The sequence below is a fragment of the Ranitomeya variabilis genome, chromosome 5, assembly GCF_051348905.1.
Source record: "Ranitomeya variabilis isolate aRanVar5 chromosome 5, aRanVar5.hap1, whole genome shotgun sequence".
NCBI classification, from domain to species: Eukaryota; Metazoa; Chordata; class Amphibia; order Anura; family Dendrobatidae; genus Ranitomeya; species Ranitomeya variabilis.
The window spans coordinates 76732918-76805006 of record NC_135236.1 but is presented as its reverse complement, the minus strand read 5'-3'; the positions used below and the strand labels follow the sequence as shown (position 1 = coordinate 76805006).

Below are 72089 nucleotides of genomic sequence, written 5' to 3'. Positions count from 1 at the left end.
TTCTTTTTCAGTTTTTAACATTTTTTGAAATGGTAAAACATAGTAAAAATAAATATTAACATCCCCACCTCCAAAAAAATTATAATGGTGAAATTGCTTTTTTTTTTTTCATGAATTTACCCCACTTAGTTTTTCCCCATTTTTTTAGTACGTTATATGGTAAAATGAATGGTGTCATTCAAAATGATTACTCGGCCTGTAAAAAAAACGAACAAAAACAAAACAGTTATGTCACTGGAAAAATAAAAAAGTTATGCCGCTTGGATCGTAAAGAGGAGAAAGCAGAAGTAAAAAAAAAAAATGTGTGAACCCACCTATAAAGAGAACGGGTCACCATGAAAATGCTGTTCCGTGTGCAAGTACCATGTTATAGAGCAGGGGGAGAGGAGTTGATTGATATATAGTTTAGTGAAAAAAAAATTCAGTATAACCTTTTTTTTTTTTTTTCCATAATTTAGGATGCAGTTAGACTGCCATGTAACACGGGTAATGATCACATCGCAATGCTCGGACTGGCACATTGCAATGCTCGGACTGGCCGGCAGCTCTCCTGATCTGAGCATGACAGCAAGTATTTCTACTGTATGTAAATGTCACACTCTGGTTAGGAGATCCGCCGACCAGTCCGAGCATAGCGATGAACTCGTCATCCGTGTTCTATGGCAGTTTGACTGCGTCTTTAATCTTTTGCTCATTCTGTAATTTTTGGCCCTGTAAGTGGTCCTATCAGTGACTGACAACTATACAACCCCTGGCAAAAATTATGGAATCACCGGCCTTGGAGGATGTTCATTCAGTTGTTTAATTTTTTAGCAAAAAAGCAGATCACAGACATGGCACAAAACTAAAGTAATTTCAAATTACATAGTAAAGGTTTCAATTGGGCCCCGTCTCTCCTCTTAAATTATTATTTTTTTTTAATTGAATAGGTGTTCTGCAGGACCCGTCAACACGCAGCTCCATTCAGTGTGTGCAGGTGCTGCGAGGTCCTACAGAACACCTCCTATTCAAGACAATAGAGATAAAATAAGAGCTGGCAGTGACCGCTACATAATGAATAAAGCTACATATTGCAGCTCTGTTCCATAGGTTCACATCTGCCACTGCCGAAGCTTATAACTACTGATCAGTAGTGTTGAGTATTCCGATACCGCAAGTATCGGGTATCGGCCGATATTTGCTATATCGGAATTCCGATACCGAGTTCCGATATTTTTGTGATATCGGAAATCGGAATCGGAAGTTCCCAGTGTATGGTTCCCAGGGTCTGGAGGAAAGGACACTCTCCTTCAGGACTTGGGATCCATATTCATGTAAAAAATAAAGAATTAAAATAAAAAATATGGATATACTCACCCCTCCGGCGGCCCCTGGACCTTACCGATGTAACCGGGAGCCTCCGTTCCTAAGAATGAGGAGTTTAGGACCTGCGATGACGTCGCGGCTCGTGATTGGTCGCGTGAGCGGTCACATGAGCGGTCACGCGACCAATCACAAGCCGCGACGTCATCGAAGGTCCTAAACTCCTCATTCTTAGGAACGGAGGCTGCCGGTTACATCGGTAAGGTCCAGGGGCCGCCGGAGGGTGAGTATATCCATATTTTTTATTTTAATTCTTTATTTTTTACATGAATATGGATCCCAGGGCCTGAAGGAGAGTTTCCTCTCCTTCAGACCCTGGGAACCATACAGGATAGCTTCCGATACTTGTGTCCCATTGACTTGTATTGGTATCGGTATCGGCGATATCCGATATTTTTTGGATATCGGCCGATACGATCCGATACCGATACTTTCAAGTATCGGAAGGTATCGCTCAACACTACTGATCAGTGGAAGTGCCAGTTGTCAGAGCACCACCATTCTGATATGAAAGACCTATCCTAAGGATAAGTTATCAATGTCCTGTTACTGGACATTCTCTTAAAATGTCACAAATCACACGGTCTCTGTTAACCCCTGCACAGTCTCGCTGTTTGCCCGAAACACTTTTTTTTTCTTAACGGATATTGTACTTATTGAATTTATTACATAATATCTGTTATATGAAAACTCCAATTCCCAAAAAGTTGGGACGCTGTGTAAAGTGTAAAGAAAACAAGAATGCAATGATTGGTATATCTGTTATTTCGCGGCCCGAGTATGGACTGTAATGCATAGACTGAACTCGATAGTTAGACTGGAAACACAAATGTGTGAATCCGGCATGAAAGTTTTATACTGAAATTGTGCCCCAGTTATTTTGTTCAAGGCAGCCTATAGGTGTAGAGACCCTACGCATACAGATGAAAGTGAACCCATAGTGAACGTGGCTATTTAGTATAACAAATATGACATCTCCATAGAAAAGCAATAGTGGGGACTTGCTTTTTTTGTGGATTGCGTTGAATCTTTAATTGGGAACATTTTGGATCACATTTATCCTGCGCTCTACGCTGAGCACTTACATCGGGGTTTCCACCTAAATCTCCGAATAAGGCAGCAGTGTTACTCTAGACTCCATCTGGCCTCTGTTCAATGGTTTTCTTCTTTCCAGAGGTGCACAAAACTAAAAAGTCAGACACAGACAGATCATAGACCAGAGTGTGTCTCCATCTGCCTCATTAGAGTGAATATTTCACCTGGCGTTCTGTCTGAATCATGTATTTCAGAGATTTACACAAAAACCCAGGTGTAAGTTCTCAGTGCAGGATAAATGTGCGCCGAGCCTTACTGCAATCTATGGGAGGCAGAGTGAACAAATCAATAATAGGTAAAGAATTGGTTTCATTTCTTACGCCGTTCCTGGTGCGGTACAAATGATTAGACGACTTTATTCTTCGGATTGTTGCAATTATAGCGATACCAAATTTATATTTTTTTTATGTTTGGCTGCTGTCACACACTAAAAGACCCATTTTTGCATTCCCATATTTTGAGAGCTATATTTTTTCTATATTTCTGTGACAGAGCCATGTGAGGGTTGTTTTTTGTGGGATGAGTTGATGTTTTTACTGATACTATTTTTGGGCACATAGCATTTTTTTTTCTATTCTGATTTTTGGGAGACAGAATGAACACAAACTAGCATTTCATTAACTGTTTCTGTGGTATAATTAATAAGGCAGCTTTATTCCTTGGGTCAGTGCGACTATATCGATACCACATTTATATAATTTATTTTTTTTTATGTTTTAACACTTTTATACATTGATGGAGCTGTATGGCAGGTTTGGTTTTTTTTGGCGGGACAAGATGATGTTTTCAATTATACCAATTTTATTTACATTCGTCTTTTTGATTGGTTGTATTCCACTTTTTTTCCAGCAGTATGATGAAAAAAACCACAATTTGGCAAGTCTTTCTTTCTTTTTTTTTTTAACGCTGTTCACTGAAGTTGTTAACTGGTGTCATACTTTTATAGATTGGGTCTTTCCGGATGTGTTGATACCAAATGTGTACTTTTTTATGTGTACTTTTTATTTACATAAAAATGTGTATTGGTGTAATATTTTTTTTTTATTTTGAAATGTAAAAAAATATATTTTTACTTTTTTTTACTTTCTTTTTTTACTTAGTCCCTCTATGGCACTTTCACTTTTTTTTAACATTGCCGGTATAATGCTTGTCAATACTGAAGTAAAAAACAAACTATATGGTCAAGTGAATAATGGTACGAACCAATGCTTGTAAATAATTAAATACAAATTTTATTGAGACAAAAAAAGAGAGAGGTAAAAGTACGGTAATAACAACACATAATGTGTACCTGCACAATACACAGGTGACCAATGTACGCTGACAAAGATCAAAGGGAAATTGTAGTAAGTGCAAAAAGACACAGAAGTGAAAAAATGATGGTACTAAAAAATGCTGCAAAAATATTGAAGATAAATATGAATATAGCGTAAGAATTTGTTTTATATAAAAATATACATAAATATAGGAAATGCACTACACAGATTATGCTTATATGTATAAATAAGTAGGAACTGAAGTACAAAACAGTAGTAAACCATGCATACTCAATTTATGCCAAACTGATGTCAAGGATATATATATATATATATATATATATATATAGATATAGATAATACAAGTATTGAAGATAAAGTGCATGTGTGTCCCTTTAAGGGTAAAGGATAAAGTGGAATGTCAGCGTGTCGTTGCACTACATGTAAGATAGAGGTGAAGTGCATATGCAGTAGGAGGGTTTGATAATAAGGCCGCAGTGGGTAGTCTATCTGCAGTGAAATAGCAATGGCATATGTAGTGTTTAACATGAATCTAGACATAGTGCAGCAACAAGGTAAAATGGAAATGCACACTGGTAAGTGCAGGAACCCACCCCGACGCGCGTTTCGGATCAAGTCCTTTGTCAGGGTGTGGTGATGATAAGATGACTTTATTCTTCGGATCGTTACGATTACAGCGATACCAAATGTATATTTTTTAATGTTTGACTGCTGTCAAACACCAAAAGACCCTTTTTTTTTTGAGAGCTATAATTTTTTCTATATTTCTGCGACAGAGCCATGTGAGGGCTTGTTTTTTGTGGGATGAGTTGATGTTTTTACTGATACCATTTTTGGGCACATAACAACTTTTTTTCTATTCTGATTTTTGGGAGGCAGAATGAACACAAACCAGCATTTCATGAACTGTTTTTTTTTGTGTTTTTTTTTTTTTACCTTGTGGCATAATTGATAAGGCAGCTTTATTCCTCGGGTCAGTGCGATTATAGCGATACCACATTTATATAATTTTTTTTATGCTTTAGTACTTTTATACAATGATGAAACTATATGGCATTTTTTTATTTTTGTTTGCGGGACAAGATGATGTTTTCAATATATTTTTACATTTTTTTACTTTATTTTTTTTACTTAGGCTACTTTCACACTAGCGTCGGTACGGGGCCGTCGCGTTGCGTCGGCCCAACGTACCAACGCATACTGTACAAGCGCCGCACAACGGGGGCAGCGGATGCAGTTTTTCAACGCATCCGCTGCCCCATAGAAAGGTCCGGGGAGGAGGGGGCGGAGTTCTGGCCGCGCATGCGCGGTCGGAAATGGCGGACCGTCTGCACAAAAAAAGTTACATGTAGCTTTTTTTGTGCCGACGGTCCGCCAAAGCACGACGCATCCGTCGCACGACGGATGCGACGTGTGGCAATCCGTTGCAATGCGTCGCTAATGCAAGTCAATGGAGAAAAAACGCATCCTGCAAGTGGAGCACCCCCAGACGCAGGGCCGCGGGGTACTCGGTACCGGGCCTCTCTGTCTCGGTCTTGGGGTCGTCACGGTGGCTAGACCCGGTCCGTGACCCTGCTAAGGGGCATCCAATGAAAGCTGAGATGATGGTGCGTGGTGTAGGTCGCGATGAATAACGAGGACACAGGGTTGCAGTCTCTTTACCTCTTTACTGAAGGCTTCAGGATCCTCAATCCAGAGTACTGCTAATAGGGCTGGCTGAGACCGGCCGGTCCGAAGGCACCTCCAGAGTTCCCTTTGCAGGTGGAAATCAGTGCCTACCTGCTAGCGCCTGTGTGTTGTAGTACTTCCCTGCTGAGCACCACGGGATAGTCCTCACAACTGTCGTGTATGTTTCTGATGTTCTTTCTCAAAACTTGTATCTGTTCTGATGTTCTTCTCCGTCCCCCAGATGATATGGCTAGGACGCACCCGTATGACGGGTAGGCCTGGAGTTCTTCCGGGACCCTAGTGTCGCCCCTCTCCCACAATTGCCTCCTATGTCTGCTTAGGTGATTTAGGTGAGACAGCCAACCTATAATTAACTGACCTGCCGTTGGTTTGAAGTAATGCTTGGAGCCCAATACTTCCTCGGCGTTCCGGCCACCAGCTACACGCCTCAGTAGGATGTTGCCTCGATCTTACGGCACGACTCCTACTGGCTTTATCTCCTTTTTGCTGTGATCTCGTTTCTCACTTCACAATAAACCTCGCTTCTTGTCCTTTCTTGAGATACCGCCGCAATGTAGTGCAGGTGCGGTTCCTTAACGCTCTATCTTGTTCGCTAGGCCTCTGTCAGGATCCCACCCCTGACAGGGACCCCCCTGAATCTTTCCCCGCAACACCCTCTGCCACAGGATGTTGCCTGGTTCCAACCCAGTCAGCTTCTGACTAACTTCCTATCCAGCCCCCAGTTTTACCAGATTGTGAGGAGTGGCCTAATACATAGTGCCCTTTGCTCCCCCTGGAGGCCAGACTGTGAAGTGTATTGGTGTCTGTGATACCAGGTCAGGTGAACTCCTTCAGTGCCATCGGACATACCATCACTCCGCCTAGTGGCAGAGCGTCAGTACTGCAATGACCAGGACTCTGGGGCGCTGCACAAGCACTTTTGCGGGATGCGTTTTTTCTCCAAAACGACGCATTGCGATGGAGGCCAAACGATGCTAGTGTGAAAGTAGCCTTAGTCACTCTATGGCACTTTCACTTTTTTTTTTTACATTGATTGCAGGTATAATGCATTGCAATGCATTATACCTATAGAGAAGCGTCTTAGACCATGCTCTGAGTATGGTCTAAGAAAGGGCAACGATCGGATCCCAGCATTGATGTCGCAGGGGCTCTTCTGAATGGAAAGGGAGCCCCCCTCCCTGCCTCACAAATGTTGCAATCACTCTCGATCGCATCATTTAGGGGGTTAAACAGCCAGGGGCAGTGCTGGCACCATCCATGGCTGTCACAGCATGAGCTCGACCAATAGCCACGCCAAGTTCCTGCTGTGATCAGTGGGATGTGTTGATATTTCAGTACCTCCTGCTAGATCATGCTGTGATATGTCAGTCCGCCATGGGACCCCGCACCTCTTCCCGTGCCGCTCAACTGTCACTGACAGCTGTCGGCTTGGAACTGTGACACTGTAAAGTCATGATGGACATAGCACGTCACGGTGCGGGAACTGACGCCCACTCATAACGTGCTACCTTTAACTTGTCAGACAGCACAATAATTTATTAACATAGCCATGTATCAAGTAATCTTATAAGTTATTGATTGTTACATAGGAACAGATCCATTAACAGCGCAAGAATACATCACCAGAACTATCAGCAGCACACACATAAGGTAAGCTGGTACAGGGAGTTGTTAACAGCCATCAGAACTGTGGACCATAGTACTGATGAGATGCAGACAGCATCACAAATAAACATTTACATCCAGGTACCTCATAGACAACATTGTCTCTGATTGGAGTGGTTCTCTTTCTTTTCTTCTTCCTCTTGTTCATATACCATGATGACTTTTCACATCCACATCTCATCTGTGCAGACTTCCATCTTCTTTGGTCTTCTGCAGCACATCCCAATCCAGTACAATCAAAAATAGTAGCGTGATTATAATGCTCCTGAATAAAAATATCTGCCCTACGCTGTGTCCTTGAATAATTGCCCTTCACTGTGCTCCCAGCACAAAATGCGATGTCACACTGCCCCTCTTTTGGTTTATACCCTCCACACTGCCCCTCTTTTCCATACTGAGTCCCCTCTTCACACTATCCTCTCAAACTGTGTCCCCCCCCATAGTGCCCAGTTGCTGTACTGTGCCCTCCTTGCTGTGCCCCTCACACTATTCACCAATCCTGCCCCCTCACACTATTCTCAAGTCTCTTTACGCATTCCCCCCTCTTCATATTGTCTCCTCACACATTTACTCCCTCACTCCCTGTCTCCTCATACATCCACACTTCTTATACTATTTCTTAACCTATTCCCCCCCTGCACATCATACTGTTTCCTCACATATTCCACACCACCCACACTGTATAATCACAGATGTCCCTTGTTCCCCATACTGCCATTCTGTCTCCTGACAGGTCCCTCTTACTCCCCATTACCATTTCCTCATACTGTGTCTGTGTACCAATCCCCCCCTTGATCCTCATACTGGGTCCGCACCAGTCCCCCACTCACCCCCTCCTCAGTTTCCACACTAACCCCCCTCTGGCTACTCATTCTGTTTAGCTCAGCAACCCCCCACTCCTCATACTGTGCCCACACCAGTTACCCTCCACTCTCCATACTCTCAGTACCAAGCACTAATCTCACCACACCTCCACTTCATATACTGTGTCGCACCAATCCCCACTCCATATACTGTGTCCGCACCAATCCCCACACCATATACTGTGTCTGCACCAATACCCACACCCCCATTCCATATACTGTGTCCACACCAGTCCACATACACCCACTCCATATATAATGTTCGCACCAATCCCCACACCCCCACTCCTCATATTGTGTCCACACCAATCCCCACACCCCCAATCCACGAACTGTGTCCACACCAGTCCCCATACGCCCACTCCATGTATTATGTTAGCACCAATCCCCACACCACCACTCCATATAGTGGGTCGCACCAACCCCCACTCCATTTACTGTGCACCAATCCCCACACCCCCACTCCATATACTGTGTCCACACCAATCCCCACTCCATATACTGTGTCCGCACCAATCCCCACACCCCCATTTAATATACTGTGTCCACACCAGTCCCCACACACCCACTCTATATAATGTATCTGCACATATCCCCACTCCATAAACTGTATCCGCACAAATACCCTTACCCCCACTCCATATACTGTGTCTGCACCAATACCTACTCCATATACTGTGTCCGAACCAATCCCCACTCCATATACTGTGTCCGCACCAATCCACACTCCATATACTATGTCTGCATCAATCTCCACTCCATATACTGTTTCCACACCAATCCCTACTCCATACACTGTGTCTGCAAAAATCCCCACTCCATATACTGTGTCCATCTTGCTCCTCAGGTCTCCTTAAATTCCCCCGCCAATTACAATAAATCTTCTGTATATTACCAGACCGACGTTCACTGCGGTTCTGTGGACAGCCGCATCAGGCCACACAACAGCGCACCACTGCCGACTGTGCTCAAGACAAATGCCACGCTCGCCCCCTTCCCTAGATATGCCCTTGCCATAGGTTGTGAGTATTATTGTGGTGAGCCTTCATTATTTCAACTGAGCTGCAATATCAGACACAAATATGACATGTACTGGTGTGGTGCTGTTTCTGGAAGAAAGTAGACATGCTTTTGCATGCTAGACAGCTTTTTTAGCACTTTCTGGACATGCTCTATACAGGTGTGTTGGTATGGAGGGGGTCAAGAAGCTGATCCCACACCATATATGGCAGGTGCCAGCTGCATTTTACCACAACCAGTTGCCTCTGACAGCCTCCTTTAACTGTTGTGATCCAGAACGTGTTTCATATAAATGGCCCTCACCCTCCCGACCATGTGATTGTTGGGATCAATAGATTGACATGGCCCCCAGAGTCCTACCGAAGGCCCCCTGTGACGAAATCGGATTATATCTTAATTACCCAGATGACTATTTTTGGCAAACCAAGAAGAATATGCTGTTATCTATACTTTTGCTTATGTAAAGGTACCTTCACACGAAACGACTTTGTAATGATATCGCTAGCGATCCGTGACGTTGCAGCGTCCTCGCTAGTGATATCGTTTAGTTTGACACGCAGCAGCGATCAGGATCCTGCTGTGATGTCGCTGGTCGCTGAATAAAGTCCAGAACTTTATTTGGTCGTCCGATCGCCGTGTATCGTTGTGTTTGAAAGCAAAAGCAACGATACCAGCGATGTTTTACACTGGTAACCAGGGTAAACATCGGGTTACTAAGCGCAGGGCCGCGCTTAGTAACCCGATGTTTACCCTGGTTACCAGCGTAAAAGTAAAAAAAACAAACAGTACATACTCACCTGCGCGTCCCCCAGCGTCTGCTTCCTGACACTTACTGAGCGCCGGCCCTAAAGTGAAAGTGAAAGCACAGCGGTGACGTCACCGCTGTGCTGTTAGGGCCGGAGCTCAGTCAGTGTCAGGAAGCAGACGCTGGGGGACGCGCAGGTGAGTATGTACTGTTTGTTTTTTTACTTTTACGCTGGTAACCAGGGTAAACATCGGGTTACTAAGCGCGGCCCTGCGCTTAGCAACCCGATGTTTACCCTGGTTACCCGGGGACCTCGGCATCGTTGGTCGCTGGAGAGCGGTCTGTGTGACAGCTCCCCAGCGATCAAACAGCGACGCTGCAGCGATCGGCATCGTTGTCGCTATCGCTGCAGCGTCGCTTCGTGTGAAGGTACCTTAAGCCTGTAGTAGTGACTTGTAAGCTGATATTCCACATAACATAGTGTGCGCTTATCTTTGATGACTAGTGATGTTTGCTGATGTTCTAATTATGCATTGTGTTATGGAGCCAGTTTTTGTTGACTCCTAAAGCAGAAAAGGAAAAACTATGCAAATAGAGTAAATAATCAAGTTGATCTACTTGATCTCATCACCATTGTTTCCCTTATCTTGATGCTGGACTGAAGGACACTTGTTAAATCTAAAAATAGGCTACTTGCCTCAGAATAAAGATACTCAAGAGACAGAGAGACTGAGACAGCCAGAGATTCTGCCAAGACATTCAAAGGACCAGAGACAGGACAGCAGCCATTTTACATCATGGCTTCATCACGAGGGACACAGATCTATCATTCTACAGGAAACAACCTAGGGGTTTTTGGCCCTGGTTGGAAGAATACAGATCTGCTCCATTGACCATCGCTGGACCATGGATAAGTTTGGAGAAAGCCAGGATTGGGACCCGCTGGTCGCCTGGCTCCATGGAGATGTTCGGATAAGCCAAGTTGTGACTCTCGTGTTAACTGGCCTTTTACCTTGTATGGACTCAATGGACTGTCATCTTCCTACATTTGTCATTACCTCCTCTCTGTGTGTGTACCACAGGTGGGGTAGCCGACCCTGGGAGCTCTGACGTAACATCTGCCATCGTAACATCGTGACTTAACATCCTGGCGAATCAGCGGAAGGGTGACACTCTGTAATGTGCACCATCTTGGGGTATTTTGCTGGGACTGTTCTATGTGTTATCTGCCTGTTTTGGGGTTCAATAAAGCAGTGTTACACTGTTTTACCCTCACCCTATGTTGTCTGAGTAGCGTTATGCCCACGTTAAGGGGAGAGCATGAATTCGGCAGGACGATCCTTGGTCCATACGGTTTCGGCTAGCGGACCTGGGCGCGCGCCGACCCCCCGTGTTTTCACTCCCCCACGTCACCATCTTCGTGATTCTATGAAACCCTGCTTCATAGGAAATCATTAATGTCACTATATACTGAAATGCTATAGTTGTAGGATAAAGTAAAAGTAAAATATATTTTGTATTGCTGCATCTATAAAAGTCAGATTTATTAAAATAATAACTCCACGTCCAAGAAAAAGAATGACCGGCACTGAACAAGCTGTCACTGATCAAACCAACTGCACGTGTCATCCATAAAGGCTAGACGGACTTAGTTTCCACAGAAGCTAGGGAGGTGCTTTGCATATATAGTCTGTGATCCAAATACAAAAAGAGAGAAAAAAATGCAGCACTCACCCGAATTCTTCAGATAAACGAATGTCCTTTATTTAACATGACAATCCATTACGGCCGTGGCACGGCATAGGCAGGAGTGCAGAGGGGAGCGGGAGGGTGAAGAGACAAGACAGACGACGGCCGTTTCGCGCAAAGGTGCTTCTACGGGTCCATGTGAGTTGTGCTGGTGATGTCATTTCCTTTTATAGGATTAGATTTACCACATTAAACAAATATGAATACAAACAACTTTAAAAACAACTTGTCTCCTACTATTGACTGTACATTACCGACAATTTAGATAAAGATTTGTTATGATCTGGTGGCCTAAGAGCAGCATGGGACGTACTCTAGAGAAGGTGGTACCTATACTGACCGCAGACCCTGAACCTAACACCGCAACTAGAAGTAGCCGTGGAATGTACCTAGCGCTCCCTAGACATCTCGACACAGCCGGAGGACTAATTACCCCTAGAGATAGAAAAGGGAAAACTATCTTGCCTCAGAGAAAATCCCCAAAGAACAGGCAGCCCCCCACAAATATTGACTGTGAGAGGAGAGGGAAAAAACATACACAGACTGAAATGAGAATTTAGCAAAGGAGGCCACTTCTAGCTAAATAGAAAGGACAGGACAGAGTACTATGCGGTCAGTATTAAAAACTAGAAAATATCCACCACAGACAATACAAAAACTCCAAAGCTAACTAAAGATATGGAGGGTATATCTGCATCTCCAGAGATACCAGCTTGGCTAAAAAAAATCCTAATACAGACTGTTATGACCCCAATGGCAGAGGGTCTCAGGAATAATGCTAAGTCAGTAAATACAGAAAACCAGCTCATAGGGCAGTGGTAACTGGGCTGACCATATAACTAATCCTAGCACCACAAATACCAGCAGCCGGGGAACGTTCCTACGTTGATCCTAGATGTCTCGCGCCAGCCGGAGAGCTAACTACCCCTAGAAGGGAAAAGAAAGACCTTTCTTGCCTCCAGAGGAAATACCCCAAAAAGTTGGATAGAAGCCCCCCACAAATAATAACGGTGAGGTAAGAGGAAAAGACAAACATAAGAATGAGCTAGGAATTTAGCAAAGAGAGGCCCACTAGCTAATAGCAGAATATAGAAAGATAACTTATATGGTCAGCAAAAAATCCTATCAAAAGTATCCACACTGGAAATTCAAGAACCCCCGAACCGTCTAACGGCCCGGGGGGAGAACACCAGCCCCCTAGAGCTTCCAGCAAGGTCAGGAATCACATTTAGTACAAGCTGGACAAAAATGATAGCAAACAAATAACCCAAAAAACAAAGAAGCAAGACTTAGCTTAATTTAGCACGAACCAGGACCAGCAAACAGGAGCAAACAGAATGTGTCTGATAACACCGATGCCAGGCACTGGACTAAGGTTCCAGGAGGTTTATATAGCAACACCCCTGAAGTAACGACCCAGCTGGGTGCAAACAGAGGGAAGGAAATCCCAGAGTCATATCACTAGTAACCACTAGAGGGAGCCAAAAAAGTCTAATTCACAACAACAGACCAAGCTGGACAAGACAAAACATAGAAAGGAACTGAGCAATAAGACCACAACATGTGGACAGCAAATCAAGGCCAGAACTTATCTTTGATGAAAAGAACTGCAAAGCAGAAGGAACCAGGCAGGGGTGTGAATCCTCCAGGAACAATGGACAACTGGCACTGACTAAAGGGTGAAGCAAGACTAAATAGCCCTGTCCAAATTGCAAAAGGTGAAAACACCTGATAAATGCTGTGATTCAGAGACAGCAGCGCTACCACTTACAACCACCGGAGGGAGCCCAAGAGCAGAATTCACAACAGTACCCCCCCCCCTTGAGGAGGGGTCACCGAACCCTCACCAGAGCCCCCAGGCTGATCCGGACTAGCCAAATGAAAGGCACGAACCAAATCATCAGCATGAACATCGGAGGCAACAACCCAAGAATTATCCTCCTGGCCATAACCCTTCCATTTGACAAGATACTGAAGCCTCCGCCTCGAAAAACGAGAATCCAAAATCTTCTCAACCACATACTCCAACTCCCCATCAATCAACACCGGGGCAGGAGGATCAACAGAGGGAACAACGGGCACCACATATTTCCGCAACAAAGATCTATGAAAAACATTATGGATGGAAAAAGAGGCTGGAAGGGCCAAACGAAAAGACACTGGATTGATAATCTCAGAAATCCTATAAGGGCCAATAAACCGAGGCTTAAACTTAGGGGAAGAAACCTTCATAGGGACATGACGGGAAGACAACCAGACCAAATCCCCAACCCGAAGCTGGGAACCAACACAGCGACGACGGTTAGCAAAACGCTGAGCCCCCTCCTGAGACAACACCAAATTGTCAACATGAGCCCAAATTTGCTGCAACCTGTCAACCACAGAGTCCACCCCAGGACAATCAGAAGGCTCAACCTGCCCTGAAGAAAAACGAGGATGAAAACCAGAGTTACAAAAGAAGGGTGAAACCAAGGTAGGAGAACTAGCCCGATTATTAAGGGCAAACTCGGCCAATGGCAAGAAAGCCACCCAATCATCCTGATCAGCAGACACAAAGCATCTCAAATAAGTTTCCAAAGTCTGATTAGTTCGCTCGGTTTGGCCATTTGTCTGAGGATGAAATGCGGAAGAAAAAGACAAATCAATGCCCAGTCTAGCACAAAAGGCCCGCCAAAACCTAGAAACAAACTGGGAACCTCTATCGGACACAATGTTCTCCTGAATGCCATGCAAAGGAACCACATGCTGAAAAAACAACGGAACCAAATCAGAAGAGGAAGGCAACTTAGGCAAAGGTACCAAATGAACCATCTTAGAAAACCGGTCACAAACCACCCAGATAACTGACATCCTCTGGGAAACCGGAAGATCCGAAATAAAATCCATAGAAATATGCATCCAAGGCCTCTCAGGGACCGGCAAAGGCAAAAGCAACCCACTAGCGCGGGAACAGCAAGGTTTGGCCCGCGCACAAGTCCCACAGGACTGCACAAAAGAACGCACATCCCGTGACAAAGAAGGCCACCAAAAGGACCTACCAACCAAATCTCTGTTACCAAAAATCCCAGGATGACCGGCCAACACAGAACAATGAACCTCCGAAATCACTTTACTAGTCCATCTGTCAGGAACAAACAATTTTCCCACTGGACAGCGGTCAGGTTTATCAGCCTGAAATTTCTGAAGAACCCGTCACAAATCAGGGGAGATGGCAGAAAGAATCACCCCTTCCTTCAGAATACCGACCGGCTCAAGGACCCCAGGAGAATCAGGCAAAAAGCTCCTAGAAAGGGCATCAGCCTTAACATTCTTAGAACCCGGAAGATACGAGACCACAAAATCAAAACGGGAGAAAAACAGGGACCATCGGGCCTGTCTAGGATTCAGCCGTTTGGCAGACTCGAGATAAATCAGATTCTTATGATCGGTCAAGACCTCAATACGGTGCTTGGCCCCCTCAAGCCAATGTCGCCACTCCTCAAATGCCCACTTCATAGCCAACAACTCACGATTGCCGACATCATAATTGCGTTCCGCAGGCGAAAACTTTCGAGAAAAGAAGGCACACGGTTTCATCAAGGAACCATCAGAATTCCTCTGAGACAAAACGGCCCCTGCCCCAATCTCAGAAGCGTCAACCTCAACCTGAAAAGGAAGAGAAACATCCGGCTGATGCAACACAGGGGCAGAAGTAAATCGGCGTTTAAGCTCCTGAAAGGCAGAAACAGCCGCAGAGGACCAATTAGTAACATCAGCGCCTTTCTTTGTCAAATCGGTCAGGGGTTTAACCACACTGGAGAAGTTGGCAATGAAACGGCGATAAAAATTAGCAAAGCCCAAAAATTTCTGAAGGCTCTTCACGGATGTGGGCTGGATCCAATCATGAATGGCCTGAACCTTAACCGGATCCATTTCTATAGATGAGGGAGAAAAAATGAAGCCCAAGAAAGAAATCTTCTGTACTCCAAAGAGGCACTTAGACCCCTTCACAAACAAGGCATTATCACGAAGGATCTGAAATACCATCCTGACTTGTTTCACATGAGACTCCCAATCATCTGAAAAAATCAAAATATCAACCAAATATACAATCATGAATTTATCAAGATAATTCCGAAATATATCATGCATGAAGGACTGAAACACAGATGGAGCATTAGAGAGTCCGAATGGCATCACAAGGTATTCAAAATGGCCTTCGGGCGTATTAAACGCAGTTTTCCATTCGTTCCCCTGCTTAATATGAACCAGATTATATGCCCCTCGAAGGTCAATCTTAGTAAACCAACTAGCCCCCTTAATCCTAGCAAACAGATCAGAAAGCAAAGGCAAAGGGTATTGAAATTTGACCGTGATCTTATTCAAGAGGCGATAATCAATACAGGGTCTCAAGGAGCCATCTTTTTTGGCAACAAAGAAAAAACCTGCTCCCAATGGTGAAGAAGATGGCCGAATATGCCCCTTCTCCAAGGACTCCTTCACATAGCTCCGCATGGCGGTATGTTCTGGCACAGACAGTTTGAAAAGTCAGCCTTTAGGGAACTTACAGCCTGGAATCAAGTCAATAGCACAATCACAGTCCCTATGCGGTGGAAGGGAACTGGACTTGGGCTCATCGAATACATCCTGGAAATCTGACAAAAACTCAGGAATTTCAGAAGAGGGGGAGGAGGCAATTGACATCACAGGAACGTCACCATGAACCCCCTGACAACCCCAACTAGTCACAGACATAGATTTCCAATCTAATGCCGGATTATGCACCTGTAGCCATGGGAAACCCAGCACAATAGCATCATGCAAATTATGCAACACCAAAAAACGACAATCTTCCTGATGGGCTGGCGCCATGCACATGGTCAGCTGTGTCCAAAACGGAGGTTTATTTATAGTCAACGGTGTAGCATCAATACCCCTCAAAGGAATAGGACTCTGCAAAGGCTGCAAGGGGAAACCACAACGTCTGGCAAATTCTAAGTCCATTAAATTTAGAGCGGTGCCTGAATCCACAAATGCCATGACAGAAAATGACGATAATGAGCAGATCAGGGTCACAGATAACAGAAATTTAGGTTGTACAGTACTGATGGTAACAGAACTAGCGATTCTCTTGGTACGCTTAGGGCAATCAGAAGTAACATGAGCAGAATCGCCGCAATAAAAACACAACCTATTCTGACGTCTGAATCCTTGTCGTTCAGCTCTAGACACAATCCTATCACACTGCATAGGCTCAGGACTCCGCGGAAGACAATGCCATAGTGTGCACAACTCTGCGCTTGCGCAAGCGCTGATCAATCTGAATGGCCAGAGACATAGAATCATTCAGACCAGCAGGCGTGGGGAACCCCACCATAACATCTTTAACGGATTCAGAAAGACCCTTTCGGAAGATTGCCGCCAAGGCATCTTCATTCCATTTAGTCAGTACAGACCATTTTCTAAACTTCTGGCAATATGATTCTGCCACTTCTTGACCCTGAGACAGGGCCAACAAGGTCTTCTCAGAATGATCCACAGAATTAGGTTCGTCATACAATATATTACCCAAGCGCCTGAAAAAAGGTGTCTACATTAAGCAACGCCGGATTCCCAGGTTCCAGGGCAAATGCTCAATCCTGGGGGTCACCACGCAGCAGAGATATAATAATTTTAACCTGCTGGATGGGATCACCAGAGGAATGGGGCTTCAGAGCAAAAAACAGTTTACAGTTATTTTTAAAGCTCAGAAATTTGGACCTATCCCCAAAAAACAAATCAGGAGTTGGAATTCTAGGCTCTAAAACTGGAGTCTGAACGATATAATCGGAAATACCCTGTACTCTAGCAGCAAGTTGATCCACACGAGAAACCAGTCCCTGAACATCCATACCAGCGCCGAACTCTTGAGCCACCCAGAGGTAAAGAGGGAAAAAAAAAAAACCCACAACAGACTACAGAAAAAAAAATGTCTCAGCACTTTCCTTCCCTTCTTCTGAGATGCGGTTAACTCATTGTTGGCCAGTTGTACTGTTATAATCTGGTGGCCTAAGAGCAGCATGGGACATACTCTGGAGAAGGTGGTACCTATACTGTCCGCAGACCCTGAACCTAACACCGCAACTAGAAGTAGCCGTGGAATGTACCTAGCGCTCCCTAGACATCTCGACACAGCTGGAGGACTAATTACCCCTAGAGATAGAAAAGGGAAAACTATCTTGCCTCAGAGAAAATCCCCAAAGAACAGGCAGCCCCCCACAAATATTGACTGTGAGAGGAGAGGGAAAAAACATACACAGACTGAAATGAGAATTTAGCAAAGGAGGCCACTTCTAGCTAAATAGAAAGGACAGGACAGAGTACTATGCGGTCAGTATTAAAAACTAGAAAATATCCACCACAGACAATACAAAAACTCCACAGCTAACTAAAAATATGGAGGGCATATCTGCATCTCCAGAGATACCAGCTTGGCTAAAAAAATCCTAATACAGACCAAGCTGGACAAGACAAAACATAGAAAGGAACTGAGCAATAAGACCACAACATGTGGACAGCAAATCAAGGCCAGAACATATCTTTGATGAAAAGAACTGCAAAGCAGAAGGAACCAGGCATGGATGTGAATCCTCCAGGAACAATGGACAACTGGCACTGACTAAAGGGTGAAGCAAGACTAAATAGCCCTGTCCAAATTGCAAAAGGTGAAAACACCTGATAAATGCTGTGATTCAGAGACAGCAGCGCTACCACTTACAACCACCGGAGGGAGAACAAGAGCAAAATTCACAACAAAGATTGCCATGTCTAATTTATCATTAAGACCCCATGGTCCTTGTGCATTTGATTTGAGAATCCATCTGGCTTCGCGTTGTAACAATACTCTATTGTGGTTGCCGCCTTGCTGTGGAAATGTAACCATTTCCAAGCCGGCAAAATTCAACAGGCTGGGGTCGCCGCCATGCACATCTTGCATATGTTTTACAAGGCGCACGCGCCCCTTTCCTGTTAGAACTGAGTTGAAATGTTCGCAAAACCGGACCATTAAGGGTCTTATTGTCTTACCAATGTAAAACCGATTACATGGGCAAAAGATTACATACACTATGAATTTACTTTTGCATGTTATAAAATCACTTACAGTGTGCTGTATTGTGCCAACTTTTAGGGGATTATCAGTTCTATGTAAATCACACATACTGCAACTACCGCATTTAAAGTTGCCTTGGGGCAATGTTTTTTTAATCCAATTATTATCCGTATTAGTGAGTCGGTTTTTCACTAATAGATCTCCTATATTCACTGACCGTTTATATGCGAAGAGGGGCAGACGCTGACAGATTTCTGAAATCTGTATCTTTTTGGAGAACATGCCAATTTCTTCGTATTGCGGCATGAATGTCATTATCAAGTGGACTATGTTTAAACGTAAAAGTGAACCTGCGATTTTCACTTCGATTTTCAGTCCTACTTTTTCCTTTAAATTTTCTTTTACTGCCCTTTTTTAAAAGATCAATTTGAGATAAATTGGCCGCCCTCAATTCAATTGACGTCACCGCTGTGCTCTGCTTTTACTTTCCGGCCGGCAGTCAGTCAGTGCGGGAAGCAGACGGCTAGGGACCTGACGGACACCGGAATGTGAGTATGTACGTTTTTTTTTTTTTTACATTTACGATGGTAACCAGGGTAAACATCGGGTTACTAAGCGCGGCCTTGCGCTTAGTAACCCGATGTTTACCCTGGTTACAAGCGAACGCATCGCTGGATCGGTCTCACACACACCGATCCAGCGATGACAGCGGGAGATCCAGCGACAAAATAAAGTTCCAAACGATCTGCTACGACGTACGATTCTCAGCAGGGTCCCTGATCGCTGCTGCGTGTCAGACACAGCGATATCGTATGGATATCGATGGAACGTCACGGATCGTACCGTCGTAGCGACAAAAGTGCCACTGTGAGACGGTACCCTTAAACAACAGAATATAACTCAAAGTAAATCAAACTTCTGTGAAATCAAACTGTCCACTTAGGAAGCAACACTGATTGACAATCAATTTCACATGCTGTTGTGCAAATGGAATAGACAACAGATGGAAATTATTGGCAATTATCAAGACACACTCAATAAAGGAGTGGTTCTGCAGGTGGGGACCACAGACCACATTTCAGTACCAATGCTTTCTGGTTGATGTTTTGGTCACTTTTGAATGTTGTTTGTGCTTTCACACTCGTGGTAGCATGAGACAGACTCTACAACTCACACAAGTGGCTCAGGTAGTGCAGCTCATCCAGGATGGCACATCAATGTGAGCTGTGGCAAGAAGGTTTGCTGTGTCAGCGTAGTGTCCAGAGGCTGGAGGCGCTACCAGGAGACAGGCCAGTACACCAGGAGATGTGGAGGGGGCCATAGGAGGGCAATATCCCAGCAGCAGGACCACTGCCTCCGCCTATGTGCAAGGAGGAACAGGAGGAGCACTGCCAGAGCCCCGAAAAATGACCTCCAGCAGGCTACAAATGTGCATGTGTCTGAACAAACGGTTAGAAACCAACTCCATGAGGATGGTCTGAGTGCCCGACGTCCACAGATGGGGTTGGGCTTACAGCCCAACACCGTGCAGGACGCTTGGCATTTGCCACAGAACACCAGGATTGGCAAATTCACCACTGGCACCCTGTGCTCTTCACAGATGAAAGCAGGTTCACACTGAGCACATGTGACAGACGTGACAGAGTCTGGAGATGCCGTGTTGCTGCCTGCAACATCCTTCAGCATGACTGGTTTGGCAGTGGGTCAGTAATGGTGTGGGGTGGCATTTCTTTGGAGGTCCGCACAGCTCTCCATGTGCTTGCCAGAGGTAGCCTGACAGTCATTAGGTACCGAGATGAGATCCTCAGACCCCTTGTGAGACCATATGCTGGTGCGGTTGGCCCTGGGTTTCTCCTAATGCAGGGCAATGCCAGATCTCATGTGGCAGAAGTGTGTCAGCAGTTCCTGCAAGATGAAGGCATTGAAGCTATGGACTGGCCCACCCCAGACCTGAATCTGATTGAACACATCTGGGACATCATGTCTCACACCATCCACCAACATCACTTTGCACCACAGACTGTCCAGGAGTTGGCGGATGCTTTAGTCAAGGTCTGGGAGGAGATCCCACAGGAGACCATTCGTCGCCTCATCAGGAGCATGCCCAGGCATTGTAGGGAGGTCATACAGGCACATGGAGGCCGCACACACTACTGAGCATCATTTCCTTGTTTTGAGGCATTTCCACTGAAGTTGGAGCACCCTGTAACTTCATTTTCCACTTTGATGTTGAGCATCATTCCAACTCCAGATATCTGTGAGATATTAGTTGTGATTTACGTTGATAATTTTTAGGTTTTATTGTTCTCAACACATTCCACTATGTAATGAATAAAGATTTACAACTGGAATATTTCATTCAGCGATATCTAGGATGTGGGATTTCAGTGTTCCCTTTATTTTTTTGAGCAGTGTATAAGCATTTTATTAAATATGGCCCCTGAAAAGATAAAAGTGGGGGTTTAATTACCCTTCACCCTATGCGTTTCGCCATCCTATGCTGCTTCATCAGGGTTCTTTTGGTAACCTTTTTTTTTCTGAATGACCTAGCTATCCCTTGTGCATTATATATATATTTCTCCAGTCACCTTCCACGACAGCGGTACCGGAGGATGTGTCCCCGCCCTAATGGGGGACAGGAACACACAAGAGGTTAAATACCCTCCCCTTCCTGCAGCCTCCAGTATTTTTCCTGTCCCTTATGGGGCACGAAGAGGTCCTGCTGTGGTGCTGCCGTGGCCGGCGATTGGAGCACGCAGCTTTACTCACTTTTAGCTGGGCAGCCTAGGTCGGGCGCGATGCCCTCCTCCCTGCAGCGCTGCTCCCGTCTCCATTTTCACTTTGGACTCGAGACCTTTGTCCCGCTCCTCCCGCGCCCCTTCTGGGGAAAAGCGGAGCGGTAATGTGCGGCCAGGGTCCCCGCGCGGCTCCCCGGCTTCCTCCTCTCTCGTCTGGCGCCAGAGTCTCTGTACGCGCGAACCAGAAGTGACGTTCCCGAACTTCCGGTTCACTTCCAGTGCGTTCCAGCGTGGAACGCACGCGCATCTCAGCAGTCTGCTCACTCGGCTGCCATGAGGGTATAGCGGTTTCTCCCTACCCCCTACACCTGGGATCAGGAGAGGAGGAGCACACAATTGGACGCAGAAACCTCGGCTATTTAACCCTGGTTAGGGTCTCCTCCAGGTAAGGCCCCCTGTCTGTCTGTGTGACTGCAGTACCGACTGACCATGGATGGTGACAGACCCCTTTCTGCATCTGCTGAGCCCTGCATCCTCCCTCCTACTGTGAGTAGCGGGCTAAGGCTCTTCCCACTTCCTCTTTACTTCTAGGGTGCATTACATTTAGTCCCCTTCTCTCTCTTTTCAGGGAGACAAGGCCTCTGCCCCTAAGAAGGACAAAACTTCCAGAAAATCGGAAGACCGTAAATGTGGCATGTGTGCATCAAAGCTTCCTTCCTCATACAAGAAGAAGCTTTGCCAGCCCTGCACTAATGAAGCGTTGCGCTCCGAACAACCATCGCTGTTCGAAAGCATTAAGTCTCTCATTAAACAAGAGGTTCAGTCTTCAGTTTCGGCCCTTTCCCATTCTCTGTTACCGCAGCCTCCTCCTCCCAAAAAGAGGAAATTGGCAACGGTTGTTTCTGACTCAGACTCTGGGGAAATTCATTCTTCTGACTCGGAGGATTTGTGGGAGAATGAGGGCTCCTGTTGTGAATTTGCTTTTTGCTCCCTCTAGTGGTTACTAGTTTTTTGACTCTGGTTTTTCTGTCATTCCTTTTATCCGCACCTGGGTCGTTAGTTAGGGGTGTTGCTATATAAGCTCCCTGGACCTTCAGTTCAATGCCTGGCAACGTAGTTATCAGAGCTAGTCTGCTGTGCTCTTGTCTACTGATCCTGGTTCCAGTTATATCAGCTAAGTCTGCCTTTTGCTTTTTGCTATTTGTTTTGGTTTTGTATTTTTGTCCAGCTTGTTCCAAATCTATATCCTGACCTTTGCTGGAAGCTCTAGGGGGGCTGGTGTTCTCCCCCCGGACCGTTAGTCGGTTCGGGGGTTCTTGAATTTCCAGTGTGGATTTTGATAGGGTTTTTTTTGACCATATAAGTTACCTTTCTTTATTCTGCTATCAGTAAGCGGGCCTCTCTGTGCTAAACCTGGTTCATTTCTGTGTTTGTCATTTCCTCTTACCTCACCGTCATTATTTGTGGGGGCTTCTATCCAGCTTTGGGGTCCCCTTCTCTGGAGGCAAGAAAGGTCTTTGTTTTCCTCTACTAGGGGTAGCTAGATTCTCCGGCTGGCGCGTGTCATCTAGAATCAACGTAGGAATGATCCCCGGCTACTTCTAGTGTTGGCGTTAGGAGTAGATATATGGTCAACCCAGTTACCACTGCCCTATGAGCTGGATTTTTGTATTCTGCAGACTTCCACGTTCCTCTGAGACCCTCGCCATTGGGGTCAAAACAGTTTGCCAGGCCAGTATTAAATGTTTAATGCATTGCAGAAGAGGGATTATAAGAAAGAAGATTCTGAGTTTTTTTTTTTCTCCTTCCCCTTTACCTCAGAGTGGCTATGCTTGCTGCAGACATGAATGTCCAGACCTTGATTACAAGTGTGGACCAGCTGGCTACTCGTGTGCAGGGCATACAAGACTATGTTATCAGAAATCCTAGGTCAGAACCTAAAATACCGATTCCTGAACTGTTTTCCGGAGACAGGTTTAAGTTTAGGAATTTCGTGAATAATTGTAAATTGTTTTTGTCCCTGAGACCCTGTTCATCAGGAGATTCTGCTCAGCAAGTAAAAATTGTTATTTCGTTCTTACGGGGCGACCCTCAGGATTGGGCTTTTTCGCTGGCGCCAGGAGATCCGGCATTGGCTGATCTTGATGCGTTTTTTCTGGCGCTCGGTTTACTTTATGAGGAACCCAATCTTGAGATTCAGGCAGAAAAGGCCTTGCTGTCTATGTCTCAGGGGCAGGACGAGGCTGAAGTGTATTGCCAAAAATTTCGGAAATGGTCCGTGCTGACACATTGGAACGAGTGTGCACTGGCCGCTAATTTTAGAAATGGCCTTTCTGAAGCCATTAAGAATGTTATGGTGGGTTTTCCCATTCCCACAGGTCTGAATGATACTATGGCACTGGCTATTCAAATTGACCGGCGGTTGCGGGAGCGCAAAACCGCAAATTCCCTCATGGTGTTGTCTGAACAGACACCTAATTCGGTGCAATGTGATAGAAAAACCGCAAATTCCCTCATGGTGTTGTCTGAACAGACACCTGATTTAATGCAATGTGATAGAATCCTGACTAGAAATGAGCGGAAAATTCATAGACGCCGGAATGGCTTGTGCTACTACTGTGGTGATTCTACACATGTTATCTCAGCATGCTCTAAACGTATAGCTAAGGTTGTTAGTCCTGTCACCGTTGGTAATTTGCAACCTAAATTTATTCTGTCTGTAACTTTGATTTGCTCACTGTCATCTTATCCTGTCATGGCGTTTGTAGATTCAGGTGCTGCCCTGAGTCTCATGGATCTCTCATTTGCTAAGCGCTGTGGATTTACTCTTGAACCATTAGAAAATCCTATTCCTCTTAGGGGTATTGATGCTACACCATTGGCAGCAAATAAACCGCAGTATTGGACTCAGGTTACCATGTGCATGACTCCTGAACACCGCGAGGTGATACGTTTCCTGGTTTTACATAAAATGCATGATTTGGTCGTTTTAGGGCTGCCATGGTTACAGACCCATAATCCAGTCCTGGACTGGAAGGCTATGTCAGTCTCAAGTTGGGGCTGTCGTGGTATTCATGAGGATTCCCTGCCTGTGTCTATTGCTTCTTCTACGCCTTCGGAAGTTCCGGAGTATTTGTCTGATTATCAGGATGTCTTCAGTGAGTCTGAGTCCAGTGCACTGCCTCCTCATAGGGACTGTGACTGTGCTATAGATTTGATCCCAGGCAGTAAATTTCCTAAGGGAAGACTGTTTAATCTGTCGGTACCTGAACATACCGCTATGCGTTCATATATCAAGGAGTCTCTGGAAAAAGGACATATTCGTCCGTCTTCTTCCCCTCTTGGTGCGGGATTCTTTTTTGTGGCAAAAAAGGACGGATCTTTGAGACCTTGTATTGATTATCGGCTTTTAAATAAGATCACTGTCAAATTTCAGTATCCTTTACCGCTGTTGTCTGACTTGTTTGCCCGGATTAAGGGTGCCAAGTGGTTCACCAAGATAGACCTTCGTGGTGCGTACAACCTTGTGCGCATTAAGCAAGGTGATGAATGGAAAACCGCATTCAATACGCCCGAAGGTCATTTTGAGTACTTGGTGATGCCTTTTGGGCTCTCCAATGCGCCTTCAGTTTTTCAGTCCTTTATGCATGACATTTTCCGGAAGTATCTGGATAAATTTTTGATTGTTTATCTGGATGATATTTTGTTTTTTTCTGATAATTGGGATTCGCATGTGGAGCAGGTCAGGTTGGTCTTTAAAATTTTGCGTGAAAATTCTTTGTTTGTCAAGGGCTCAAAGTGTCTCTTTGGTGTACAGAAGGTTCCCTTTTTGGGGTTCATTTTTTCCCCTTCTGCTGTGGAGATGGACCCAGTCAAGGTCCGAGCTATTCTTGATTGGACTCAGCCCTCGTCAGTTAAGAGTCTTCAGAAGTTCTTGGGCTTCGCTAACTTCTACCGTCGTTTTATCGCTAATTTTTCTAGCATTGTGAAACCTTTGACGGATATGACCAAGAAGGGCTCCGATGTAGCTAACTGGGCTCCTGCTGCCGTGGAGGCTTTCCAGGAGTTGAAACGCCGGTTTACTTCGGCGCCTGTTTTGTGCCAGCCTGACGTCTCACTTCCCTTTCAGGTTGAGGTGGATGCTTCGGAGATTGGGGCAGGGGCCGTTTTGTCGCAGAGAGGCCCTGGTTGCTCTGTTATGAAGCCTTGTGCCTTTTTCTCTAGGAAGTTTTCGCCTGCCGAGCGAAATTATGATGTGGGCAATCGGGAGTTGTTGGCCATGAAATGGGCATTTGAGGAGTGGCGTCATTGGCTCGAGGGTGCTAAGCATCGTGTGGTGGTCTTGACTGATCACAAAAATCTGATGTATCTCGAGTCTGCTAAACGCCTTAATCCGAGACAGGCCCGCTGGTCATTGTTTTTCTCCCGCTTTGATTTTGTTGTCTCGTATTTACCAGGTTCAAAGAATGTGAAGGCCGATGCTCTTTCTAGGAGCTTTGTGCCTGATGCTCCTGGAGTCGCTGATCCTGTTGGTATTCTTAAAGATGGAGTTATCTTGTCAGCTATTTCTCCGGATCTGCGACGTGTGTTGCAGAGATTTCAGGCTGATAGGCCTGAGTCTTGTCCACCTGACAGACTGTTTGTCCCGGATAAGTGGACCAGCAGAGTCATTTCCGAGGTTCATTCCTCGGTGTTGGCAGGTCACCCGGGAATTTTTGGCACCAGAGATCTGGTGGCCAGGTCCTTTTGGTGGCCTTCCTTGTCAAGGGATGTGCGGTCATTTGTGCAGTCCTGTGGGACTTGTGCTCGAGCTAAGCCTTGCTGTTCTCGTGCCAGCGGTTTGCTCTTGCCCTTGCCTGTCCCGAAGAGACCTTGGACACATATCTCCATGGATTTCATTTCTGATCTTCCGCTATCTCAGGGCATGTCCGTTATCTGGGTGATATGTGATCGCTTCTCCAAGATGGTCCATTTGGTTCCTTTGCCTAAGCTGCCTTCCTCTTCCGATCTGGTTCCTGTGTTTTTCCAGAACGTGGTTCGTTTGCACGGCATCCCTGAGAATATTGTGTCAGACAGAGGATCCCAGTTCGTTTCCAGGTTCTGGCGATCCTTTTGTAGTAGGATGGGCATTGATTTGTCGTTTTCGTCTGCTTTCCATCCTCAGACTAATGGACAGACGGAGCGAACCAATCAGACTTTGGAGGCTTATTTGAGGTGTTTTGTCTCTGCTGATCAGGACGATTGGGTGACATTCTTGCCGTTGGCTGAGTTTGCCCTTAATAATCGGGCTAGTTCCGCCACCTTGGTTTCGCCTTTTTTCTGCAACTCTGGTTTCCATCCTCGCTTTTCTTCGGGTCATGTGGAGCCTTCTGACTGTCCTGGGGTGGATTCTGTGGTGGATAGGTTGCAGCAGATCTGGAATCATGTGGTGGACAACTTAAAGTTGTCACAGGAGAAGGCTCAGCGCTTTGCCAACCGCCGCCGCGGTGTGGGTCCCCGACTACGCGTTGGGGATTTGGTGTGGCTTTCTTCCCGCTTTGTTCCTATGAAGGTCTCCTCTCCCAAATTTAAACCTCGTTTTATTGGGCCTTACAAGATATTGGAAATCCTTAATCCTGTATCTTTTCGTCTGGATCTTCCTGTGTCGTTTGCTATTCACAATGTATTTCATAGGTCCTTGTTGCGGCGGTACATTGTGCCTGTAGTTCCTTCTGCTGAGCCTCCTGCTCCGGTGTTGGTTGAGGGCGAGTTGGAGTACGTGGTGGAGAAGATCTTGGATTCTCGCCTCTCCAGGCGGAGGCTTCAGTACCTGGTCAAGTGGAAGGGCTATGGTCAGGAGGATAATTCCTGGGTGGTCGCCTCTGATGTTCATGCGGCCGATTTAGTTCGTGCCTTTCATGCCGCTCATCCTGATCGCCCTGGTGGTCGTGGTGAGGGTTCGGTGACCCCTCACTAAGGGGGGGGTACTGTTGTGAATTTGCTTTTTGCTCCCTCTAGTGGTTACTAGTTTTTTTTTACTCTGGTTTTTCTGTCATTCCTTTTATCCGCACCTGGGTCGTTAGTTAGGGGTGTTGCTATATAAGCTCCCTGGACCTTCAGTTCAATGCCTGGCAACGTAGTTATCAGAGCTAGTCTGCTGTGCTCTTGTCTACTGATCCTGGTTCCAGTTATATCAGCTAAGTCTGCCTTTTGCTTTTTGCTATTTGTTTTGGTTTTGTATTTTTGTCCAGCTTGTTCCAAATCTATATCCTGACCTTTGCTGGAAGCTCTAGGGGGGCTGGTGTTCTCCCCCCGGACCGTTAGTCGGTTCGGGGGTTCTTGAATTTCCAGTGTGGATTTTGATAGGGTTTTTTTTGACCATATAAGTTACCTTTCTTTATTCTGCTATCAGTAAGCGGGCCTCTCTGTGCTAAACCTGGTTCATTTCTGTGTTTGTCATTTCCTCTTACCTCACCGTCATTATTTGTGGGGGGCTTCTATCCAGCTTTGGGGTCCCCTTCTCTGGAGGCAAGAAAGGTCTTTGTTTTCCTCTACTAGGGGTAGCTAGATTCTCCGGCTGGCGCGTGTCATCTAGAATCAACGTAGGAATGATCCCCGGCTACTTCTAGTGTTGGCGTTAGGAGTAGATATATGGTCAACCCAGTTACCACTGCCCTATGAGCTGGATTTTTGTATTCTGCAGACTTCCACGTTCCTCTGAGACCCTCGCCATTGGGGTCATAACAGGCTCCACTTCTACCCCCAAAGAGGATAATAAAAAATATTATTTTTCCTCTGAGGACCTACGGGAATTAATTAGTATGGTCAGGGGGACAATGGGTGTTGAAGAAGAGGAGGAAAAGCAGTCAGTGCAGGATGAAATGTTTGGCGGCCTAAAACCAAAAAAATTGAAGGGGTTCCCGGTTCATGAAAATGTGCAGAGCCTCATCCTGCATGAATGGGAGTCTCCTGAAAAAGGCATTAGTGTTCCGTCTGAACTAAAAAATCGTTTCCCTCTGGATGGAGACGTCTCTCTTTGGGATATCCCGAAGGTAGACGTTCAGGTGTCTAGAGTATCAAAAAAGACAGCCCTCCCATTTGAGGACTCATCCCAGCTCAGTGACCCCATGGACCATAAAATGGAAAGTCTAGCAAGGAGATCTTGGGATACCTCCACGAACCTCCTTAGATCTAATATAGCATCCACCTGTGTGGCTAGATCTCTGTTTCGCTGGCTCCGCACTCTGGAGGATCACTGTCAGGACTCTGAACATTTTTTACCTTTTGTGCATTACTGCCCTTTTCCAAGATGGCATCTTTGGCCTCATGTGCACCGTGTCTTCCTGCTATAAAACTCCACCCCAGCCTTCAGTCTGTGCTAGAGTATTCTGCCTTGCATCCAGCTCCTGACCTCTGATTACTCCCTGGCTGTATACCTGCTCCTGTGAACCTGTGTGGTGATCCTGCTACTCTGCTCCGAGTTCCTGCTGCATACACAAGTTTCCAGTAATCCTCCTAAATCTGCTGCTGGTGTTTACTCCATCTGCATTTGCTGGACATGTAAGCGTTTGCTGCTCTGCAAAAACCTGAGACTATTAACCAGGCCTCCCTGGTTTAGCTAAGATATTATTTGAACTGCCTTATAAGCTTATCTATCTGTGTTTGGACTAAGACAAGGATTTATTCGTGTCAAGTATCCTCAAGAATAACTGTGCTTCATAGACTTTCTGCTTGATTGCATTTTCCTCTGAAGTTTCCTATATACTGCTAAGCTGCGTTTAATATTTACACCAAGTGTTGTGGACTTGAGTTTCTCTCTGCACCTGTTTGAATCACCGTCTGATAATATAGACTTTACCACTTATAAAAGTATCCTGTAGTTGTCTTGTTCCACGCAAAGAGTCTCCTGAGTTATCCCCTATAATTATTACAATCACCTTACACAGGGAACATTTAGAGAAGTAATCCTGGATTCCTTTCCCCTTCTCCAGAAAGCTACGGCATTCCCCGCCGATGCTTCGACAGAATCTGTTAGAGTGGCTGCTAAGGCAGCAGTCCTTTCTAATTCAGCCAAAAGAGCTCTATGGCTGAAATCCTGGAGTGGTGACATCACTTTTAAGACAAAACTCTGTGCCATTCCTTTCATGGGTCACTATCTATTTCGGCAGGCCCTTGATGATATATTGGACAAGGCCACAGACAAAAAGAAGGCGCTTCCCGAACAGAGGAATCCGAAAAAGCGTTTTTTTCGTCCCTCAAAGGATCAACCCTCCCAGAGAGAATTCAAGGGGAAGGGCAAGTCGGGCCGCTGGAGCTATCCAAAAGGGGGGAAGGGTAGGAATATCCTCGTTCCCCAGTCCCAGCAGACTCCGGACAAACATTGACTACCCTCAGGGCGTGGGGGGTCAGCTCTCGGGCTTTATCAGCCAGTGGAGGTCCATCTCCTCAAATCAGTGGGTGCTTGCTACAATCCAGGATGGGTTAAAGCTGGAGTTTGAGAGCCCTCTCCCTTGTTGCCTAAGAATCACCCCATTATAGAGTCTCAGCCCTCAGAATGCATTTCTTTTGGGACTTCAGGAATTACTCAAAGCAGGGGTGATTTCCCCAGTACCTCAACAGGAGATAGGCAGAGGACACTATTCCCACCTATTTCTAATCAAAAAATCTTCAGGGAAGCACCGGATAATCATCAAACTGAAACCCCTAAATCGGGTAATTACTTACAGGAGATTCAAAATGGAATCTGTCAGATCTGCAATTCCCCTGATTGGTCAAAACTGGGTGATGGCCACGGTGGATCTGAGGGATGCTTATTATCACGTCCCAATCCATCCAAAATTCCGGAAGTTCCTAAGATTTGCTATATTTCAAAACCGGCAGATAACACACTACCAGTTCAATGCCCTCCCCTTTGGTATCGCATCGGCACCTCGAGTCTTCACAAAGATCATGATGGAGGCAGTGATGTTCATACGTCTTCAAGGAGTTTGTATAGTTCCATACCTAGACGATCTGTTAATTGTCGCTCCTTCTATCTCCCGTTTGAATGCGGACATAGCAAGAACCCTAGAGATCCTATAATCTTTGGGATGGATCCCGAATCGGGAGAAGTCGGACCTACTTCCTTCCACAAGGAAAAAATTCCTAGGAGTCCTTCGGGACTCAGAATTTAGGAAATCATTTCTACCCAGAGAGCGTCAGCTCGATCTGGTACAGAAGCTAACAAGATTCAGTACCCTGAAGGCCCCCACTCTGCGACACTCCATGTCCATTCTAGGGTCACTAACATCTTGTATCCAGATGGTTTCATGGGCCCAAGCTCACATGAGAGTCCTTCAGTCCCACGTTCTATTATCCTGGGAAAGGCAGCAGAGTTCTCTATCCAAGAGAATCCTCCTCCCCAATCACGTCAAGACATCCCTAGCATGGTGGCTATGTCCCCGGAACCTCCAACAGGGAGTCAGCTGGGATCAGATCCCACTGAAAGTACTCATATCAGACTCCAGTCGAAGAGGATGGGGAGCCATAGTCGAAGGAACCCATTTCCAGGGCACATGGTCTCCAGACATCAGAGCCAGCTCTTCAAATTTCAGAGAGCTGAAGGCGGTGGAAGTGGCCTTGAAAGCCGTGTCAACTCTTGTCCAGGGTCACCATGTCAGGATATATTCCGATAACATGACCACTGTAGCGTACCTCCGTCATCAGGGAGGTACGAGATTCGAAAAACTAAAAATCCTGACTTCAAGAATTTTTTTCCTGGGCAGAAAGACACCTCCTCTCTATCACGGCGGTCCACCTCAAGGGAGCTGCAAGTACCCAAGCAGATTTCCTCAGCAGGAAAGATGTACATCCAGGGGAATGGTGCCTAGATCAGGAAGTCTTCCTCTCCCTGGTATCCAGATGGGGGATCCCGGAAGTGGACCTATTTGCCAACGGTCAGAATACCAAGCTGCAAACCTATTTTTCTCTAAATATGACAGACAGAGCGCTGGGCATGGATGCTTTCTCTCACCCCTGGAAGTTCAACCTCGCCTACGCTTTTCCTCCGTTCGCGATGCTGTCAAAAACCCTACAAAAAATTTGAAGCAAACGGGTTACTACAATTCTGATCGCCCCCATGTGGCCGGGAAGGAGTTGGTACAGTGCCCTGTTAGACATGGCCCAAGAGGGGCCAATACGTTTACCTCAGAAGAGCGACCTACTTCATCAGGGGCCACTATTACATCCGAACCTACACAGGTTGAATCTTGCAGCATGGCTACTGAGGCCGAGATACTAAGAGCTAGAGGCCTCGCTGATGAAGTGATTCACACTATTCAGAGAAGTAGGAAACCAATAACTAATGCTATCTATGCCAAAGTCTGGAAAAAATTCTCATCTTGGTGCCTGCCGAACATCCCAGACCCATTCCACCCGAATATTGCCCAGATTCTAAACTTCCTCCAGAAAGGTTTTGATCTAGGTCTTAAACCGAATACCTTAAAGGTTCAAATATCGTCTCTTAGCTCATATTTTGACCAGAACCTAGCCAACCATCGTTGGATAAAACGTTTTATACCATCAGCGACTAGAATCTGTCCCAGAGTTCATAGCCGTGTTCCCCCGTGGGACCTAAATCTGGTCCTTAAAGGTGTAACTCGGGATCCATTCGAACCTTTATCACAGTCTTCTTTAAAGGATCTTACCCTAAAAACTGTCTTTTCAGTGGCCATTACCGCCGCCAGACAGATAGAACTACAAGCCCTATCCATGCAGGAGCCCTATCTGAGGATAACATCTGACAGTATAATCCTCCATCTAGACCCTACTTTTTTACCTAAAGTAACATCAGACTTTCACAGAACCCAGGACATAGTGCTGCCCTCATTCTGCCCAGATCCCTCTAACAGGGGGGAAGAATCCTTCCACACTCTGGATGTCCGCAGAGTGGTTCTATATTACCTTTCACAAACAGAGAGTTGGAGGATTGATCAAAATCTCTTTATCCAACACTCCGGAAAGAACAAAGGTAGAAAGGTGGCAAAGAACACAATCGCCAATTGGATTAAGCAAGCCATATCTCTCTCGTACTCATTTCAGAATCTATCCCCTCCTTCTTCACTGAAGGCCCACTCTACACGGTCGGTGTCAACATCATGGGCAGAGAGAGGTGACGCATGTACAGAGCAGATTTGCAGAGCCGCCACCTGGTCGTCGGTTCATACGTTCACCAGGCACTACAGGCTAGACTTTAACCGGGATTTGACATTCGGCAGAAGAGTTCTGCAGGCTGTTGTCCCCCTTTAGAAATTAAATTGTTGGTACTACTCTGGTACCTCTGTCGTGGAAGGTGACTGGAGAAAATAGAATTAGTCTTACCGGTAATTCGGTTTCTAGGAACCTTCCACGACAGCACTAATTTTCCTCCCTATTTAATGATACTTATTCTGCACTTAAGTGGTAATTATACATCCTACTGTGTCCAAAAAAAACACTGGAGGCTACAGGAAGGGGAGGGTATTTAACCTCTTGTGTGTTCCTGTCCCCCATAAGGGCGGGGAGACATCCTCTGGTACCGCTGTCGTGGAAGGTTCCTAGAAACCGAATTACCGGTAAGACTAATTCTATTTTTTTCCTTGGAGTTCTACGCTTATCATCGAGTTTGGGTTAGTTGCCATTTGTCCATTCTCTTGGAAAGTGGTTAGTGGCTAAATACACAATCTGTGTATTTTTTAACTGTCTTGCGTCTGTGTTATTACATGCTTATTTGTAGTAAAGTTTCCAAATTTTGCTTATCCTACATGTGCATTCCTTTTTGCATGTTGTCTTGCCATTTTGGTCTTGATGTACTCTATATTTACATTCTGGTATGGTTGTGCTCAACCGGTCTATTTTTTTCTTTCTTCATAACAGGGGCACTGTGGGGGCATCACAATGTGATAGGAACACCGTGAAGACATCATACTGTGAGAGGAGCTCTGTGGGGGGAATTATACTTTGTAAGGTGGTACTGTGAGAGCATCATACTGTGAAAGGAACACTATTTAGGCAACATACCGTGAGAGGGACAGTGTGAGATAAAGAGCATCATGCTTTGAGTGGAGCACTACACTGTGAGAAGGGCACTGTGGGGAAATCGTACTGAGAGGTGCACGGTGGGGGGCATCATATTGTGAGTGGATCACCATTCTGTGAGAGGGGTAATGTGGGACATCATACTGAGAGAGAGGCACTGTGGGGACATCATACAGAGAGAAAGGCACTGTGGGGACATCATACTGGGAGAAAGGCACTACGGGGACATTACACTGAGAGCAAGACACTGTGAAGGCATCATATTGAATGAGAGAAAGGCACGGTGGGGACATCATACTGAGAGAGAGGCACTGTGGGGACATCATACTGAGAGAGAGGCACTGTTGGGACATCATACTGAGAGAGAGGCACTGTGGGGACATCATACTGAGAGAGAGGCACTGTGGGGACATCATACTGAGAGAGGCACTGTGGGGACATCATACTGAGAGAGAGGCATGGTGGGGACATCATACTGAGTGAGAGGCACTGTGGGGACATCATACTGAGAGAGAGTCACTGTGGGGGCATCATATTGAGTGAGGCACTGTGGGGACATCATACTAAGAGAGAGGCACTGTGAGGACATCATACTGAGAGAGAGGCACTATGGGGACATTTTACTGAGAGAGAGGTGCACTGTGGGAACATCATACTTAGAGAGGGACACTGGGGGCATCATACTGAGAGCGGAGCTCTGAGGGGACATCATACTGAGAGAGGTCAATGCACTGAGACAGGAGAACTGTGTAGGCATTATACTTTGAAAAGGGCACTCTTTAGGCATCATACTGTGAGAGGAGCTCTATGGGGGTAATTATACTTTGTAAGGTGGTACTGTGAGAGCATCATACTGTGAAATGAGCACTATGTAGGCATCATACTGTGAGAGGCACACTGTGAGATAGAGAGCATAATGCTTTGAGTGGAGCACCATACTTTGAGATGGGCGCTGTGGGGACATCACACTGTGAGGACACTGTGGGGAGATCGTAGTGCGAGAGGTGCACTCTGGGGACATCATACTGAGAGAGTAGCTCTGTGGGGGCATCATACTGAGAGAGGGGCACTCTGGGGGCATCATACTGAGAGTGGGGGACTGTGGAGGCATCATACTGAGAGAGGGGCACTGTGAGGACTTCATACTGAGAGGGGCAGTGTGGGGGCATCATACTGAGGGGGGGGGACTGTGAGGGCATCATACTGAGGGGCACTGTGGGGACTTCATACTGAGAGAGGGGCACTGTGGGAGCATCATACTGAGGGAGGGGCACTGTGGGGGCATCATACTGAGAGAGGGGCACTGTGGGGACTTCATACTGAGAGAGGGGCACTGTGGGGGCATCATACTGAGAGAGGGGGACTGTGGGGGCATCATACTGAGGGGGGGGACTGTGAGGGCATCATACTGAGGGGCACTGTGGGGCATCATACTGAGAGAGGGGCACTGTGGGGACTTCATACTGAGAGAGGGGCACTTTGGGGGCATCATACTGAGAGAGGGGGACTGTGGGGGCATCATACTGAGAGAGGGGCACTGTGAGCACTTCATACTGAGGGAGTAGTAGTCTTAGGTCCCATCTGCCGTACTCCAGTGTTGAGCACTGATTATTCTATGTGCGCCATTTTTGGTGATAATTTGGCCTATAGTTATGGCACTAGGTTAGGAAGTACAATGTTCTGCCCCCAATTGGTTTTGATAACCGACACGTTTAGTAGAGGAAAATGCCTAAAAAAAATAAATTATTCTTGTCGCCATGGTAACAGAGACCTTAGCGCCAATGAGTGGGATAAAATGTAAGTATCACCAACCGTACTTCCTAGAAAAGAGTACGGAGTCATCTCATAGGACAATCTCTCTGTCAGTCAAAATGATAGACAAGCGTCACCTCCAGTAGAAAGCAGGATCAGCTCTAACGGCAGCAGCCAATAAGCAAGCGACCTCTATTTAACCCCGCCTACGTCATGGCAACGTTGTCCTTCAGCCAAACCACAAAAAAAGCTTTTACCTACCTTGCTGGGGGTTAAGCGTCAACCAATAAAATGTCTTGATTCAGAGATAGGCAGCGCTGTTATCCAATAGATTGCTGAGAAATCGGTCAATGGGTGGGACTTGTGAAATGTCCTTTGTACAGTGGTCGAGTGAAGGAGACGGTATTACAGGTGATGTTGGCATGGCGTTGGCTTGCGGGGAGTCGCTGCAGAGCGTTACATTAGCCTATAATGCTGGCAATGTGTGAGCCAGGTGGAGTCTAAAAGCAGTTTAGGCTTCTCTCCAATGGGAGCTGTGAGCTCAGCCTGCTTTTACTGCTGAAGTCACGTGATGCGACTTTAGTGCGATTTGTGCACTACTTTATTTTTTCTTTCAGACTGGAACATTTTTTAGTGTCATGTGTGACTTCAGGAGACAGCTAACCTGCCCATTACCCCTTGTACCCCCCAAAACAGCCATGAGATACCCATTCAGAGTATTGATCAGTGGGGTCCGGGCGCTGAGACCCCCACAAAGCGGTCTGATCACTGTACAGTGCACGGCACTACTGTAACATTGTAGTCAGGGGTGTAGAAACATGGCAGACAGGAGGGGGGTCCTCCCCAGATGCCGTGACAACGCCATGGGGTCCCCCCCCCCGCCATTTCCAACTAGGCGACTGCGGCATCTAAGAGGTTAATACGCAGTGACAGGAGCGAGCGCCGGTCACATCATTAGGGCTAGTTCACACGGCATTGTTTTCCGGCAGTAAAAGCCGTCAGTTCAAGCAGAAGACGCCTCAGGAATCGCTCCTTTTCTCTGCAGTTCTGAAACGTAATTTTTTCATCTTCAATTTATTTATGATTTCTTTTTAATTATTACTTCTTTTTTTTTACCGGCTATTCCTAGACTTGTTTACATTCCAACCACGCGTACAATAAATGCTGATTCTCCTTTTCTTTTTTTCTTACATCTGTGGACCAAAACACACAATCCCTTTCTTCCCTAATTATTGTGTTTTTTTTCCTCTTTATTTGATGCATTTTTGGTGTAGAATAAATGAATAACTGCTGATTTTTTTTTTTAAATGATTTATAATTTTGGGTGCTGATTTGCAGCAGGGTTTTATTGTGTTTTTTTGTTTGTTTTTTTACATCAATTTGCACTTTAAAAATAGTGGTACTTTTTTTATTTTTTTTACATCCTTTATTTTTTATGTGCGTTTTTTACATATGTGTTTTTTTTTCAGGCTCCATATAGAGAGAATGAAAACCTGAAACGTTCGGAGGCCGGAAAATATAAACAAGGAATCATTTTCTTACAAATTTATTGGACCGTTCTTTTGGTAATTTTCTTAGCACATTTTCCACCATTTTTTTTTATCACAGCCACATATGTTTAACACAGCCAACGCCCACGGTATAGGAAGCCGCGTATCCATGCAAGCAGGGCGCACATCCATGCAAGCAGAGTGCACATCCAGGCAAGCACAGGGCACATCCAGGCAAGCAGAGCGCACATCCATGCAAGCACGGCACGCATCCATGCAAGCAGAGCGCACATCCATGCAAGCACATAGCGAATCAGAAGAACTATACTACATTTCTTATTGGAGACATTTGCTAATATTATTGTTATTATGACACCTACATATTGGGATAGGGTCTTGGAGATGGGAATACCCCTTTAAGTCTTGGAGGAGATAAGCACCTATTGTGTTTTAGCCAATGGTGGAGTTTCAGCAACTACACCCCCAATTCTGATATATCTCTATGACATACTGAGGCCATGGGACCTCCAGCAGCATCCACAGCGAATTATTCCGGGAAGTTTTTGTAACATTGCATCCACAATGCAGCTGATATAATATGCGATGGAAAATCCAAGGGAAGGTGCCCTGAGTCCCCAGCACAGTGCACAGCTGCCACTAGAGGGAGCTAGCCACATGTATTTGTATTGGCTTCAGTGGCAGCTGTACCGTTTGTATGCAGAGAGCATCACGCAGTCACCATCACGCAGCTCCCCCTTGTGGTGACTGCGTGATGTGAACGTTTTATCATGTAGCAAACTATAGATATGTATTACTAGATGGTGGCCCGATTCTAACACATTGGGTATTCTAGAATATGTATGTAGTTTATTTATGAAGATTTTAGAATAATACATTGAATACACAGCTGATTGTTCGCGGCCGGCCATGTATTATATAGCACAGCCACGTAGTATATAGCACAGCCCACGTAGTATATAACAGCCCACGTAGTAAATAGCACAACCACGTAGTACATAGCACAGCCACGTAGTATATAGCACAGCCCAAGTAGTGTAAAACACAGCCCACGGAGTATATTGCACAGCCACGTAGTATATAGCACAGCCCACGGAGTGTATAACAGCCCACATAGCATATAACACAGCCACGTAGTTTATAACAGCCCACGCACGCAGTATATAACACAGCCCACGTAGTGTATAACACAGCCCACGTAGTGTATAACACAGCCCACGTAGTGTATAACACAGCCCACGTAGTGTATAACACAGCCCACGTAGTGTATAACACAGCCCACGTAGTGTACAACACAGCCCACGTAGTGTACAGCACAGCCATGTAGTATATAGCACAGCCACATAGTATATTGCGCAGCCCACGTAGTATATTGCGCAGCCCACGTAGTATATTGCGCAGCCCACGTAGTATATTGCGCAGCCCACGTAGTATATTGCGCAGCCCACGCAGTATATTTCGCAGCCCACGCAGTATATTTCGCAGCCCACGCAGTATATTGCGCAGCCTACGCAGTATATTACGCAGCCTACGCAGTATATTGCGCAGCCTACGCAGTATATTGCGCAGCCTACGCAGTATATTGCACAGCCACGTAGTATATTGCACAGCCCACGCAGTATATTGCGCAGCCCACATAGTATATTGCACAGCCACGTAGTATATTGCACAGCCCACGCAGTATATTGCGCAGCCCACGCAGTATATTGCGCAGCCCACGCAGTATATTGCGCAGCCCACGCAGTATATTGCGCAGCCCACGCAGTATATTGCGCAGCCTACGCAGTATATTGCGCAGCCTACGCAGTATTTTGCGCAGCCCACATAGTATTTTGCGCAGCCACGTAGTATATTGCACAGCCACGTAGTATATTGCACAGCCACGTAGTATATTGCACAGCCCACGTAGATGACCGCTACGTCATCATCTCGCGAGATCGCAATGCATGGAGTGGTCACCGGGGCGTCGCGAGGAGCGGGAAAGGCCGGTTCTGGATCTGAGGCGCCGACGGACGGTGAGTATATAACTATTTTTTTTATTATTTTTAACATTAGATCTTTTTACTATTGATGCTGCATAGGCAGCATCAATAGTGAAAAGTTGGTCACACAGGGTTAATAGCAGCGTTAACGGACTGTCCGTTAACGCTGCCATTAACCCTGTGTGAACGCTGACTGGAGGGGAGTATGGAGCGGGCACTGACTGCGGGGAGTAAGGAGTGGCCATTTTGCCGCCGGACTGTGCCCGTCGCTGATTGGTCGTGGCTGTTTTGCCGCGACCAATCAGCGACTTGGGATTTCCGTGACAGACAGAAAGACAGACAGACAGAAGGACAGAAAGACGGAAGTGACCCTTAGACAATTATATAGTAGATGAATTAAAAAAAGCAGAGTTGAGGCTTGTTGGAGCTACAGATAGAAAGTGTTTATTTTTGGGGGCCGTCTAACTCCTTGATTGTGTAAATGTAGGCACTATGCTGGTGCTAGTTGTCAACGAGCACTCGCCTGCCACTGTTATTGTGCAGTTTGGCTTTCTGTGGAATCTCATCAATGTCTTCTTGCTCCAGACAGTGGCTCACAATGCAGTTCTATGTGTCCCGTCTCCTCCTGATGGTGACCCGGGCGGCCCTGAAGGTATCTGGTGTCCTGTTCTGGGTACTAGTCTATGTTGCATCTCTCCTGGCCGCCGCCTCCTACTTGCCGGACGCTCTGCGGCTCATAGCCAGGAAGCCTTTCAGGGCATTTTATTGGGAGCCACGTAGGAGCGCCCCAGCCTGCCTAACCAGCAGCACGCACGGCCAGCACGGGCACATCCGCATCAAGGTAAGAGCCTGTGATGATTGTCATACACGGAGGTGACACTATAATGTGAGGAGCAGTGTGGCGGAGGAGAGCTGCCAGGAGGTGAGGACAAGTCATTCATCATCTACCTCTTCATTGTACAGAAGTCTGGTATACGCTTCCATTACGTGGCATCTGGAGAAAAGGGCAACCCATTAATGCTTCTTCTGCATGGCTTCCCAGAGAACTGGTAATGTCCTCCACCACCTGTGTGTAATGCCTGCTCACGACTGACAGCGGTCAGAGAGCAATGATTGATGATGATGTAATAAGGGATGGCCTCCAGCTAACAATATCATGTGTAACATTACTGATCCTGAGTTACATCCTGTATTATACTCCAGAGCTGCACTCACTATTCTGCTGGAGTCATTGTGTACATACATTACATTAGTGATCCTGTACTGATCCTGTATTATACTCCAGAGCAGCACTCACTATTCTGCTGGTGCAGTCACTGTGTACATACATTACATTACTGATCCTGAGTTACATCCTGTATTATACTCCAGAGCTGCACTCACTATTGAGCTGGTACAGTCACTGTGTACATACATTACATTACTGATCCTGTACTGATCCTGAGTTATATCCTGTATTTTACCCCAGAGCTGCACTCACTATTCTGCTGGTGCAGTCACTGTGTACATACATTACTGATCCAGAGTTACATCCTGTATTATACTCCAGCGCTGCACTCACTATTCTGCTGGAGTCACTGTGTACATACATTACATTACTGATCCTGAGTTACATCCTGTATTATACTCCAGAGCTGCACTCACTATTCTGCTGGTGCAGTCACTATGTACATATATTACATTACTGATCCTGTACTGATCCTGAGTTACATCCTGTATTATACCCCAGAGCTGCACTCACTATTGAGCTGGTGCAGTCACTATGTACATATATTACATTACTGATCCTGTACTGATCCTGAGTTACATCCTGTATTATACTCCAGAGCTGCACTCACTATTCTGCTGGTGCAGTCACTATGTACATATATTACATTACTGATCCTGAGTTACATCCTGTATTATACTCCAGAGCTGCACTCACTATTCTGCTGGTGCAGTCACTATGTACATATATTACATTACTGATCCTGTACTGATCCTGAGTTACATCCTGTATTATACCCCAGAGCTGCACTCACTATTGAGCTGGTGCAGTCACTATGTACATACATTACATTACTGATCCTGTACTGATCCTGAGTTACATCCTGTATTTTACCCCAGAGCTGCACTCACTTATCTGCTGGTGCAGTCACTGTGTACATACATTACATTACTGATCCTGAGTTACATCCTGTATTATACTCCAGATCTACACTACATCACATACGCAATAGTGATACTGAGTTATTTTTTTTTGTATTTTACTTCAGAGCTGCACTCACTTATCTGCTGCATGTCATTGGAAGCAACCAACTTGTTGCAAACCTGTTGATATTCATACCTCTGACAGCTGAACTCTTATCATACTGAGGTATAAAACAGTTTAGAGTGCAGAGAACCAGAGCAAGCTATGTACGAAGAAACGCTGTGCGAATTCAGCACTGAAACCTGCAGAATTGTGAATGCAGCTCTAGATTATAATACAGCTAAGCTTTTAACGTAGAGCCATTCTGAAACAGATTACACATAAGCACGTGTAATGGTATGGGGAGTCTTTTTTCCTTTAGTGTTGCCTACTCTGTGCTGTGACCCCCTGGTGCTGTTGGCAGGTACTCCTGGAGGCACCAGCTGGATGAGTTCTCCCCGGAGTATTGGACTGTGGCCGTGGATCTCAGAGGGTTCGGGAGCTCCGATGCGCCTCCTGAGCTGCGGGATTACAGAATGGAGATACTACTTCAGGACATCCAGGACCTCATTACTGGGCTGGGTGAGGGCTTTGTGTCTCACTAGTCTGAGGTGGACAGGTTTGGAGTGAATTTTATTATATATGGCCTGTTCTCTCTCCCACCCAGGTTACTCCCACTGTATCCTAGTGGGACACGATTGGGGGGGCACCTTGGCATGGACATTTGCAGTTCGTCACAGCACCATGGTGTCTCGTCTCATCGTTATGAATGCTCCTCACCCATCTGCCTTCCATGGTAATGTACCGTTATTATTATTTATTATTATAGCCCATTTATTCCTTGGCACTTTACATGTGAGGAGGGGTGTACATAATATAAATGAGTATAATAATCTTAACCCCTTTACCCCCAAGGGTTGTTTGCACGTTAATGACCGGGCCAATTTTTACAATTCTGACCACTGTCCCTTTATGAGGTTATAACTCTGGAACGCTTCAACGGATCCCGGTGATTCTGACATTGTTTTCTCGTGACATATTGTACTTCATGATAGTGGTAAAATTTCTTTGATATTACCTGCGCTTATTTGTGAAAAAAACGGAAATGTGGCGAAGATTTTGAAAATTTCGCAATTTTCCAACTTTGAATTTTTATGCAATTAAATCACAGTGATATGTCACACAAAATACTTAATAAGTAACATTTCCCACATATCTACTTTACAACAGCACAATTTTTGAACCAAAATTTTTTTTTGTTAGGGAGTTATAAGGGTTAAAAGTTGACCAGCAATTTCTCATTTTTACAACACCATTTTTTTTTTTTTAGGGACCACATCTCATTTGAAGTCATTTTGAGGGGTCTATATGATGGAAAATACCCAATTGTGACGCCATTCTAAAAAGTGCACCCCTCAAGGTGCTCAAAACCACATTCAAGTAGTTTATTAACCCTTCAGGTGTTTCACAAGAATTTTTGGAATGTTTAAATAATAATGAACATTTAACTTTTTTACACAAAAAATTTAATTCAGCTCCAATTTGTTCTATTTTACAAAGGGTAACAGGAGAAAATGGACCCTAAAAGTTGTTGTACAATTTGTCCTGAGTACGCCGATACCCCATATGTGGGGTAAACCACTGTTTGGGCGCATGGCAGAGCTCGGAAGCGAAGGAGCGCCATTTGACTTTTCAATGCAAAATTGACTGAAATTCAGATGGGACGCCATGTTGCGTTTGGAGAGCCCCTGATGTGACTAAATATTGAAACCCCCCACAAGTGACACCATTTTGGAAAGTAGACCCCCTAAGGAACTTATCTAGATGTGTGGTGAGCACTTTGACCCATTAAGTGATTCACAGAAGTTTATAATGCAGAGCCGTAAAAATAAAAAATCATATTTTTTCACAAAAATGATCTTTTCGCCCCCAATTTTTTATTTTCCCAAGGATAAGGGAAGAAATTGGACCCCAAAAGTTGTTGTCCAATTTGTCCTGAGTACGCTGATACCTCATATGTGGGGGTAAACCACTGTTTGGGCGCATGGCAGAGCTAGGAAGGGAAGGAGCGCCATTTGACTTTTCAATGCAAAATTGACTGGAATTGAGATGGGACGCCATGTTGCGTTTGGAGAGCCACTGATGTGCCTAAACATTGAAACCCCCCGCAAGTGACATCATTTTGGAAAGTAGACCCCCTAAGGAACTCATCTAGATGTGTTGTGAGAGCTTTGAACCCCCAAGTGTTTCACTACAGTTTATAACGCAGAGCCGTGAAAATAAAAATTGTTTTTTTTTCCCCACAAAAATTATTTTTTAGCCCCCAGTTTGTAATTTCCCAAGGGAATCAGTGTAAATTAAACCCCAAAAGTTGTTGTCCAATTTGTCCTGAGTACGCTGATACTCCGTATGTGGTGGGGAACCACTGTTTGGGCGCATGTTAGAGCTCGAAAGGGAAGGAGCGCCATTTGGAATGCAGACTTAGATGGATTGGTCTGCAGGCGTCACGTTGCATTTGCAGAGCCCCTGATGTAACTAAACAGTAGAAACCCCCCATAAGTGACCCCATATTGGAAACTAGACCCCCCAAGGAACGTATTTAGATGTGTTGTGAGAACTTTGAACCCCCAAGTGTTTCACTACAGTTTATAACGCAGAGCCATGAAAATAAAAATTATTTTTTTTTTCCGCAAAAATTATTTTTTAGCCCCCAGTTTTGTATTTTCCCATGGGTAACAGGAGAAATTGGTCCCCCAATGTTGTTGTCCAATGTGTCCTGAGTACACTGATACCCCATATGTTGGGGTTAACCCCTGTTTGTGCGCATGGGAGAGCTCGGAAGGGAAGGAGCACTGTTTTACTTTTTTAACGCAGAATTGGCTGGAATTGAGATCGGACGCCATGTCACGTTTGGAGAGCCCCTGATGTGCCGAAACAGTGGAAACCCCCCAATTATAACTGAAACCCTAATCCAAACACACCCCTAACCCTAATCCCAACTGTAACCCTAACCACACCCCTAACCCTGACACACTCCTAACCCTAATCCCAACCCTATTCCCAACTGTAAATGTAATCCTAACCCTAACTTTAACCCCAACCCTAGCCCTAATGGGAAAATGGAAATAAATACATATTTTTAATTTTTCGTAAGTAAGGGGGTGATGAAGGGGGGGGGGGGTTTGATTTACTATTTATAGCGGGTTTTCTAGCGGATTTTTATGATTGGCAGCCGTCACACACACTAAAAGACGCTTTTTTTGGCGTTACCACATTTTGATTGCTATAATTTTTCCATATTTTGGTCCACAGAGTCATGTGAGGTCTTGTTTTTTGCGGGACGAGTTGACGTTTTTATTGGTAACATTTTCGGGCACGTGACATTTTTTGATCGCTTTTTATTTTATTTTTAGTTTTTTACGGTGTTCACTGAAGGGGTTAACTAGTGGGACAGTCTTATTGGTCGGGTCGTTACGGACGCGGCGATACTAAATATGTGTACTTTTATTGTTTTTTTTTTTATTTTGCTAAAGGAATGTATTTATTGGAACAATATTTTTTTATTATTATTTATTTACAGTTATTTATTTATTTGCATCACAGTAAAGTGACAGATCGCCGATCTGACACTTTGCTGTGCACTGTGTCAGATCGGCGATCGCACAGCAGGGAGGCTTCCCGGCGCCTGCTCTTAGCAGGCGCTGTGAAGCCACCTCCCTGCAGGACCCGGATGCAGCCCCGCGGCCATTTTGGATCCGGGGACTGCAGGGAGGAGACGCTCGGTACAAGGTGAGCACATTGCCTTGTACCGATCGTCTCAGGGAAGCCTGCAGGGAGCCCCCTCCCTGTGCGATGCTTCCCTATACCGCCAGCACACTGCGATCATGTTTGATCGCAGTGTGCCGGGGGTTAATGTGCCGGGGGCGGTCCGTGACCACTCCTGGCACATAGTGCCGGATGTCAGCTGTGATAGTCAGCTGACACTCGGCCGCGCTCCCCCCGTGAGCCCCGCCGATCGCGCTGGACGTACTATTCCGTCCTTGGGAAGTAGGGCCCACCCCACATGGACGGAACAGTACGTCCGATGACAGAAAGGGGTTAAACAATACAAGTTGGGCTGGTACAGGAGGAGAGAGGACCCTGCCCGCGAGGGCTCACAATCTACAAGGGATGGGTGAGGATACAATATGTGACGGTAGAGCTTATCTGGTTTGGTGGAACGAGGGATACTGAAGGATTTAGGCTTGTCGGGAGAAGTGGGTCTTCAGGTTCCTTTGTAAGGTTACCACTGTTGATGAGACTCTGATATGTTGGGGTAGAGAGTTCCAGAATAGGGGGAATACACATGAAAAATCTTGTATGGGAAGTGGAGATATGAGGGGAGTAGAGAAGATCATCTTGTGAGGATCAGAGGTTGCGTGAAGGTAAGTACCAGGAGACTAGGTCACAGATATATGAGGAGACAGGTTGTGGATGGCTTTGTACGTCATGGTTAGAGTTTTGAACTGGAGTCTCTGGGCAATGAGGAGCCAGGGAAGAGATTGACAGAGGGGAGAGGCTGGGGAATAAGTGGGGCAGGAGGATTAGTCGGGCAGCAGAGTTTAGAATAGATTGGAGGGGTGCGAGAATGTTAGAAGGGAGGCCACAGAGCAGGAGGTTACAGTAGTCGAGGCGGGAGATAAGGTCATGGACTAGGGCTTTTTTCTTAATTAAGGAATGTATGGATCCGGGAAATATTTTTGATTTGGATTCAGCAGGAGGTGGAAAGGGCTTGAATATGTGGTTTGAATTAGAGATCAGAGTTGAGGATTATGCTGAGGCAGCGAGCTTGTGGAACTGGGGAGAGTGAGCACAATTGATATTGATGGATAGGTCTGTTGGGGGGTTGAGTGAGATGGAGGAAAGATGATGGATTCTGTTGTGTTTTATAAATCTAGCAGACAAGAAGGATGAAATAGCAGACAGACATTGTGGGATTCTAGTTAGTAGTTAGGTGATATCGGGTCCAGAGATGTAGATCTGTGTGTCGTCGGCATAGAGGTGACACTGAAAGCCGTGGGACTCTATGAGCTGTCTCAGGCCGAAGGTGTAAATAGAGAAGAGCAGGGGTCCTAGAACTGAACCTTGGGGGACACCGACAGGGAGCAAGATGAGGAGGAGGAGGTGTGGTGTGTAAGTGGGATACGCTCAATGTCCGATCTGTTAGGTATGAGGATATCCAGGATAGGGCCAAGTCTGTGATTCCAAGAGGTGGGACAATTTGTAGTAAGAGGGAATGGTTGGCTGTGTCAAAAGCAGAGGACAGGTCCAGGAAGAAGAGGAGACAGAAATAGTGTTGCCTGGATTTGGTGATTTTAGTCAGGGAAGATTCAGTGTAGTGATGCAGTTGTAAGGCAGATTGAAAGCGGTCAAGGAGGGAACAGGAAGAGAGGTGGGAGGACAATTCAAGAAGGACATGCTGTTCTAGTAGTTTTCAGTCATAGGGGAGAAGTGATATGGGGCGATTGCTAGACATAGAGGATGAATCAAGGGAGGACTTTTTGAGGATGGGTGTGATCGAGGGACGTTTGAAGCATGAGGGGAAACACTAGTTGTTAGTGATAGGTTGAAGAGATGGGGTAAGTTTGGGATGAAGACTGGTGAGGTTTTGGATGAGGTGGAACGGGTCGAGTGCACAGGTGGTGAAATGTGATCTTGTGAGTAGAAAGGAAAGTTGATCTTCTGTAATGGGGGAGAAGTTGGTTCTGGAGGAGGGCTGAGTAGTTGTAAAGAGGGGCTGTGGGGGTTGTAGCCCAAAGCTTTCTCTGATATTATTGATCTACTTGAAGAATGAGGCAAAGTCTTTAGCGGAGGTGCTGGAGGACAGAAGAGAGAATTGAAAGTGTTGAATAGTGAGTGTGGACTTGAAAATGGTGAGGGACTGTTTGAATGTGATGAAGTGCTCGTTTTAGTGGAATCTTTTCCATCTCCGCTAAGCAACCCTGGAAGCCTGCCTCAGATATTTAGTCAGGCTGGTGTGCCAGGGTTACCTGTTGATTGAGCTTTGGTATGTGTAAGGCTGCCGTCATACTAGCAGTATTTGGTCAGTATTTTACATCAGTACTTGTAATCCAAAACCAGGAGTGGGTGATAAATGCAGAAGTGGTGCATATGTTTCTATTATACTTTTCCACTAATTGTTCCACTCCTGGTTTTGGCTAACAAATACTGATGTAAAATACTGACCAAATACTGCTAGTGTGACAGCAGCCTAAGGCCGGTTTCACACGTCAGTGGCTCCGGTACGTGAGGTGACAGTTTCCTCACGTACCGGAGACACTGACACACGTAGACCCATAAAAATCAATGCATCTGTTCAGATGTCATTGATTTTTTGCGGACCGTGTCTCCGTGTGCCAAACACGGAGACATGTCAGTGTTCGTGGGAGCGCACGGATTACACGGACCCAATAGAGTCAATGGGTCCGTGTAAAACACGGACCTCACACGGACGTTCTCCGTCTGGGGTCCGTGTGCGTGCAGGAGACAGCGCTACAGTAAGCGCTGTCCCCCCCACATGGTGCTGAAGCCGCGATTCATATGTTCCCTGCAGCAGTGTTTGCTGCAGAGAAAATATGAATAATAGTGTTTAAAATAAAGATCTATGTGTCCGCCGCCCCCCCACCCCCTGTGCGCCCCCCCCGCTGTTCTGAAAATACTCACCTGCTCCCACGTTGGCTGTCACTCCTTCCTCTCTGCCCCGCGCCTTCTACTGTATGCGGTCACGTGGGGCCGCTCATTTACAATCATGAATAGTCGTCTCCGCCCCTATGGGAGGTGGAGCCACATATTCATGACTGTAAATGATCGGCCCCACGTGACCGCATACAGGAGAAGATGGGGCCAGACCAGGAAGCCGCGACAGCCAACGTGGGAGCGGGTGAGTATTTTCAGAACAGCGGGGGGGGGCGCACAGGGGGTGGGAGGGCGGTGGACACATAGATCTTTATTTTAAACACTATTATTCATATTTTCTCTGCAGCAAACGCTGCTGCAGGGAACATATGAATCGCGGATTCAGCACGATGCAGGGTACCACACGCGTGGGTACCACACGCTCCGTGTGGTACCCACTCGCCATACGGGCGGCACACGTGTGCCGCACGTATGGCCTACGTGAGTTCCCAGGCACACGGACACGGATAACTCCGGTACCGATTTATTCCGGTACCGGAATTATCTGGACGTGTGGGACAGCCCTAAGGGGGGTGACTGATTAGAAAGCTGCAGCTGTTGTGGTGTTATATAAAGCGGCAGCAGCATCTGCATTGTGTAAGGAACTTGTGTTTGCAAGAGGGAGAAGGGATTCAGAGAGTAAGTGTAGATCAAAGTCTTTAACCTCTTCTCGCCGCAGCCCTTTTTCGTTTTTGCGTTTCTTTTTTTTGCTTCCCTTCTTCCCAGAGCCATAATTTTTTTATTTTTCTGTCAATATGGCTGTGTGATGGCTTGTTTTTCTGCGGGACAAGTTGTACTTTTGAACTACACCATTGGTTTTAACATGTCTTGTACTGGAAAATGGGAAAAAAATTCCAAGTGCGGTGAAATTGCAAAAAAAGTGCAATTCCACAACTGTTTTTTTGTTTTTTTTGTTTTACCATGTTCACCAAATACTAAGACTGACCTGCAATTATGATTCTCCAGGTCATTACGAGTTTGCAGATACCAAACATGTATAGGTTGTTTTTTATTTAAATAATGAAAAAAAATCCAAAGTTTGTTAAAAAAAAAAAAAAAAAAGCGCGCTATTTTCTGAGACCTGTATAGTCTCCATTTTTCGTGATCTGGGGCTGGGTGAGGGTTTATTTTTTTGTGTGCCGAGCTGATGTATTTAATGACTTTTTTCACTATGCCGTTTACCAATCGGATTAATTCTTTTTATAGCTTGATATATCAGGTGATTCTGAACGCAGCGATACCAAATATGTTTATATTTTATTTTTTTAATTGTTTTATTTTGAATTGGGCGAATGGGGGATGATTTGCACTTTTTATTTATTTTCTTAATATTTAAAAAAAAAAAAAAAAAAAAAAAAAAATATATATATATATATTTATTTTACTTTTTGCATGCTTCAATAGTCGAGACTAGATGATCGCCTGTATGTAGCAGAAATACTCACTATGAGCGCTGACCACCGGGCGGCGCTGATAGCAATTCGGCAATGGGAACCATAGAGGTCTGCTGGAGACCTCTGGTTGTCATGCTGACCGATCGGTGACCCACGATCATGTGACGGGGTCACTGATGGGCGGGATTAGTGATGCGCTTCTGGTGCGATCACATTAAATGCCGCTGTCAGTGATTGACAGCGGCATTTAACGGGTTAACAGCCGCGGGTGGATCGCGATTCCAACTGCGGCTGTTTGGCTGCACATGTCAGCTGTTCAAAACAGCTGACGTGCCGGGAAACATGTGGGCTCAGCGCCAGATCCCACATCAAAGGGAGGGACACAATATGCGCAGTACTAGTATGGCGCATGTCGTGAATGGGTTAAGATTTCTGAGAGGGTGTGCAAATTTGTGGAGTGGCGATTGTACACCTGGAGAGGAGATGGAAGAGAATGTAAGTAGATTGTGGTCAGAAAGAGGGAGAGGTTAGATAGAGAACAGAGGTGGGTGAACATGAGGTCCAGTGTGTGGCCATCTTCGTGAGTGACTGTGGAAGACCATTGAGCGAGGCCAAAGGAGGAAGTGAGCGATAAAAGCTTAGAGATGGCTGAGAAGGAAGTGTCAATGGGGATGTTGAAGTCACCCATAGTAATAGTGGGCATGTCAGCGGAAAGGAAGTGAAGTAGCCAGGTGGTTAAGTGGTTGAAAAAGGTGGTGGCTGGCCCTGGGAGGCGGTAAATGACTGCCAGTTGGAGGGGGACTAGATGCTCGCCGAGTGTATCTCAAAAGAAGGGAGAGAAATGGAGGGTGGCAGTGAAATTTGGGTGAAGGAACAGTTATCTGATAGGAGAAAACCAATTCCTCCACCATGCTTGCTCCTGGGGTGGGTGGTGAGAAAGCTGTAATTCACCATGATATAGTGCAGCTGTAGAGGTTGGCAGAGGGGGTGAGCCAGGTTTCAGTGATGCCGAGGAATGTAAGTTTGTTAGTAATGAAAAGATCACGGATGAAGGAAAAGTTTGTTGCACACAGAGCGTTCCATAGAGCTTCTGTTTGAGGGACTGGCAGATGGGTATAAGGTTAGAGAGGTTGCGGAAATTTATGATAGATTGTGGATGACAATGTGAGGATGATAATGATAATGTTCCAATCACAGGACCAACCAGTAGTGGGCATATGAGACAGATTATGAGACCAATCCTTTAACACCTTCCTGACTTTGCCATAGTACGTTCTTCGTCAAGCTGCTTGTAGTGGACTCAGGACCTGGTACCTGCATCACCTGCTTCTAACGGCAGTGACCGGAATCTAAAAAAAAAACAAAGGTGGAATTGGATTTTTTTTAAAATCTTTTTACCCCACTTAGAATGTTTCTTGCTTTGTTTTCCAGTACATTATTTGGTAAAATGAGTGAGGCCATCTAAACTTTAACTCGTCCAGAAAAAAAAAAAAAACAAGACCTCATACAGCCATGTCGATGGAAAAATAAAAGAAATGATGGCTCTCTGAAGCAGGGGTGGAAAAAAACGAACTCGTAAAAACAAGAATTGGCCATGGTGGAATAGGGTTGATGTCTTTATATAGGACAGCGACAATGCAGATCTGGCCAGAAATATTCATCTGGATCGTCTTCTGGTGGGAAATGCTGGTTTTCCTTAAAGGGGTTGTCTTAACCCCTTCAAGACCCAGCCAGTTTTCACCTTTCTGACCCAGCCAATTTTTACAATTCTGACCACTGTCCTTTTATGAGGTAATAACTCTGGAACGCTTCAACGGATCCCACTGATTCTGCGTTTGTTTTCTCGTGATATATTGTACTTTATGATAGCAGTAAAATTTCCTCGATATGATTTGCATTTTTTTGTGGGAAAAAAAAAAAGTGGAAATTTGGCAAAAATTTTGTAAATTTCGCAATTTTCCAACTTTTAGTTTTTATGCCCTTAAATCAGAGAGTTATATCGCACAACATAGTTAATAAATAACATTTCCCACATGTCTACTTTACATCAGCACAATTTTGGAACCAAATTTTTTTTTGTTAGGAAGTTATAAGGGTTAAAAGTTGAAGAGCGATTTCTCATTTTTTTTCAAACAAATTTTACAAAACCATTTTTTTTAGGGACCACATCACATTTGAAGTCACTTTGAGGGGTCTATATAATAGAAAATACCCAAAAGTGACACCATTCTAAAAACTGCACCCCTCAAGGTGCACAAAACCACATTCAATAAGTTTATTAACCCTTCAGGTGCTTCACAGGAATTTTTGGAATGTTTAAAAAAAAAAATGAACATTTAAATTTTTTTCACATTCCCCTGTACAATAAGAAATGCAAAACGTGTACAGGTATAGTCCGTGTACCAAACACAAATCAGGACTATAAGGTCATGGGTTCCTTTTCTTGTACATCCTCCAACGTGGTGTACATGATACAATGTACGAGGTGCCCTGGAAGTATCTATATTGGGGAAACTATGCAAAAACTACAAACTAGGATGAATCTACACAGGCACACAATCAGGAATGAAATGGACACACCTGTGGGAAAACATTTCTCTGGACCTGGACACAGTATGACAAACTTAAAAGTCTTAATACTAAAAGGTAATTTTAGGACCACAGGGAAATACGAACTAATGAATATGTTTAATTCATTGACACTAGGACTCAATTTAACACCTGGATTTATGAGTCACTACATGGATACAATTCACACCTCCACCAGACGGACTCCAGATAACTAAGAACATTTTTCCCACTGCCTCTCCATTTGTAAGGGCCCCTTCACACTGTGCAATCAAAGTCTGAACGAGCGTTCGATTTGTGACGTTTATCCGTCCTCGTTCCGAGGTTGCAAAGTGTGACATGGCATTACGATCTGCGACGCAGCCCAGCATCGTACGATGTGAAAGAAAGAGCAGAACTTTCTTTCGTCGTAAATGTCTCGCTGTGGCGGTCGAAATCGTAGTATGTGACGGCGGTCATACGAGCTCGTAATGCGACTACGTGGGTTGGGCTTCCGCATACCTGTCTCCTGATTGGGCGTGACGTTTTAGCACGCCCATGCTGGTAATACGTCACGCTCGGAGTCGTAGGACTATGGCGGTGTGAAGGGTAGCGTACGATTGCGACGCGTGACGTTCACATCGCAACTACGTCAGAAAAAGCGTTAACATCGTAGAGTGTGACCGCTGGCTACGAGCTCGTACTGCGATGTCGAATATGACGCAAATGCGTCGTAATCGTAGCAGAATCGACCAGTGTGAAGGGGCCCTAAGAAAACGCCTAATTTGATTACCTTAGCTTATCTATGGACTCATCACACTTCCCACCCCCTAACAAATGTCCTCCTGTAGTATTCTTTAAGGGTACCGTCACACAGTGTCATTTTGATCGCTACGACGGCACGATCCGTGACATCGCAGCGATCGTATGAATATCGCTCCAGCGTCGTAGACTGCGGTCACACGTTGCAATCACGGCGCTGGAGCGATGCCGAAGTCCCCGGGTAACCAGGGTAAACATCGGGTTACTAAGCGCAGGGCCGCGCTTAGTAACCCGATGTTTACCGTGGTTACCAGCGTAAACGTAAAAAAAACAAACAGTACATACTTACATTCCGGTGTCTGTCCCCCGGCGTCTCAGCTTCTCTGCACTGTGTAAGCACAGCGGCCGGAAAGCACAGCGGTGACGTCAGACGTCACCGCTGTGCTCGCTTTCTGGCTGGCCGGCGCTCACAGTGCAGAGAAGCTGAGACGCCGGAGGACAGACACCGGAATGTAAGTATGTACTGTTTGTTTTTTTTACGTTTACGCTGGTAACCACGGTAAACATCGGGTTACTAAGCGCGGCCCTGCGCTTAGTTACCCGATGTTTACCCTGGTTACAAGCGAACACATCGCTGGATCGCTGTCACACACAACGATCCAGCGATGTCAGCGGGTGATCAAGCGACGAAAGAAAGTTCCAAACGATCTGCTACGACGTACGATTCTCAGCAGGGTCCCTGATCGCTGCTGCGTGTCAGACACTGCGATATCGTAACGATATCACTAGAACGTCACGAATCGTACCGTCGTAGCGATCAAAATGGCACTGTGTGACAGTACCCTAAATGTTGTGCTTGTCTCTTATTAATCTATTTGTAATCTTGCCTAAGGATACTGTCACACAGTGTCACTTTGGTCGCTACAATGGCACGATCCGTGACGTTCCAGCGATATAGTTACGATACCGCTGTGTCTGACACGCTACTGCGATCAGGGACCCCGCTGAGAATCGTACGTCGTAGCAGATCGTTTGAAACTTTATTTCGTCGTCAAGTGTCCCGCTGTGGCGGCATGATCGCATCGTGTAACAAAGGTTGTATACGATGTGCGCACAGTAACCAACGGCTTCTACATCGCAAATACGTCATGAAATTATCGCTCCAGCGCTGTGCATTGCAAAGTGTGACCGCAGTCTACGACGCTTGAGAGATAATCAAGCGACGCTGCAACGTCACGGATCGTGCCACTGTGTGACAGTACCCTAAAGAAGGAGCCACTGTGCTCTGAAAGCTTGCAAACATATTATTTTCTGGTTAGCCAATAAAGGTATCACTCCTAGAATACTTCTGTCATCATTGGGCAGAAAAATATTGACATCAACTTTTTTTCACAAAATATTTACTTCAGATCCAATTTCTTTTATTTTCCAAGGGTAACAGGAGAAATTGGACCCCAAAAGTTGTTGTACAATTTGTCCTGAGTACGCTACGTACATTGAACCCCCAAGTGCTTCACAGAAGTTTATAATGTAGAGCTGTAAAAGTAAAAAATCAAATCTTTTTCACAAAAATGATCTTTACGCCCCAAATTTTTTATTTTCCCAAGGGTAACAGGAGAAATTGGACCGCAAAAGTTGTTGTGCAATTTGTGCTGAGTACACTGATACCCCATATGTGGGGGTAAACCACTGTTTGGGCGCATGGCAGAGCTCGGAAGGGAAGGAGCACCGTTTGACTTTTTCAACGCAGAATTGGCTAGAATTGAGATCAGAGGCCATGTAGCATTTGGAGAGCCCCTGATGTGCCTAAACAGCGGAAACCCCCTACAAGTGACACCTTTTTGGAAAGTAGACACCTTAAGGAACTTACCTAGATGTGTTGTGAGAACTTTGAACCCTCAAGTGTTTCACTAAAGTTTATAACGCAGAGCCGTGAAAATAAAAAAATAAATTTTTCACACACAAATGATTTTTTAGCCCCCAATTTTTTATTTTCCCAAGGGTAACAGGAGATATTGGACAACAAAAGTTGTTGTACAATTTGTCCTGAGTACGCTGATACCCCATATGTGGGGGGGAACCACAGTTTTGGCTCATGGCAGCTGGAAGGGAAAGAGCGACGTTTTGGAATGCAGACTTTGATGGAATGGTCTGCGGGCGTCAACGCTGCATTTGCTGAGCCCCTGATGTACCTAAACAGTAGAAACCCCCCACAAGTGACCCCATTTTGGAAACAAGACCCTCCAAAGAACCTATCTAGATGTGTTGTGAGAACTTTGAACCCACAAGTGTTTCCCTAAAATTTATAACGTAGAGCCGTGAAAATAAAAAATCATTTTTTCCCCACAAAAATGATTTTTTAGCCCCCAAATTTTTATTTTCCCAAGGGTAACAGGAGAAATTGGACTGCAAAACTTGTTGTCCAATTTGTCCTGAGTACGATGATACCCCATATGTGGGGGTAAACCACCGTTTGGGCGCATGGCAGAGCTCGGACGGGAAGGAGCACTGTTTGACTTTTTCAACGCAGAATTGGCTGGGATTGAGATGCCATGTCACGTTTGGAGACCCCCTGATGTGCCTAAACAGTGGAAACCCCCCAATTCTATCCCTAACCCCAACACACCCCTAACCCTAGTCCCAACCCTAACCCGAACACACCCCTAATCACAACCTTAACCACAACGCTAACCCCAACACACCCCTAACCCTAATCCCAACCACATCCCTAATCCTGACACACCCCCTAACCTAATCCCAACCCTAATCCCAACCGTAAATGTAATCCAAACCCTAACCCCAACTCTAGCCCCAACCCTAACTTTAGCCCCAACCCTATCTCTTATTTAGCCCCAACCCTAACAGTAAGTTTAGCCCCAGCCCTAACCCCAATGGGAAAATTTAAATAAGTACATTTTTTTTATTTTATTATTTTTCCCTAACTAAGGGGTTGATAAAGGGGGGGGGGGGGTTGATTTACTATTTATGGCGGGTTTTTATATTTGGCAGCTGTCACTCACTAAAACACTCTTTTTATTTCAAATAATAGTTTTTGCATCACCACATTTTGAGAGCTATAATTTTTCTATATTTTGGCCCACAGAGTCATGTGAGGTCTTGTTTTTTGCGGGACGAGTTGACGTTTTTATTGGTATCATTTTCGGGCACATGACATTTTTTGTTCGCTTTTAATTCCAATTTTTGTGAGGCAGAATGGACAAAAACCCAGCAATTCATGAATTTCTTTGGGGGGGGGGGCGTTTATACCGTTCCACGTTTGGTAAAATTGATAAGGCAGTTTTATTCTTTGGGTTAGTACGATTACAGCGATACATCATTTATATCATTTTTTATGTTTTGGCGCTTTTATACAATAAAAACTATTTTATAGAAAAAATAATTATTTTTATATCGCTTTATTCTGAGAGCTATATCTTTTTTTGCTGATGATGCTGTATGGTGGCTTGTTTTTTGCGGGACAAGATGAAGTTTTCAGCAGTACCATGGTTATTTATATCTGTCTTTTTGATCACGTGTTATTCCACTTTTTGTTTGGCGGTATGATGATAATGCGTTGGGTTTTTTTGCCTTGTTTTTTTTAATGCTGTTCACTAAAGGGGTTAGTGGGATAGTTTTATAGGTCGGGCCGTTACGGACGCGGCAATACCAAATGTGTACTTTTATTGTTTTTTTTTTATTATTTACATAAATAAATTGATTTATTGGTGAAATATATATATATTTTTTATATCATCACTATATAAAGTGAGATCGCTGATCTGACACTTTGCATAGCACTGTGTCAGATCAGCGATCTGACAGGCTGTGTAGGAGGCTTGCCAGTTCTTCTCCCGTGCTGCCGAGGCAAAGCTCTCTCTGCTAGCAGCCCGGGATAGAGCACAGTTCAGACCAGCTGGACAACTATGCCGCTGATCTACATTTTCAATCTGCGTTCATGAAGATCCATCTTGATCTAAGCCCTATTAAAGAGACCAGCTAAGTCTGAAGTCTTTTTTTTGTGGTAGTGCTCCATGGGAGAAAAGTATGCAAATTAGCTCTCTAGCAGAACCAAAATGAACCTTGTATCATGACCTAGATGGTACTTGCAAGAGAGAGATCATTTGCCTACTTTTCTTCTTCCTCGGAGCACCATCCCACATACAAAGTTGCCATGATTAATGAACAGGAAACATTCAGCTAGTTGTGGCCCCCATTACACCTTTTTGTAAAGTTGAGTAGGAGTCTTGTTTCTGCTAGTTAGCTGATGTGTGTAACCCCACCTCCACCACTGATTGGTAGCTTACTGTCAGTGTGCAAAGAAAGCTGCAAATCAGTGCTGTGGGCGGGGTTATACAGAGCTCAGCATTCAGAGCTCTGCAGCAGAGAAAACGGTGATTGAATCAAAATGACAGCAAGCAAAACAGCAAGTGGCAGATCGCTGAAATCAGGAGCAGTATGATTACTAAGTGTATATAAGGTTTTTGTTTTTTTTAAGTCTGATGCCGATGTTCTTCTCTCCCTAGATTACGTGTTGGCTCATCCATCTCAGCTCTTCTCCTCCCGTTATGTCTTCCTTTTCCAGCTGCCAATCCTACCTGAAATCCTCCTATCTCTGGGTGACTTTGAGGTGAGTAGAAGACACTGATGACCTTCCCAGTGTTCTAGGGGTGTTAGATGCAACCCTTGATTTTATCTTCAAGCTTAACTTGTTCTTCCTTTCACAGTACATCCGGAAACCACTGGTAGATGCCAGTATGGGGATCCAGAATAAAGAGCGGAGGCTAAGCAATGAAGAGCTAGAGGCCTTCATATACTACCCATCCCAAAAAGGAGCCTTAACTCCTGCTCTAAACTACTACCGGAACTTGTTTGGGTGAGAATAACAAGGATTGTAACTTTAATTAAATGATAAAATTACTTCTGCCTGAAATTGGTAGGGTAGCCCTCTGCTCATGGGTTTTAGTCTCCATGTGAACGCTATAGCTCTTTTAACCCCTTCACGACCTTGGACGTATGCATCCAATCAGTACATCATTGCTCAATTTTTGGCTTTTTTTTTGTACAAGCGTCCTGCAGCTGACGAGCGCTAATTCAAATCACTGATCGGCGTCCTTGCTCTCTGTTTTCCAGGACTTTTTTATCCCTGTCTATTCCCACCCCCTCTTTGCACACAGATCATTGATCGACACCTATGCTCGCTGTTTTCCAGAACTTTTTTTTCTTTCCGGTCTATAATTTTTTCCCCCCTTTGCACCACCTCCGTTGCTTTTTTTTGTTGGTGCTTTGAGCCGCTGGTCAGACGCACATCATAAATTGGCACCCATGCCCTGCTTTTGGCAATGACATTTTTTTCCCTGTTTTTTATTTTAAGCCCCTTTTTGCACCACATACGTGCATGCCATATAGCCGTCGAGCGCTGGTCGGTGACGTACATCACTGATCGGCCTCCGGTTGTTGTTTTTTTTTTTTTCCATGTGAAAAAAAAATTATATATTTTTCGATTAGTTGATAGGACTAGATTAGGGGCAGGAAAAATATACTGAAGTAATTGGCATCTACTATAATATTTTTATTTTGCAGAATATAGTCAGGGTTAGTGTCAGATAGTTTTTATTTTACCAAATTTTTATATTCTTTTTCTTTTCTTTTTTATCTTTTTCTTTCTAGATTCTTTTTTTTTTCTAAATAAAAAAAAGTTTAACACACACCTGAATACAATTTGGTACACACACAAACACCGCAAACGTGAAAAAATGTCTTGCTCAATCCCAATCCTGGTATTCAACGGGGAGGCATTTGCTTTCCTTGCCTCCGACGCTGATAGTGAGGTAGAGGATCCCACATTTCTTTATTTTTCATCCTCCTCTTCCACCACATAGAAACCCTAGGACAGAAAATGAACCAGTGCCCACCGTTACTGACGCTGTATGGACCTCACCCTGCGAAGATTGAGCCACTGATTCCTGATTTTGTGGCGCAACCGGCGTCGCAGAAGTCGACTTTTTTAAAGTATTTTTCTATGAGAATTTTGTAAACCTCATTGTGACCCAGACAAATCTGTGCATCCAACAATTTTTTGCATAAAATGGGCCTTCATCATTTTCTAACTGGATACCTGTAGACGCAGTAGAAATTATGATGTTTTTGAGCCTTGTCCTTGACATGGGGTTAGCGATGAAACCAGAACTTCGGCAATATTGGGAGTGTTGACGTTTTGTATAACACTCCGCTGTTCCGCATGGTCATGACACGGAAACAATTTGAGGCAATTCAAAAATGTTTCCATTACAGTGATAATGTACAATGTCCGGTCCGAGATTACCCCAACTTTGACCGACTTTTCAAAATTCAGCCAGTCATTGAGCACTTCAGCAGCAAGTTTGCTGAGGTGTACACTTCCCAAAGGGACATTTGCATGGTTGAGTCCCTAATCCATTTCAAGGGGAGGCTCAAATTCCAGCAATACCTGCCCAGTAAGAGGGCCAGGTATGGAATTAAGCTCTACAAGCTGTGCTAGAATACTTCAGGGTACAGCCACACCTGAATTCAATCCCCTGAATGGCCCCCTGTACTGGGAGTGATTGGGAAGTTGTGTGGGATTTGGTGCACCCACTGCTGGACCAAGGTCATCACCTCTACGTAGATAACTAGTATACCAGCATCCCCCTCTTCAAGACCCTCTCTGCTACAGCCTGCGGTACTGTCCGCAAAAATCAGAGAGGCCTCCCTATGACGCTAATAAATATGGCCTGTGTATAAAAGATTGCTTCAGACTGTACCACACATGTATGGACTACTAAATTCATTTCTGACTTACACAGCGCACGTATGACAACCTGATGCACTCTACACAACTCACGTATGCCACCATATTATAACATTCACATACCAGGAAACACTAGATCAATTCCAATATAAGGTCACATGTGGGGGGTTTCCACTGTTTAGGCTCATCAGGGGTTTTCCAAATGCGACTTGACCCCTGCAGACCATTCCATCAAAGTATGCGTTCCAAAACGTCACCCCTTCCCTTCCGAGCCCTGCCATGCGCCCAAACAGTAGTTTTCTCCAACATATGGTGTATCCTTGTGCTCAGGTAAAATTGCACAACACTTTTTGGTGTCCATTTTCTCCGGTTACCTTTCTGAAAATAAAAACGGCACTTGTGGGGTGCAGTTTTTGGAACGGTGTCATATAGACCCCTCAAAGTCACTTCAAATGTGATGTGGTCCCTAAAAAAAGAGAAATAGTTTTGTAAATTTTGTTGGAAAAATTAGGAATTGCTGGTCAACATTTAACCCCTCTAACTACCTAACAAAAAAACACTGTTGTTTCCAAAATTGTACTGATGTAAAGTAGATCTGGGATTTATTCTGACAGAATGTAGGCTGAACTGGATGGACAAATGTCTTTTACTCTGTCGCCTCATTGGGGGACACAGGACCATGGGTGTTATGCTGCTGTCCACTAGGAGGCAACACTATGCATAATCTGAAAAAGATTAACTGTGGCTCGTCCTCTGCAGTATACACCCCTGGACGGCACCAGCCTTCTCCAGTTTTTGCTTAGTGTCGCATAGGAGGCACACCTAAAAAATTTTTCCTTACTCCGTTTTTTCCGACGGGATTACAGATGAAGAAAAGAGGGTCTCCTGTGAGACTCCCGGCATGGCTCCTTCCTCGGCCCCCTATTACGGGGTGCCCGGTTGAAGTGGAGATGGCTATTCCCCATGTTGCTCCTTCCCCAGTCCCTCGGGTGCTGGTTCGAAGTCGAGACCCCCCTCCTTCCCCAATTCCTTTTGGTTTCTGGGTTGAGGTCGAGGCGAGGATAAAGCCCCCTGAAGGTGACAGCAAAAATGACAAATATGACACTCTACAGTGTCATAGAGGGGGCGGATCGAGACAGAAAGGGCGCGTTTTTACACAGCTTTGCTGCCTTTTTTCCAGCTCTCCGCCCCCTTCTCCCCCTTCCTCTCCTTCTCAGCAGCCATTTTCTGCTGCAGATTAACCCTGCATCTCCCGGTCTGCACGACCAGGCAGCCAGTCTCCGGGGGGCACAGGACTGTGGATCTTCGGCGCTGCACCTAGGGGCACACTGGTGGGGTAAGATCACAGCTGGGTTTTTTACTCAGCTGTGAATCCATATTCCCTATAGGCTTCTCTGCAATCACTATAGGGTTCTCTACATAGTAGCCTTTCTGCACTCTGTGCACTATGCCGGGCTCAAGGTCCAAGAGAACCAGGCAGAACTGCTATTATGCATTCTGCACAGCCTGCGGGAACGCTCTCCCAGCACGTGGCAGCACGTACCCGCATTGTCAGAACTGTATACACACTAATGTGTCGGAGCCCCAAGAAGCCCCTGCCAATGCCTTGGTGTCTAATGCCACGCCGGAATGGGCTACTCAGATATCGCAATCTATGACGCAGTCTATAGATAACCTAACCTCCACAATGCTTCAGTCTCTGCAGGGTCATGCCTCGGCTATGACCGTTACCCAGCAAAGGGACAGCTTGACTCAGGAACAAGATGACCCTGGCACATCCACGTCCAGGTCAGGATGCAAGCGGACTCATAGATCAAGTCCATCTGCGTCATCCCATAGCACACGGTCATCCCCCTCTAGGGAGAGATACCGTAGCTCCAGGTCACCTAGACCGTCCCTTTCCAGGGACAGCGACGCTGACTCAGACAGGGAAACGGAGGGGTCCCTGATCCCAATCCCTCCTAGCAATACAGCGCTAGTTGAGGACATAATCTCTTCCATCCATCGGGTGCTGGACATTTCTGATCCGCCACCAGAGGCCCCAGAACATAAGATTTCCTTTGAAGGACCTCTGAAGCCGCCTAAGGTTTTCTCTAACCACCCAGAGTTTAAGGCGATCCTTAAAAAACAGCTCTCACAGCCTGAGAAAAAATTTGCTAATCGCAAATATCTGGAGGCGAGGTACCCCTTCCCACAGAAGGACACCAAGGAATGGACAGATCCACCCGAAGTGGACCCCCCAGTCTCTAGGCTAGCAGCACAGACCCTCCTTTCACTGCCAGATAGCTCAACCCTCAGGGACGCAGCAGACCGGCAGGTAGAACGCATGGCTCGTTCAATTTTCGAGGCAGCAGGGGCATCCCTGGCTCCCGCGTTCGCCTCAGTTTGGGCTGCCAAGGCCATTCTGGCCTGGCAAAAAATTTACAAGCTCTCCAAGCATCCGCTCCTGAGCTATCGGACCAAGCGGTTCAAATAGCAGTTGTAGCAGATTACATGCTTCATGCAGCTCTGGATTCAGCAAGGGGAGTAGCAGGGATAGCATCAAACGCCATCACTATTCGGCGTATCCTCTGGCTGTGGGAATGGAAAGCGGACGCAGCCTCAAAGAAGTCCCTCACGCACCTCCCCTACCACAGTGGGAGACTTTTCGGTGAACAGTTGGACACCTATGATATCCAACGCTACCGGGGGTAAGAGTACTTCTCTTCCCCAACTCAGACCTAAACGCACTTACAAGAAGCGTAACCAAACTCGATTCCGATCCTTTCGGAATTCCTCGGGCTGGTCCGTCTCGTGTCCAGCACAAAATGGTAACCGTTCCCCACGCAGGGACAACTCACGATCGACGCAAAGGTCGGACAAGACCTGGCAGTCAAAAGCAGGCCAGCCTAAGCCCAGAGGAGGAAAATCTCAGACTTTCTCCTCATCATGACTCACGGACTCCGGAAGACACCACGCCAGTAGGCGGCCGACTTTTGCTCTTTCATCAAGTCTGGCTGCCTATTACAGAAGACAGGTGGGTCAGGGAACTAGTGTCTTCCGGATACAAAATAGACTTCACCTCCAACCCACCGGACCGATTCTTCCTCTCTGTCCCCCCAAAACATTTTCAAGCAGGAGTCGTAGTACCGGTCCCCACGACCGACCGCTTCCAAGGCTTCTACTCCAATCTGTTCGTAGTTCCCAAGAAAGGAGGCAGCGTACGACCCATACTAGACCTAAAACAGCTCAACAAATACGTACGGGTCCGTCACTTCCGCATGGAGTCCCTTCGGTCCATCATTGAGTCCATGGAGAAGAGAGAATATCTCGCCTCCATAGACCTACAAGACGCATACCTGCATATACCCATTGCACCTGCTCATCAGAGGTTTCTCAGGTTCGCAATAGGCCAGGACCACTACCATTTCGTGGCTCTCCCTTTCGGACTCGCCACAGCTCCCAGAGTGTTCACCAAGGTCATGGCAGCCACCATGGACGTCCTGCACTCCAGAGGCATAGTAGTCGTTCCATACCTGGACGATCTACTCATCAAGGCTGCCACCTTCAAGGACTGCGAGCTCAGCGTCTCAATCACAACTGATACGCTCAGTCTCATGGGCTGGTTAATCAGCCTACAAAAGTCATCACCAACCCCGAGTCAGTCCCTGACCTTCCTGGGAATGCTATTCAACACCTCCAGGGGTCTAGTGCTCCTTCCCAAGGACAAGGCACTTGCTATCCACCTGGCAGTTTGCACCCTCCTCCGCAAACCCCCTCGATCTCTCCGGTTTGCCATGAGAGTCCTCGGCAAGATGGGGGCGGCAATAGAAGCGGTCCCATTTGCCCAGTTTCACCTCAGGCCTCTCCAACTAGCCATTCTCAAGTCCTGGGACAGGAATCCCTTTTCTCTCGACAGGGAGTTCCAGCTAACGTCGTCAACCAGGAGGTCCCTGCACTGGTGGCTCAAGCCAACCTCGCTAGCAAAGGGGAAATCCTTTCTCACAGGTCAATGGAAGGTTCTGACCACCGACGCGAGCCTGACGGGTTGGGGTGCGGTGCACCTACACCACAGGGCAAGTGGTCCCCAATGGAAGCGACCATGCCCATCAACATCCTGGAAATTCGTGCCATCCTCCTGGCATTGAGGGCCTTCCATCACTTACTGGCAGCCTCTCACATCAGAATACAGTCGGACAATGCCACGGCCGTGGCATATATGACTCACCAAGGGGGGACCTGCAGTACCCAGGCGATGCGAGAAGTGTCACACATCCTCCGCTGGGCGGAGGACACAGGGTCGGTTCTTTCGGCGGTCCACATTCCGGGTGTGGACAACTGGGAAGCAGACTTCCTCAGCCGACAAGGAATAGACTCGGGAGAGTGGTCTCTCCATCCCGAAATTTTTCGCCAGATCTGTCACCGCTGGGGGACCCCGGATGTGGACCTAATGGCATCCCACTTCAATGCCAAGGTCTCCAACTTTATGGCCAGAACACACGATCCGAGGTCGCTCGGAGCAGACGCTCTGGTTCAGGACTGGACCCAGTTCCAGCTTCTGTATATTTTTCCACCTCTCCCCCTGATATCCAGAGTGGTGAGGAAGATCAAACAAGAGGGAGTTCCAACCATCCTAATTGCACCGGATTGGCCCAGACGTACATGGTACGCCGACATCGTACAACTTACAGCAGACGCCCCCTGGCGTCTCCCCGACCGCCACGATCTTCTATCACAAGGCCCGTTCTACCACCAGAACTTAGGGGCTCTCAATTTGACGGCGTGGCCCTTGAGACCTGGGTTCTAACCCAGGCAGGGCTCTTGCCGGACGTCATTGGAACCATGATCAGGGCACGGAAGCCAGCCTCTGCCAAGATTTATTACCGTACCTGGAAAGTTTTCTTTACCTGGTGCGAATCTCGTGGCCAGACCCCATTCCCTTATTCCCTACCCAAAGTACTTGGGTTTCTCCAATCGGGTCTGGAGGCCAGGCTGTCATTGGGCTCGCTTAAGAGACAGGTGTCAGCCCTCTCAGTGTTTTTTCAAAGGCGCATTGCTACCAAGCCGCAAGTAAGGACTTTCCTTCAGGGGGTTTCCCGATTGGTTCCCCCCTACAGACGACCACTAGAAACGTGGGACCTCAACCTGGTCCTGACAGCATTGCAGGAACCACCCTTCGAACCTCTTAAGGAGGTCCCGCTCCGCCTTCTCTCCCAGAAGGTGGTTTTCCTGGTGGCAATCACCTCGCTACGCAGCGTGTCTGAACTGACATCACTCTCATGCAGACGGCCCTTCATGGCCTTTCACCAGGACAAGGTAGTTCTTTGTACGGTCCCATCCTTCCTTCCGAAGGTTGTGTCCAACTTCCACCTCAATGAGGAAATTTCACTACCATCCCTTTGTCCGGTCCCGGTTCATAGAGTGGAGAAGGCTCTGCATACGCTTGACCTCGTCAGGGCATTGCGTATATACGTGTCTAGGACTGCGTCTTTCCGGTAGTCTGATTCTCTTTTCCTCCTTCCGGAAGGCGGCCACAAGGGTCTGCCAGCTTCCAAAGCTACCCTTGCCAGGTGGATCAAATCCACCATACAAGAGGCCTACCGCCTTAAGAATTCTCCTCTTCCAGCCGGTATTACGGCACACTCTGCACGGGCGGTAGGGGCCTCCTGGGCCATTCGGCACCAGGCTTCGGCACAACAAGTGTGTAAGGCGGCCACTTGGACTAGCCTACACACGTTTACTAAACACTACAGGGTTCATACCCAGTCCTCAGCGGACGCGAGCCTGGGTAGATGTGTTCTGCAGGCGGCGGTGCCCTAAGTATAGGGGCCTGTCTGCACAATATTCGTCCATTGCTTCCCACCCAGGGAGTGCTTTAGGACGTCCCATGGTCCTGTGTCCCCCAATGAGGCGACAGAGTAACGGAGATTTTTGTGTACTCACCGTAAAATCTCTTTCTCTTAGCCTCTAATTGGGGGACACAGCTCCCACCCTGTTGCCCTTTTTGGGCTGTTGTTACTGTTGAGTTCTCATATTGTTCTTTGAGCTCGTACATAGTGGCCTTATAGGCATGTCTATGTTATTCATGTTACGTTCCTCTTACTGCTTTTGCACAAAACTGGAGAAGGCTGACGCCGTCCAGGGGTGTATACTGCAGAGGAGGAGCCACAGTTAATCTTTTTCAGATTATGCATTGTCGCCTCCTAGTGGACAGCAGCATAACACCCATGGTCCTGTGTCCCCCAATTAGAGGCTAAGAGAAAGAGATTTTACGGTGAGTACACAAAAATCTCCTTTTTTCAGCCTTGCTAACTATGTTACTATGTATGTTACCTGTGGGAAATGTTATTTATTAACTATTTTTTGTGATATAACTCTGGTTTAAGGGCATAGAAATGGAAAGTTTGAAAATTGCGAAATTTTCTAAATTTTTACCAAATTTCCAATTTTTTTCACAAATAATCGCAAGTCATATGGACCCAATTTTACCACTGTCATGAAGTACAATATGTCACAAAAAACATTCTCAGAATCAGTGGGAACGGTTGAAGCGTTCCAGGATTATTACCTCATAAAGTGACAGTGGTCAGAATTGTAAAATTTGGCCTGGTCATGAAAGTGAAAACTGGCTTGGAGGGTAAAGAGGTTAAAGGGAATCTGTAAGCAGATTTTTGCTATGTAATATGAGAGCAGCATGATGTAGGAGCAGAGACCCTGATTCCGGCGATGTATCACTTACTGGCTTGTGTGTTTCTGTTTCAATAAAATCAGTGTTTTATTAGCAGGAGATTATCACTACAGGACAAGGTGTCTCGTGTCTCCTAGTCAACAAATGTGTGTAACCCTACCCCTCACCAATGATTGGTAGCTTTCTGTCAATAAACAGTGTACACAGAAAGCTTTCAGTGGTGTTGGTGGGGTTTCAGTGGGGAAAAAAATAATTTAGTCAGCAACCAATTGTGCAAGTTCTTCCAATTAAAAAGATGAGAGGCCTGTAATTGACATCATAGGTAGACCACAACTATGAGAGTCAAAATGAGAAAACAAATCCAGAAAATCACCTTTTCTGATTTGTCAAGATTTATTTTGCAAATTGTGGTAGAAAATAAGTACGGTATATGGAAGCTATGTAACTTCTTTCCATGTCTCCGATAGAAGTGATAATTGTATTTTATTGATTTATTTGGTGCAGTGATCTGTCCGCCCTGTGTACTTTTCTTTAATAGTACTTTTGTCTCTGTAGGTTCTTCCCGGTGAAAGCCCAAGATGTTCTTGTACCCACACTGCTGCTATGGGGGGAGAAGGACACTTTCTTGGAGGCTGCAATGGTCCCAGAAATGCAGCAGTATGTCCATGCCCCTTTCCAGGCGGAGATTATACACAATGCAAGTCATTGGCTACAACAGGATCAGCCTGAGGAGGTGAACAGGGTCATGTGGGACTTCCTGAGCCGTGAGATGCCCGCGTCCACACACTTGACTGTATGACGTGTACATACATTAGTTTGTATGTTGGAGCTTGTAGTTAAAATCAGCAAAAATGTGTTTATATAAGACACTGACCTACACACTCTCAAAAGCTTGGACACACCTGTTCATGCCATGGCTTTCTTTGCTCTTATTGGAATGTGTAGATTCAAGGTAGCAAAACCACAAAGGAACAAATATGGAAACAAGGAGTAAAGAAAGTATGTGTTAAACCTTAGATTCTGCAAATTAGCCCCCTTTTACCCTGATGACAGCTTTACACCCCTTGGCATTCTCTCAAGCAGCTTCATCATGTAGTCACCCGAAAAGCCTTCCAGTGAGAAGGTATGCATCGTCAAGAGTTAATGTGAGGAATCACTGGCCTTCAGAAAGTGACCTTGAAATCTGTTTTGCAGAGGCAGTGTTCTATTGCTGAGTCTTATTTCACAACTGTTCTAAGCCAGAATATGGGAGGAAACACTCATCTAAGTAAAGAGAAACGACAGTCCAGCATTACTTTAAGACACGAAGGTCAGTCAGTCTGGAATATTGCTAGGACCTTAAGTGCAGCCATATACACCATTAATTGTTAAGCTGAAATTGACTCTCATGAGGACTACCACAGGTATGGAAGATCAAGAATTACCTCTGCTGCAGATGATAAGTTCATCAAAGTTGCCAACCTCAGAAACCTTAAACTGATCCTCAAATAACAGCCCTCATAAATGATGCACAGACATAGCTGTCCAGAACTGTTGTATGAACAGGTGTATTCAAATTTTTAATCGGTACTGTATATGTACACACTCCTCAACATTGAAATTGCAGCACCAAGAATGCAAAGTGGTGGAATTATGGAAATCACAGCTGCAAATGATGAAAGAATGTAAATTAAATTTTCAAAGCTTCTTGATTTATTCAGTATTGAGTAGGAGCGCCACATTCAGAAATCCCTGCACTTAGCAGCCAAGGTAGTATCAAATAGGTTATCAACCCCTTCACGACAAATGACGTATATTTACGACATTGTCATATCCCTTACTTGGATGTAAGCTCACATGCTGAGCCCGCATCTTTCCCCGCACATGATGGTTGATTTAATCAACCATCATGTGTCTTTAACAGCCATGGAGGATGTAGTGCTCCTCCCGCAGCTGTTAACATGTTAAATCCCGCATTCCACCCTACCCTTGGCGCACCCGTGACTTGATCGTAGGGTGCCGATGAGTTGCCTTAGGGCTGAGGGTCTGCTGATGACCCCTCTGCCTGATACTAAGATCCTCCTGTGAATGCTGGCCTGTGGCCGGCGTTAATAGGAAATCGAGATTTCTGCTGGCCGTAGCAGTGCTGATGCACTGCTATGTACAGCACAAGCGATTGACGATCGTAGCTTCAGTTTCCCTATGGGACTATTAAATAATTAAAAAAAAATTATTTTACTTTTTACAAAAATATGAAGAAAATAAAATAAACACTAAATCACAAAAGTTCAAATCACCCCTCATTGACAATAAAGCAATTAAAAAAAAAAATACAAATATTTGGTATCACTGTGTTCAGAAATGTCTGATCTATCAAACTATAAAATAAATTAATCCAATTGATAAATGGCCTGACGAAAAACCCCAGAAACCCACATGTACTTATGCTGGCTAACAGATGTAAATCATTCAGCTGTGGCAAGAAAAACTAAATCTCCGAGCACTAGAAAATACTCTAGGACACGCGAGCATGCTTGAGAAATGTCAAGTAACGAGTATATTCGCTCATCACTAGTAAAAGGGTTAATAGTTGCCTGAGGAATGTTCTGCCGCTCCGAATGCATTTAGGCAAATCATCAAGATCCGCTGCTGGCAGCTCCTTTGTAATTTCCGACCAATGACTTCACAGTTTCTGCTCGGTGGGAGACAATTCCGGAGACGCTGCCGCCATGGTATCACATTTAGGCCACACAGTAATACGAGCAACATGCAGCCTGCCAATGTCGCGTGGAAAATATACATACAGATCCAACTATAATATATGTGTACATGATGGAAGAATGTATAACTTATATATAGAGATCTGACAATCCAGCTTTCATTTTTATGTAAAATTGTGTTCGCATGTAAATAGAGACCACCGTGTATATACAATCACCGGGTATGAGTTGAATCTAGAAATCTAACGGGTCTAATAGTAATCTGTATATACATCCACCCCATGATGGGACCGCTATAATTCTGTTGTCTGATGCCCTTGGGAAAATCATGGTGTCATATAAATGTGCCCCAGTGTTCAAGAGCCGAACCAAACCCTACGCCCGCTCTAAGGCTTAGCTCACATAAGGGTATAAAAAAAATCCCATTTTCATCCAGAATAAAAAAAAATGTCGACTTTCATCTTGTCCTCTGCGTGATATCTGTTTTTCTACATTAAGGGGTATTCCCATCTCCAAGATCCTATCCCTATATGTAATAGGTGTAATAATATTAGCAAATACCTCCAATTAGAAATGTAGTATAGTTATTCTGATTAGCTGGGTCACGTACCCCATGTACAGCGCATTGCAGTAGCTTTAGTATCCATGGTTACAACCACTCAGTGAGTTATTTAGCTGTTAGTGGTCGTAACCATGGATACCTAAACTACTGCACATTGGATAAGTGACCTAGTTAATCAGAAGAACTATACTACATTTCGAATTGGAGGTATTTGGTAATATTATTATTATAACACCTACTACATATGGGGTTAGGATCTTGGAGATGGGAATATCCATTTTAGCAGTTATTAAAATTTACAAGAACAAATACTTTCCTATAATAATCAGAGGCTATTCGGCGCTGGCTCTGTGTGGGATCTGATTATTTTTTTTGCTCACCCATAGACTTGAATGGGCGAGTTTTCTCCGACATACGGAAAAGAACACTGCATGTTGTGATTTTTTTTTTTGTTCTTCACCCAGATTCGGGCTGTGAAAAAAAAAAAGTCAATATGAACAAACTAATTGAATATCATTTGTCCTACTGCTGTATGTGTGATGTCAGGGGTTTTTTTTTTTTCAGCACTCAGCCCGAAAAATACGCTTTTGTGAACTTGGCCTTACAGCTAAGATCTGAGCTAATTCTCAGAAGTACCATAAGAAGTGTTGTCAGCCAGACACAGGGTCAGAGAACAACCTGCCTGCGCCAATATAATTCCTAGACTAATATACTGGCATGTAAATGTAAAGAATATAAAAGGGATGTAAAGAATATAAAAGGGATCTAAAAAATTGTAAAAAATTAATTTAAAAAATCATGTAAAAAAAAATCCACATAAAGAAAGTATTCGAGAGCTCTGCTCTTTCCGACACTACTGGGATTGAGAGCGGTCATGTGCGATCATGTCCCTTAAAGGGGGAATGAGGGGTTTAAAACCTGCGTTACTGCAATCTGTCAGGCTCCCTATGGTGGAGATAGCTGATAAATAAATTTTGTGGATATCAAAGGAAATTTTTTGAGTGCTGCAGTGAAAACCCTTATTAGTGGGCCCCCGAGCGATCAAACATTTATCACCTATCCTAGTGTTTAAGTCAAGCTTTTATGTTCAAAATGCGGTATTTTTTAATTTCTACGTCAATAATAATTGGAAATGTAGCAGTTCTTGCTCTGACCACTGAGCCTCATAATAGATTGAACCCTCCTGTTCTGTAGCAATCACTTTTCAGCAGTTTCATTATCATCAGAGGCAGGTTATACCATTCGGAATAGTTGATGGACAGGTCGTCACTTCGTGCCCCTTCCCTGCACAATGACCTCTGGACAGATCTGCATTCACCAATACAAAATAAATGAGAGTCTATGCTTTTTGCACCATGCTACTGTATACCATATAAGTAGCATTTGTGTTTTGTTTTTTTTTCTTTTTTTCTCAAAATCAGGGCTTGACTTCAGTCCTGCCATGGCTGGAGTCATTATTCAAGTACAGTCTATTTCAATAAACCGTAATCATTGAGCATTGAAAAAGTTCTGCCATTGCGGATAATAACTTGAGAATAAGTTGCTCACAGATTTTCTGTTGGCTTTCAGTATTATTTTTTTTTTTCACACCCGGAAGGTAAAATAGGTGTACTGATCAGGTTTGGCCAACTTAGGTGTACTGTCCTGAACCTGGACAGGAATGGCACAAGGTTTCCATCAAATCACGTCAAGCAGAGATCTGGAAATCTTGGCGGATCTGATACACACAAGTTATTTCAAAGCTGTATAATCACTGCTAGTCCAGGTACGAAACGGTTTGGTTGTACAAATAAATGCTCACTTTTGAGAGCCAGTGAACTTCTGATTATATACAGTACATTTACACATATATGTATGTATATGTAATTTTTTTTCCATATATCTGGTCCGGTGGTCATGACTTTACCCAATGGCTGCCGGACCAGGTAGACCTGAATACTTACGTGTGTGTTGTTAATTTTTATTTGCAGAATTATTTATTTTACTAATATTTGTGACGCTCACATCCACTAAAGATTGTATGTCTGAAAATATAAATAAATTCTCAAAAACTGACTATGCGGTATTTCTTTATGTATAGCTGGGTGTGTGAACAGAAATTATAGGGCCCCTCGGCAAAGCTCAGACGCCGCAAAGACCCTGGTACAAATATTTAGCGTCCTTATTGCAACTTCTCTACGTGGTCACAGGCTGTGATACTCAGATTTTTTTTTATTCTCTTTTTAAAGTGTCCACTACTCTTAAACTTAGTAAGATTTGGCCCATGCGGTCTCCTTGTAGACCATTGTCACTCCTCTGTATGTCACTTCTCCACCAGGTCCTTGGCTTTTGCAGGAAAGTGGTCACATTCTGTCTGGTCTTGAGACTGTTTCGTCTGGCTCTGATGGAATGTGACCAACTCCGGACACGGAAATGTATATGAAAAACTAGATAGGGATCCAAAATTCAGTATTCAGGAAGTAATCAAAAAATGCCTGAAAGAGGCTATGCAGGCATCTATAATAGATCAAGAACTATATAATTTTTTATGGGAAGATAATCCACGCACCCCGGTGCTGTATATGACACCAAAAATACATAAAGATCTGGTCGACCCTCCGGGGCGACCTATCGTGTCCGGAGTTGGTTCCATTTTTAATAAAATGGGTATCTTCCTGGATAAAATACTGAACCCTATCACAAAAAAATGTGGATCTTACATAAAAGACACTACAGACTTTCTAAAAAAATTGGAGACACTAGAATTGAAGGGGGAGGTGTTTTTAGCCTCCTTCGATGTAGTGTCATTATACACTTCTATTGACCATACACGGGGCCTAGAGGCTGTCAGTAAAATGTTAGATCCAAGGAAATATACAATAGAGGGCAGGGCCTTTCTCCTCAGGTTGTTGGAAATTATTTTGAAATATAACTACTTTCTTTTTGGTGACGCGTTTTACGCTCAAAAACAAGGTACAGCTATGGGGGCCAATATGGCCCCTTCATATGCTAATCTTGTTATGGGGGTCCTGGAGGAGGACCTCATCTATGTGTCCCACCACTTCCGACACGCGTTGGTGTGGTGGAGATACATAGACGATGTCTTCCTCCTCTGGACAGGTACAGAAAATGAGTTGGATGATTTCCATATGTTTCTCAACACAATAGACCAAATGATCAAATTCACTTTGGTAAAATCTACAACTGAAAATCAATTTCTGGACGTGTTAGTTAAACAGGAAAATGGCCAGCTCAATACTACTTTATTTATAAAAAACACGG

The 72089-nt window shown here is 45.4% G+C and overlaps 1 protein-coding gene across 3 annotated transcripts; it reads left to right on the top strand.

Moving 5' to 3' along the window:
- Positions 1 to 35335: 35335 nt before the first annotated feature.
- On the top strand, positions 35336 to 67866 carry LOC143774576 (epoxide hydrolase 3-like). 3 transcript variants are annotated; one of them, XM_077262302.1, is made up of 9 exons: positions 35336 to 35468; positions 36527 to 36622; positions 39133 to 39388; positions 39511 to 39596; positions 41142 to 41299; positions 41385 to 41513; positions 56658 to 56761; positions 56859 to 57007; positions 66123 to 67866. In XM_077262302.1, exons 3-9 carry the CDS (start codon positions 39146 to 39148, stop codon positions 66364 to 66366), a joined length of 1113 nt encoding a protein of 370 aa, XP_077118417.1. In that variant the 5' UTR covers positions 35336 to 35468; positions 36527 to 36622; positions 39133 to 39145; the 3' UTR covers positions 66367 to 67866. The 3 variants fall into 3 exon arrangements, with proteins under 3 accessions (XP_077118417.1, XP_077118419.1, XP_077118418.1); XM_077262304.1 differs by having other exon boundaries at positions 39137 to 39388; positions 66123 to 67854; XM_077262303.1 differs by having other exon boundaries at positions 35454 to 36111; positions 66123 to 67854.
- The last annotated feature ends 4223 nt before the right edge of the window (positions 67867 to 72089 follow it).

Bases quoted from the DNA above. Each gene is read 5' to 3' on its own strand.
- LOC143774576 (XM_077262302.1), top strand. From the start codon at position 39,146: ATGCAGTTCTATGTGTCCCGTCTCCTCCTGATGGTGACCCGGGCGGCC. The intron at 41,514-56,657 runs GTAATGTACCGT...TTCTCTCCCTAG, and splicing joins TCACCCATCTGCCTTCCATG to ATTACGTGTTGGCTCATCCA. The intron at 57,008-66,122 runs GTGAGAATAACA...TTGTCTCTGTAG, and splicing joins TACTACCGGAACTTGTTTGG to GTTCTTCCCGGTGAAAGCCC.